The following is a 70820-nucleotide window of genomic DNA, read 5'->3' as shown; positions in this document are numbered from 1 at the left end:
CGAGTACTCTACGTCAGGCATTGTACCAGGTGCTTTAAAGACATGATGTCTTAATCTCCAACAACCTTGAAATGCGGCTGGGGTTATCCTCGCATTACACAGCCGGATGAGTAAACAGAAAGAATGATCAAAGTCACAGAGCTAGTGAATGGCCAAATCTGGATTCTAACCCAGGTTTCTCTGGTCCCAAAGCAGAGCTGAGCAGTGTCCCAAGGCCTTGCTCTGAGCCCTCCTCAGGACATCTTCCAGCTACCCTGAATGCTAATGCTGGGAACCTCCTTGCAGTTGCCTCCAGAAATGCTTCATGCCTCTCTCTGCTTCAGGGTCTTCTCTCCCTCCCCACCGCACCAGTTAGGTTAACTGAAAGAGCCCACAGGGCCAGGGCAGGCTCATCTCAAAATGTATATCTGATGAATGAATGATGCTCTGAAATGCACATATTTATCCACACCCTACAGATGAGGGAAGGGAGCCTTGGAAGGGGGAAGGTGATTTGCCCAGGGTCACACAGCTCTGTTAGGGTAGGACCCTGACAGCAGCACCCTGAATCACCTCCCAAAGGCATCCATCAGGGAAAGCTCTGTGTGGCTGGCCTCCCTCAGGGCTAGCTTAAACCCCCAGCTCTAGCTTGGGATCAAAAGCCGACCTGCAGGAAGCCCTTCCCATCCCGACTTCCCCAGAAGTAGGACATGCTTTGACGTCAACATATCCACATTCCTGCCCTCCAGTCCCAGGGCGGGGGCACTGATTTCCTCCCTCCAGCCTGGGCATCACAAACAGGAAGCTGGGTCATGTGGGTGGGTTGGGGTGGAGCAGCAGCAGGAGGGGGGTGGGGCCCCATCCAGCCTTCATGCCCAGCCACTTCCTACCTGGCCTGGGGCCCCTGGGGAGGGCCAGGGGCTGGTAGTATAATGTGTCCCCAGGGACACACTGTTCCCAAGGCATTCACAAAGGGCCCTCGGTGACTTCCTCCCTGTGGGTGTCCTCTAGCCATTGCACTTGCATTGACTATGACTGATCTCACAGTTTAATGATAATGGCCACCAAGGGCTGAGCGCCTCCTGTGAGTTCTCTCCTTTAGTTCTCATAAACAATCCCCTTCTCTTCCTTCACCAGATAAGGGAACTGAGCTACTGGCAAGTTCTATTGCTTGCCCCAAATCCCACAGCAGTGGGGAAGGGGCAGGGCAGGGATTGGACCCAGAGCGTCTGGCACACAGAGGCCCGGCCGCTGCAGTGCTGCGGGGAGGGGGGGGGGATGCAAATCTGAGCCTGTCTCTCCTGGGCTAACCCCTCTTCTGCGGCTCCCTTTTGCCCCAAGGACAAAAACCTGTGCTCTGAGTTTGGTATTCTACGTCCTCTATCTCCTGCTACCCTCACCTCCCCAGTTAGCCTTCCTGCTTTAAGTGTATTGAGCCACTGCTGATCCTGGAAACCATTATTTTTTTCATAATGACCACCTTTTACAGACGAGGAATCTGATGGTCAGAGGGGACAGCCATCAGGGATTGGTATCAAATCCATAGAACCAATGGGGGACAGTCAGAATTCATACTTAGGTGTAGCTGGTCTAATGCCTTCCATGTCCAAGGGTCCCAAATGTTACGAGGCCTGTTCAGATGGCAGCTTCCTGGGCCCAACCTGGGAGACGCAGGGAGGGACCTGGGAATCTGCATTGTCAGTGATCTCTCCCCATGAGTTTGAGCATCTCTGCTTCCCAATGCTCTGCAGCCACCAAGGCTGTCTGATGGACTCCCAGTTGTCACAGAAACTGTGAAGACTTCATCTGGGGGTGCTTTTTTAGCTAGGGGACCAAGCCACCCAAGGCTCTTATTAGCTGGGGACCACCTCCCAGGAACAGCCTGACTTCTCACTCCCCTTCTCCCTCAGGGTCCTGCAGGGACTACTTCAGCCTTCCCCAGGAGTAGGTGTGTTTCGCAGGCCCGAGGAGGGCTAGGTTGTGCTGTAGGATGGCCTGGAGGGCTGTAGACACGGATGGCTGGCGCGCCCTGAAGCTCTGATTTGGAAGTCTCCGGTGATGGTGATGCAGCAGCTACTTCAAGGCCACACCTTGACAACCACAGGTGCAGAGGATGTGAGATGCCCGGGAGGCCAGCCAGCAGGCAGGGGATGGGTGGGGTGGGCGGGGTGGGGGTGGGGATCACCATTTTCTACCACGTACAGCTGTGCTTCAGTTTCTTCGTCGACCCACATGGAAAACAAGAATACCTGTCTCAGAGTCGTGCTGAGGTTTGAACGGCACATGAGAGGAAGGGACTAGTATTCGCTTTTCTTCCCACTCAAAAGTCCTTTTCAGACTGGTTCCTTCCACAGTGTTTCTGAACAGAGGCATCTGTTTCTTTCCTGAGGCTCTTGGGCTCCAGTTCCCAGGGGCAGGGAGGATTTTTGCCATCTCTCTGATTTCTGTGGAACTTAAAGCACTAGTTCTGTGGGGCAGGTGCTGGTGGTTCAACATCACCCCATTTATTTGACAGATACTGGAGGTGGCTGAGCATCCTCTGGGCACACAGCTGGAAGATGGCAGGGGAGGGAATCAAACTGGGTCTCAGTCTCTAGCAAATCGCAGTGCTTCTCGGGGAGACCACCGCGCTCACCCCAAGGAGGAGACCCCAGGGTCGCGCCCCATCCCCTGCGCGGGTCTGCAGGGCGATTTTTCGGGTTACGGCGCCCTCTAGTGGTGAGTGAGGAACGCCTGGAGATGAGAGGCTGGAATAGGAGTTAACTGAGAGTGGGGGTGGAGGTGGGTGTCCCTCAGGGTTTTATTTATTTTTATTTATTTATTTTTATTTTTTGTATATTTTTTATTGGAGTTCGATTTGCCAACATATAGCATAACACCCAGTTCTCATCCCTCCACGAGCCCCCCTCAGTGCCCGTCACTCAGTCGCCCCCCTCCCCTCCCCCCCCCCCACCTCTCCTTCCACTATCCCTTGTTCGTTTCCCAGAGTCAGGAGTTTCTCAGGTTCTGTTATCCTCACTGATATTTCCCACTCATTTTCTCTCCTTTCCCCTATAATCTCTTTCGCTATTTCTTATATTCCCCGTATGAGTGAAACCATATAATGTTTGTTCTCCGGGCAGCCCCGGTGGCGCAGCGGTTTAGCGCCGCCTGCAGCCCGGGGTATGATCCTGGAGATCCAGGATCGAGTCCCGCATCGGGCTCCCTGCATGGAGCCTGCTTCTCCCTCTGCCTGTGTCTCTGCCTCTCTCTGAATGAATAAATAAATAAATCTTTTTTTAAAATTTTTGTAATTAATTAATTTATTTATGATAGTCACAGAGAGAGAAAGAGAGAGAAGCAGAGACACAGGCAGAGGGAGAAGCAGGCTCCATGCACCGGGAGCCCGACGTGGGATTCGATCCCAGGTCTCCAGGATCGCGCCCTGGGCCAAAGGCAGGCGCCAAACCGCTGCGCCACCCAGGGATCCCCTAAATAAATAAATCTTTAAAAAAACGTTTGTCCTCCGACGGACTTACTTCACTCAGCATCATACCCTCCAGTTCTATCCACGTTGAAGCAAATGGTGGGTATTTGTCGTTTCTAATGGCTGAGTAATATTCCATTGTATACATAAACCACATCTTCTTTATCCATTCGTCTTTCGATGGACACCGAGGCTCCTTCCACAGTTTGGCTTTTGTGGACATGGCTGCTAGAAACATCGGGGTGCAGGTGTCCCGGCATTTCACTGCATCTGTATCTTTGGGGTAAATCCCCAGCAGTGCAATTGCTGGGTCGTAGGGCAGGTCTAGTTTTAACTCTTTGAGGAACTTCCACACAGTTTTCCAGAGTGGCTGCACCAGTTCACATTCCCACCAACAGTGCAAAAGGGTTCCCCTTTCTCCACATCCTCTCCAACATTTGTTGTTTCCTGCCTCGTTAATTTTCCCCATTCTCACTGGTGAGAGGTGGTATCTCATTGTGGTTTGATTTGTATTTCCCTGATGGCAAGTGATGCGGAGCATTTTCTTTTTTTTTTTTTTTAAGATTTTTTTTTAATTCATAGAGATGCAGAGAGAGAGAGAGAGAGAGGCAGAGACACAGGCAGAGGGAGAAGCAGGCTCCATGCAGGGAGCTTGAAGTGGGACTCGATCCCGGGACTCCAGGATCACGTCCTGGGCTGCAGGTGGCGCAAAACCGCTACGCCACTGGGGCTGCCCTGCGGAAGATTTTCTCTTGTGCTTGTTGGCCATGTGTATGTCTTCTTGCAAGATACATCTATGAAGGCAAGGGAAACAAAAGCAAAAATGAACTATTGGGACTTAATCAGGATAAAAAGCTTCTGCACAGCAAAGGATACAGTCAACAAAACTAAAAGACAACCTACAGAATGGGAGAAGATATTTGCAAATGACCTATCAGATAAAGGGCTAGTTTCCAAGATCTATAAAGAACTTATTAAACTCAACAGCAAAGAAACAAATAATCCAATTATGAAATGGGCAAAGAACAGGAACAGAAATTTCACCATCAGGGTTTTAGGCAGGGAGCTCAGCAGGTGTAAAGGCCCAGAGTGGGGAGGAAACCCGGTGAGTGAGCTGGTGGGGTCTGGGCCTGGTGGGGCAGATGGGAGGGGGACGCTGATGGAAGAAAGCCTCTGGAGGGGGGTCACGCCCAACCTCACTGTGCCTTCTGAGCCTCACTGGGAAGTTTGCTTGTCTCCTTGGTGCCCCAGGCCATGTGAGTTTGAATTCTGTCCCTGTCTTATGCCAGCTGGGTGACCTCTGAGTTGCTAAAGCTCTTTGTGTCTCTGTTTCTTCACTAGGGCAATTGGGATGTTAAGCCAACTAGAGTTCCCCTCATGGGGTTCCTGTGAGCAATGAGTGTGCACAAGGAACACTCCAGCAACAGTGGGGGCCTTTGGAAGTGCCCCGTGAGTGCTGGTGGATGTTACTGCTGTTGTTCTGGTTGTTGGAGGGTTCTGGGGCCAGGTGACCGGGTCAGAATCCCAGGGATAGGAGTTTGGCCTCTGAGGAGGGTGACTTGAAGAGACATGGAATCAGGGAGGGCAAGGAGGGGCTGCTGCAGCCCCCCCTGAGGGGGAGTGATGATCCTGTGGACTGAGGGGCTGATGGGGAGGAGAGGACACATCCCACATGCAATGAGGAGGTAAGATCAATGGGGCTTGGTTGATGGATTGCATATGGTGGGGTCATGGGCGTGAGGGAGAGCATGAGTCCAACATGACTCCCAAGACCCAGAACTGCACAACTGGACAGAACACGAGATGAGGACCAGGGGATTGTTATTCAATTGACTGGCATTAAGTAACTGCTTGATGGGGGATGTGCTGGGGTATGCAGGGAGTCCAGGGCTAGTGTGTAGCTGTGGGGTGGTGGCCTGGAAGAGGTGTCTGGGAGAGAATGGCTGCGAGGCACAGTGCTCCAGATGAGAGGATTCTGGATCACCTTCACTGAGCCCGTTACTAAAGCCAGGGTCAAGGGCGGCCACCTTGAGGGAGAGGATGCAGATGGGAAGGAAGCAAGGCCTAGTTCTGAGCACCAAGGAGAACCTACCAGCAACAGCTGTTTAGGGAAGGGTGAGCTGGAAAAGACCCCTGGGGCTAGGGTTTCTGTACCTAACAGTACCTAGCCTAGGAAATGGCATCTCTCTCTGCCAGGCCCGAACCTTCTTCCTCAAAGGGCCTGCTCAGCTCAATTCACCGCTTGCTTGCTTGCTTTTTCTTTTTTAAGGTTTTATTTACTTATTTGAGAAAGGGAGAGGGAGCACGAGCAGGGGTAGGGCAGCAGAGGCAGAAGGAGAAGCAGACTCCCTGCTGAGCAGGGAACCCAACACAGCCTCCATCCCAGGACCCTAGGATCCTGACCTGAGCCAAAATCAAGAATCAGACACTTAACTGACTGAGCTGCCCAGGCGCCCCTTCCCTGATTTATTTATTTATTTATTTATTTATTTATTTATTTATTTATTTATTTATTTATTTATTTATTTATTTCCTATTTCTTTTATTTTTTCTTTTATTTTTTAAATTTTTTATAATAAATTTATTTTTTATTGGTGTTCAATTTGCCAACATACAGAATAACACCCAGTGCTCATCCCATCAAGTGCCCCCCTCAGTGCCCATCACCCATTCACCTCCACCCCCCGCCCTCCTCCCCTTCCACCACCCCTAGTTCGTTTCCCAGAGTTAGGAGTCTTCATGTTCTGTCTCCCTTTCTGATATTTCCCACACATTTCTTCTCCCTTCCCTTATATTCCCTTTCACTATTATTCATATTCCCCAAATGAATGAGAACATACACTGTTTGTCCTTCTCCGATTGACTTACTTCACTCAGCATAATACCCTCCAGGTCCATCCACGTTGAAGCAAATGGTGGGTATTTGTCGTTTCTAATGGCTGAGGAATATTCCATTGTATACATAGACCACATCTTCTTTATCCATTCATCTTTTGATGGACACCGAGGCTGACTGACTGAGCCGCCCAGGCGCCCCTTCTCTGTTTCTTTCATTCATTCATTCATTCATTTCCCTATTTCTTTTAAACACCCCTCCCTTCCTGCCTCTCCTCCACCAGGAGGTCATTTCAGTAATACTTTCTACTCCTTTGCCTCCCTCTTCTTTCCATACCCCTCCTCTGTGTGGCCCAAACAGCCCACATAGTAAAGATCTCACCAAATGCCCCACACCCTCAGCTCCTCTCTATGCATCCTATTATCTGCTTATAAGAGTTCCTCTTCGTCTTTAGTTTTCTATGATGTTCCCCGGGTGAGTTTTTATTTGGATTTGTTTTGCTGGGAGGATGTTAGCATTCCTTATAACGGCAGCTTGAGGTCTTCCATAACATTCGTAAAATTTTAGCCACTATCTCTTTGAATGTTGCTTCCACTTTTCTCATTATTCTCTCCTTTGAGAATAGATTTCATGTATGTGCTGTGGGCTGAATTGTGTTCCTCCCTCACAAATTCATATGTTGAAGTCCTAACTCCAAGTACCTTGGCATGGGACTGTATTTGAAGAGAAAGCCTTTAGAGAAGAAACTAAGATAGAATGAGGTCCAGAAATGGAGATTCTGTCCTCCTGGAGCCCCCAGACAGGTTCCCAGGTAACTCTGGTGCAGAGGCAAGAATGAGGATGGCACACAGTAGGTGCTCAGGAAATGGATACTGGGCAAGTGGGAGGTGGCAGAGGGAGCATGCAGGGGGGAGTGCCAATAATCACCTTGAAAGGTCAAGTTAGAGCTGCACTTTAAGAGTTTAAGCAAAATAAATTCTAGAGGACTCTATTACCTAAATGTTTATTAAAACCATATAAATGTCCTAGAAGATAATGCAGGTCAATATTTACATCATGTTTGGGTTGAAAAGTTATTTTATTTTATTTTTTTATTTTTTAAAGATTTTATTTATTTATTCATGAGAGACATGGAGAGAGAGGCAGAGACACAGGCAGAGGGAGAAGCAGGCTCCATGCAGGGAGCCCAACACGGGACTCGATCCTGGGTCTCCAGGATCAGGCCCTGGGCTGAAGGCAGCGCTAAACTGCCGAGCCACCCCGGCTGCCCGAAAAGTTATTTTAAAGATTCACTCCCAGGCAGCCCGGGTGGCTCAGTGGTTTAGCGGTTAGCGCTGCCTTCGGCCCCGGGGCATGATCCTGGGGACCCGGGATTGAGTCTCACGTAGGGCTCCTTGTATGGAGCCTGCTTCTCCCTCTGCCTGTGTCTCTGCCTCTCTCTCTCTCTCTGTGTCTCTCATGAATGAATAGATACAATCTTAATAAATAAATAAATAAATAAATATTCACCCCCAAGGCAAAAAAACAAAAGAAAAGATTAATAGTTTTGGCTACATGAATTATAATTTTTTCTCTTTACAAATAAAACCCCTAAGCAAAATTGAAAGTCAAATAAGAGACTAGGAGGAAATATTTCCAATATATCTGGCCAACAAAGGATTATTGTTTTTACTAGCATTCTTAACGATTTGGCAATAACACTTTGCCAAAAAATCAGCCAAGAACAAGGAAAGGCAATTCACAATAAGATAGGCAATACTCAAACAATAAAACGTAGCAATTGCCAATAATAATAAACGGTGATTACAACATCAAGGAGAGGCCATATATTTAAAGTATCCAATTAGTTGAGGATGAAAAATAAATGATACCCAGAGTTAGTGAGGTTATAGGAAAGTAGATAGCCACATGTTGCTGGGGAAGCTGTATATTGTTTCAGTGTTTTTGGAGAGCCATTTGGCAGCAGAGGTCTAATGTCGCAGGTCTTTGCATGTTTTTTGACCTAACACTTCCTCTTCAAGGAATTTCTCCTATGGCAATTCTGTAGAAATTGTGAGATGAGTAAAAAAGAACTTCAAGGACCTGAATAGGGCTGTTAATAACTGGAAAATTTTGCATACCAATAAGATGTTTATTAATAAGGGAATGATGAATACATTATGGACCATCCAATCAATGGAATACTGTGCAATTCTTAGAATTATTATTTTAAGATTTTATTTATTCATGAGAGACAGAGACAGAGAGAGAGAGAGAGGCAGAGACACAGGCAGAGGGAGAAGCAGGCTCCATGCAGGGAGCCTGATGTGGGACTCAATCCTGGGACCCGGGATCATGCCCTGGGCCGAAGGCAGGTGCTAAACCTCTGAGTCACCCAGGTGTCCCCAATTCTTAGAATTAATGATAAAAATATACGGTAGCAATTCAGAAACTACTAATACATGGTAGGAGCCCTGGGGGGGCAGTTGCCCTAGAAGCCACTGCTCAGCTGAAGAAGCCTCAGGGCCAGAGGAGTAGAGCAGGGTGAGAGGCCACCTCCCTGGGAGACCCTCAGGGTGATCCCGCCACACTTCTCAGCCCTCTGGGCCTTCTGTCTTTTTCCAGACTTTCACTCAGGCTTGTAACACCTGTACAACCCCTCAGCTGGCCCAATCCTGTCCATCCCCCTTCTCTTTCCTTCCCTTCCTGCCCTCTTTCTTACACAACATGCACTGCTGCATCCACTAACACACTCAGATACCACACTCACACCCTCTCTCATACACATCCCCACTGACTGTACCCACAGACACATTCACACACTTATCACTCCCAGAAACTCATACCCATGCACCCACAAACACACTCACACATATACATAGATATACTCAGCCACCATATATTCATATGCACACACACTTTCACACCCACACTCAACACATCCTTACACCACCTATACACACATACACACACATCACTCCCACCCATACATTCGCACAATTGCCCACATATTTGTGCATGCTAACACTAACACATTGTCACACATGTTCCTGCACTCACACTTGACACAGTCACTCACACTCATGCACCTCCATACCCTTCTCTCCAAGATTAGATACTGCTGTTCTGAGCAGTCCCCTCCTCTCCTACCTGGACTGGAGCTGGGCTGCCCCTGAGGACAGGCTCCCTTTAGGTATTTGAGGTGGAGGATGTTTCCACACTCACGCTGGGGGGCTGGGGGCTGAGGATGGATCTGCAGACCCCCAGCTCCCTCTCCTTGAGATTCTGTCTTCTGGCTACACCGCCCTCTCTTCCACCTCGTGGCTGCCATCCACCACCCCACCGGACACCCCCTAAATCACAGAAGACTGGAGCTCATGTGGGTGGACTTGGATGCTCACGGGAGTGGTCCACCCAGGTCCTGAGCTTCATCCCCTTCCACCTCCAGTGACCTTCTCTCCCACTGCCCTCCAGGGACCCTGTCATCATTAGAAACTGCTGCCCTGCAATCCTCCGTGGTTCTCTAGGTTTCCTGTCCCATTCTGAGAACACAGCTTCCCCCCCGCTGTCTTTTCTCAAGCCCCCTACTTCTCCCTTACTCGCAGCTGATGAAATCGGCTCATTCTTCATGGAATAATAGAGGTTCTCCAGGGGCAAAGCTCACATTCCCACCACCAAACCTACCACGTGGTAGACCCCTCTTCCCTCCTGCCACACAGCAGATGTTGTCCTCTCACCACAGCCACCCAGCCTTTTGGGCTCTGGATCCCCTCTGGCTTTCTCAAGAAGCCTTGCTCACTTGATTATCCCTTTCTTCAAAATCACTGATACCTTCCTTTTTAGCTGATCTCCCTACAGCACAGTCCACAAACTATGACCCATGGGCCAAATCGGGCCTGCCAGCCCCCTGAGTGCCGACCACCTCCATCTGTGGCCTGGACCACTGTGATGGCCCAGCACGTCTGTGTGCTTGGCCTCTCCCCAGCCCCAGGTCACTGTCCACAGCTTCCCCAGAGCTGGATTGAGCACCTACTGTGTGCCAGGTGCCGGGGGTAAAATGAGTAAGATAGACTTGTTTCTGCTTCCACCCAGCTTCTGATAGGGTGAGAGAGAAAGTAAGCCGACAAAATGTGATGATGCTACAAAGAAAACGGGGTGCTGGGACAGATATCTGCATGGTGTGGTCAGGAAGGGTATTTCTGAGTACGTGACATTTAAGCTGAGGCTTTGATGTGGCGAGGCCTTGGCGGGCCCTGGTGAGGAGCTCTGGGCCTGATGGCAGAATCTTTGAAGGATTTTAAGCAGAGGAATTACGTAATTGGGTTTACGTTTTGAGAAACTCCCTGCAGCCTCTATGTGGATAATGGACAAGGTGGGGTGAGGTCAGGAGGAGGTGGGAAACCCTGACCGGCCAGGCTGTGTGCACAGCTCTCAGCCAGGGCAGTGACGCCAGCTGGCAGGATCCACAGGGACGGGGGTGGGGTGGGATGTGTCCCCTGAGGAACACTGAGGTGCTGTTTCCAAAAGGAGGGGAATGAAGCCTGGGCAGGAAAAAAATGGGTGTCCACGTCAGGGACCAGAGTGGAAGGTATCAAAGGGAATATCATGGAGGTGAAGAGTACAAGGAAGGAAAGGGCCATCTATACCTGGGACATGTGGAGGCTCAATGAAAGTTATTGAATGAAGAGCTAACAGGTATAAAATATGGAGGGCCGTGCACTCCAGAAGGGGAGATCTCTCTTCTCTGCTGCTGATTCAGAAGATGGAAGAAGAATTAGCGATGTTCTAGGGTGGTTTCTCGAAAGTGTTCAAGCTTAGGAGGCTGTGGTCCACACGGTCCAGGCTAAGAGAAGCCAAGTTCAGCAGCTATCAGAAAGAACTCCCTCTTGGACACCTTCCCACGGTCTGTCTTCTTTACCTACCTCCATTTGTTCAAGTGGAGAGACATCTGGGGGTGCCTGCTAAGAGCTGGGCACTGCTCTGAGCACCAGAGATACAAGAGTAAACTAGATTTCCTCCCTGCCCCCAAGAGCTAATGGTTTACCTACCGAAGGAGACAGAGAAGTAAGCAAGTTAGTTCAGATTAACCCAGCCAGGTGGTGTGGACGTGAAGGGTGGGGTCTTCCAGGGAAGGCTTTCTGGAGGAGGTCATGTGGAAACTATGAGGTCTGAATGGAAAGCAAGTGAGTAGGTGTGACCCAGGCAAAATGTGTGAGTGCATGCACTTGGAGTGGGGGCAGAGAGGGAAGCACGTGCACAAGGGGTATGAATCTCAATCCATAAACCCAGGCATGCATGCAGTGGGCTTATTTTCCTCACAACTTCATTTCTACCTTGAGACCCCATTCCACTGGGGTTCCCTCCCTTTTCCCCAAGGCCATGGCCAAGTTCCAGGGGCTGTATCATGCCAGGATATTGATGGGAAGTGGGGATAAAACTCAAGAGCCAATCGTCCGTTCCATCCGTATGGTGATCCAGATGGATCCTAGAGCGTCACTTACGTGCTGAGCTCTTGCACACGATTGATTTGCTTTCTGTCCTGTGGCATCTTTCCTGTGATTGTAGAGGGGAGGGGAGATCCCAGGTATGAGAGGGAAGTGCCAGGGGTCAAGGAGACTCAGTTAATATTTAAAAAGTAAGAGCCTTTCACTTTCATAAAGTTGGCTTACTCTGGCTAGGGCATGGCAAAGTGCAGGGTCAGGGTGAGAGGGGTAGGAACTGTAGGGGAGCAAGAGACGGGCAGAGTTGGGGTGGGCCACACATCTTCTCTTTCATCCATGAAGGAGGGGGTAGCCTGAGCCTGACAGGGTCACTGTTCTTTCCAGCAGCAGTTGGATGGGCTCTTGAAGGCCATCTGGGGGTCTCACAATTTCACTCTTCCCGGGTCCTGCAGTGAGAGGTCTTCTAGGGAGTTGGGGGCTATGGCATACCTGTTGTGTTACCATAGAAACCAAGGGTAACAGCTAAGTGCCAATCACTTTACTGGGGTCACAGAGATACCAGAGCCCACTTCTCAGCCCCCAGCCAGGACACAACTCCTTTTTCCCTTGCAAATAAATGGGGAATGATAAACAGCCCTTAGAGACTCATTGTCCTGATTTAATCTGATTTAACTGCTTAGCATTAGCTGGGCAATTTTGCAATTTATTAGGAAAACCACAGCTCTGGGGAGAGGCTTAACAGGTGAATCAGGGCTTAAGTGTTTTCTATTTTATGCAAAGGAAGAAGGGGAAAAAACAAGGACTATTTAAAAAATAAATATTGAGGGCAGCCCCAGTGGCTCAGTGGTTTAGCGCCACCTGCAGCCCAGGGCGTGATCCTGGAGACCCAGGATCGAGTCCCAGCCGGGCTCCCTGCATGGAGCCTGCTTCTCCCTTTGCCTGTGTCTCTGCCTCTCTCTCTCTCTGTGTGTCTCTCATGAATAAATAAATAAAATCTTTTTAAAAATAAAATAAATATTGAAAGGCTATCCTCAAGGTGCAGTATACGTCTTCTCCAAACCAGCTCCTTCTTAGACTTTTTTGGTTGCTGTTATTGGCCTGATGAGTCACCCACACTGGTACGAAGCTGTTCCATCTACTAGAAAACCCTTCTTCCTCTTCTCCACCTGGAGACCATCTGTGCCCCCTTCAAGATGCTCCTCAGGACTTGCCTCCTCCCAGAAGCCTCCCTTGACCCTCTCAGGGTAGAGCAGGGCTCCCACATCCTCCTGGACTTTTCCTGACCACTCTGCTCTAACATCTGCATCCGGTTCTGTTCCACCCCCTAGTGGCGAGTTTGGTGAGGCCGAATGTGTGCTGTTAGATTCACTTGCTCCCAGGCTGGGCTCCCCTCGGCCAACTCTCTCTCTAGAAGGCCACTTCGCCTTGCCAGATCTCTTTTCCCACTGTCCAGACCCTTCTTGCATTAAACCATGATAATGACATTTCTAGGACTCATATGTTGAAACCCTGATCGCTCAGTGTGACTGCTTTTGGAGATGGAGCTTTTGGGGAAATAAGAAGGGTTAAGTGAGGTGGTAAGGCTGGGCTTGTCCAGTAGCACTGGTGTACTCATAGGGAGAGGAAGAGACACCAGAGATCTCTTGCTCTACATGTGCACAGAGGAAAAGCATGCCAGGACGTGATGACAAGGCAGGAGGAAAGTCACCCACACACCAACCACCCTGCCAGCACCCTAACCTTGGATTTCCAGCCTCTGGAACTGTGAGAAAAATACATTTATGTTGTTTAAACCGCCCAGTCTGTGGTATTCTGTTATGGCAACCCCAGAAAACTGGGACACAAGTTTAGGGGAGGCACCCCCTCCCAATGGCCAAAGAGGCAGTTTTAGCAGCACTACCCTCATCTATAATTGAGGATTTTTTTTCTTTCCAATTTAAAGAGCTGTGGTAGGGCAGCCCGGGTGGCTCAGCAGTTTAGCGCCTGCCTTCGGCCCAGGTTGTGATCCTGGGGACCCGGGATCAAGTCCTGCATCGGGCTCACTGCATGGAGCTTGCTTCTCCCTCTGCCTGTGTCCCTGCCTCTCTCTCTCTCTCTGTGTCTCTCATGAATAAATAAAATGTTGTGTTTTTTTGAAAATGAAAAGCTGTGGTAAAATACATATAACATAAAATTTACCATCTGAACCATTTACAAAATATTTTATTTGTTTATTGGAGAGAGGGAGCAAGAGTGAGCAGAGGGAAGGGGAGAAGGAGAGAGAGAATCTCAAGCCGATTCCACACTGAACACAGAGCCTGATGCAGGGCTCGATCCCATGATTTCAAAATTATGACCTGAGCTGAAAGCAAAGAGTCAGCTGCTTAACTGACTGAGCTACCTGGTGCCCCCCACATCTTAACCATTTATAAGCATACATTTCAGTGGCATTAAGTGCATCTTCATTGTGTAGCCATCACTATCATCTATCTCCAGAACATCTTCCCAGACAGAAACTGTGCCCATCAACCATTAACTTTCCACCACCCTCCCTCAGTCCCTGGTCGCCTCTCTTCTGCTATCTCTATGAACTTGACTACTCTAGAGACCGCATGTAAGTAAAATCATGCTGTGTTTGACTTTTTGTGACTGGCTCATCTCACTCAGCGTTATGTCTTCATTTTCTTTTTATTGTATTTTTCCCTACTTGTTTAATTTTAATATGCCTGACACAGGGTTGTGTGGGGGTGGGGGGGGTGTTAGACCGAGCCAGTCAGATCAGTGGCCTGAGTGGGGCCCAGAGTTAGGGGCCAGGTAGCAACCTCCTGGTATTGCAGGGTCTAGGGGAAGGAAGCCGTCCTGGTTCCAGCCCCAGTCCTTCCCCACCACAGCTTCAGCCTGACCCCAGACTCTGAGGTAACCTCGGCCCCATAGTGTCACCCTAACTTGTCGTCCTCAAGCTTACCTGGATCTCCAAGGCCATTCGCAGGAGCTGGGGTTCCCAGGTCATCTGGTGACATCTCGAGGATTTGCTAAGGGTCGGGTGGGGGCAGTGGATTCATCCAGCACACAGACCTTGACTGCCTGTCCAGCAGTTTCTTTCTGCTCACGTCTTTGTGCACTCTCCTAGGACCACAAGAGGGCGACAGTGCTCCATCTTCTGTGAAGAAACTGCCAGACCCTCCAGAGAAGGAGCCCAGAAAGCCCTCTTCTCTTGACCTCTGGATTGTAGGTTCATTGCCTGGAAGGTGAGAATAGGGGAAAGCTCGTTGTTCCAAGGGGATGGGACCCTGCCAGGGCCAACCTGCTTCCTGACCCCCTGCCCAAGCTACTCCATTGCTCTGTGCCCTATCTGGAGCTTGGGAAGCCTGGCCTGTGGGAGGAAACCCACCTAGGAGCCAACTAGCCAGCAGTCCCAGGATCCTCTTGGAGGAAGAGAGGCTGGTTGTAGCAGAAGGAAAGTGTCTCCTGGGGACCTCTTTCCGGGCCCTGGTCTGCTCTTCCAGCATGCTGCCTGGAATCCTCTGCACTGGAGCAGCTCCCTTCTGCAGAGCGTGCTTGGGCCGGTCTCTGCTCACTGTCTGCTATCCACCAAGGCCCAGCTCTTGTGTGACTTGCTCAGGGAAACTTCACCCAGCACTCTGGCCTTTGTTAACAAAGGCCAACTGAAACAACTCCAGCTGAAACCCCTTCCTGGCCCATCACCCTGCCTATCCCTCCCCCTCCTCACCCCCCCTCACCCCCGCTCAAGGGTGGAAAGACAGGAAGTCTGGGCTGGGAGGGATGGCCCTGAAGTCAAATCTAGACAGCCCTTAGGACTGCCTGGAACTACCTCTCAGAGGGGGCAGAGGCTGAAGGGAGACTAGAATTGCTCAGAACAATGCAGAGGGTTCTGGTTTTTTTTTTGAAGGTGGGGGGTGGTACCAGAAGGGAGAAAGCACTAGCTGGCAAGGTGACTGGGGAAGGCCAGAGACATCTTACTGGGAAATTTCTTCCATTTTTGTCCTGTGGTGGCAATGTGTATCTTCTACCTCCACGTCCCCCCCTCCATGCCTCCATAGTGGGACAGATCTCCCCGGGGGACCTGGAGGTGGGCATGGCCCGTGTGAGGCTGTGAGCATGGCCAGGCTGCAGGCAGCTCCCTGCTCAGTTTAGCAGGAGGAAGGCCTGGCCCTTCCCACGCCCCTCCTGGAATGTAAGGGCTGCTCCTGGGAGTTGAGCAGAAGTGTGACTTTCCCTCTGGAGTCTGAGGTCAGTCAGCCTCCCAGGCCTGGTCCAGCATTCTTGATGGGAAGCCAAAACAAGCAAGGGGCGAGGGGCCAGGTCAGACTCAGAGGCCTGGCCAGGCCCCACCATCTGATTGCCCCTTACTTTCATTCTTTGTAGGAAGGAGGTGTGCTGATGCCAGAAATTGAACCCGGGAGGGGGACATAAACAGCAAGGTTCTACTATTTGGTAGATCCTGTGCTGATCACCTGTAGATGCTGCTAACGATGTCACGAAGGGGCCAACTCCGGATGCAGTATAGGGCCTGAAGGAAGGAGGCCCAGGGGGCTCAGGAGGACAGAGGGTCAGGGTGGGGGAGTAGTGGGACCAAGTAGCGAAGTGATAGAGCACAGCCTATGATACTGGGAAAAAGAATAACCATCAAGACTGAGCATCTCCTACATGCCAGCCACCTCCTGACTCGGATGGTTCATCTTGACACAATCCGCAAGGGGGCTGAGACCTCAAAGATCCCCAAACTGAGCTTGTCCAAGATCCCACAGCAGAGGCAGGCCTGCCCCCCAGGCTCTAGGTCTCCTGTGAGCTCTCATCACCCCCTCACCTCCTACCCCCCTACTCCTCCCCACTAGGCACCAACACCGGGGAAACAGCTGCTCCAAGTTGAGCTGCCAGGATGCAGCCTCCCATGGGCAAAGGTCCCCACGTTGACATTTTCTTTCTGCCACAATCAGCCTCCCTTCCTTCTGCTCCGGGCTTGAGGGGATGGTCCTACAGGCCCCACCTGATAGAGGCAGGGGGGTGAGGCACAGAGAAAGGGGCTTCCCGTTGCACAACTCTAGAGGCTAGAGCCCTGCCAGCTTCAGGATGAGTGGCAACCCGGGGGCCCCTGCTTGTTGGGGCAAAGTATGGGTGTGACCTCCAGTCAGCCCTGCAGACTCCTAAACAGGCCCTCTGCACCTGGGCAGCTGGATGGAGGAGGAGAGGGCTGTCGGGCAGGAAGGTCACCCCTGGCCAGGTCAGGAGGGGAGGGGGCTGAGGAAAGCAGACTGGGCTGCTGCAGGCACTCTGTCAATGCCACTGCCCCTGGGCTTCTAGAAGCTTCCCTTGGGTGTACTTAACAGCCAAGGTCGGGGCTCTGTTCCCATTGTGGATGCCTGGAATATTCATGTTTTCCACATCCCTGTGTGGGATCCAGAACCAGCTTCCAAGAGCCAGGAGAATTGAGCCTGGAGGGAGAGGGGAAGATTCTCTGGCTCTGGAACTGGACTGGTGGCTGTTGTGTATGTCCCTGACTGGGTGGCTTTCTCCCTTTGTCCTTCTAGGTGCACAGCCTCCTTCCCTCCCCTCATCTCCCCACCTTTCTTCTCTTTTCTCCTCCCCCTCCTTTTGTTCCTCCCCCCCCAGCCCCCTTCAGACAGTTTACCCACAAACTGCGATGCTGTGGAAAGAGACCTGGTTCAGATTACCCCTCCACAGTTCACAGCTGTATGATTTGAGGCAGGTTGTTGCTCTCTCTGAGCCTCTCTTCCCTTGTCTGTAAAATGGGATTATAATATCTATCTGATGGGCTGTTTGTGGGGTCAGTGAAATCACAAGTGCATATGTTCTGGGACCATTTGCCCTTGAAAACTATTGAGTCTAGATCCTGGGAATTACATACAAAAAAAAAAAAAAAAAGACAAGAAATCCTTTTGTCTTTGAGAGGCTTATGTACATTAAGTATAAAGTTACTTCATCTGAGTCTTGGTTTTCCGTCTTATAAAATGGGTGTTAATTTTTTTTTTAAGATTTTATTTACTTATTCGATGGAGAGAGGGAGAGCACAAGCAGGGAAAGTGGCAGACAGAGAGAAAAGTAGACTTCCCTCTGAGCAGGGAGCCTGACTCAGGGCTCAATCCTAGGACCCCGGGATCATGACCTAAACTGAAGGCAGATGCTTAACGACTGAGCCACCCAGGTGCCCCTCCTTCGTGTAAAATGGAAGTAATGATGGGACCTACTTCAGAGAGCTAGAGTGAGGAGTTAGAGATGTCATGGACAACCTTAGCACATAGTAGGTGTTCATTAGATGATTTTTATTATTCTTGTTTGTCCTGCAGGAACCTAGGGAATAAAGGACAGAGAAGTCTCCATATAGAACTCCTCTGAGGCTAGCTGTGCTTTGGGCAGCAGGATGGTGAGGGTCAGGGCACAGGCTTTGTACATTGAAGCCTCAGAAGGGAAATATGATATATACCAGGAAGCATGACCCAGGCATTAGTGAAAGCCTGAACAGTCAGAAAAAATAAGGATGTTTTTATATCACTAAATGGTCTATAGCCATTATGCCTTGGATTCAATCTGTCCTAGCAGCTGTAGAACCACACTGCTCTGAATATGTTTATGAGTCTGCCTTCCCCTCTAGATTGGTTGGTCCTTGAGGGCAAGGCCATGCCATACTTGGTTTTGTGTCAAGTGTGGGTATGTGCAGAAACTGATTTAGGAATTGGGCTTTTGATCCAAGGGATCAAAAGACAGACACCCTGGGACTTCTCCTGAAAGGCTTTTAAAGGGTCACTAAGCTGGTATGATATGAGGAGCCACTGGAGAACATCTTGGTTACCACAGAGGGAGAGCCTGCCCTCTGAGGTATGGAGAGGTATGGAGAATGATGTGATATCAACCCAGAGGAAAGCAGAACTGAGACAGAAGCAGACACCTGATGACATCATGTGAACCCCTGGATCCAGCCCTTCCTGAAGCAAGAGTGGACCACTTTAGTTGTGTGAGTTGTTTCTTAAGTTTTTTTTTTTTCTTGAGTTGGCTTTCAATCTCTTAAAACCCAAAAAGTCTAGATTAACATGGTCTTTCTCCTTCCTTTATTTTAAAAAAAAGTCTTGATTATCAAATAAGATCTATGAAAATATCCCCTGACCTAGTAGAAATGAATGATATATTTCCGAGGCACATTTTGCCTTAGCTCTGGAACAGGCATATCTAGGGCTCAATCCTACTTCTGCCTTGAAGGGACTCTGGTTCCCTCATCTGTAAAATGAGGAGACCAGCACTGTTGTGAAGATTCATGGAGAAAAGTAGGAAAATCATGACTTCTTCAGCTTCATAAATGAAACTTCATTACTCTTACCCCATTGCTCCCAAAACTTGGTGTCACTAAATCAGGTGTCCCTGATTTAGCATGCAGGGAAAAGCAGGCCTGAGCAGCTCCACCTTCTCCCTTCCCTTGCTACTCCTGATGCTGCTGCAAGACTCCACCCCCAGAAATCTGGGCCCTAAAGCTGGCCTGGAGGAAGCCCAAGGAAACTGGTCAGCCTGGCCTGGTCTCCACTGGAAGCTTGCAGGCCTTTATCACCATACACTGTGACTAAATTTGGATCTCAAAATCCGACAATCAGCCTCGGAACTCCTGACAAATTCCAGCAAGTACTAGCTGTTTTCATCGTTTTTTGCAGACAAGGGGAATACTTTTTCCAAGTAACAAGTTTAAATTAAAAGTGGTAATTTGTCATTATAGAAACTTTAGAAAACACAAGGGGAAAAGTCCAATAATATCTGTATCCTGACACAGCCCCCATGGAGAGTTTGCTTCTTTCCTGTTGGTCATTCCAACAGTCTGATTTGGGGGACTGTTGTTTGTTTGCCTGCTTGTTTTTACATCCATGAGATCAAAGTGTATGTGATATATCTTTTATATCTTGATTTTTATCTTTTTTAATATCTTATATTTTTATATCTTTTATATCTTATATCTTTTATATCTTTATCTTTTATATCTTGATTTTTCCCACAATGTTTTGACATAAACATTTTCCTGTGTTACAAACTCTTTGCTGAGTGCCAGATGCGGTGCCTAGCACGTCACTGGCATGATCTCAAGAATGTTCACAACCATCCTAAAATCATGAGTCCTTACTATTCTTGCTTTGAAGATGAGCAAACCAAGGCACAAAGAGATTAAGTGTCTCGCCGATGTCATGGTGAGGATCAGGCTGTCTGGCTTCATGGGCCATACTATTACCTAGGTATATCTGTATCATGGTTCGCTCAACCTTCATTAGAGAGATAGATGCCTGCTGTTCTTCCCTGCCTGGTACTAGGTCTTCACCGTGCCAGTTTGCCCTGGAGACTGCACGCCCCTACTCTCAGTTCTAGGAGAGCAGCTACTGCGCAGGGTTGGGTGCATATGCGGGGTCTGGCCAATCAGAGCCCCGTATCTCCCTGGCCTCGGTGATTGGCTCAGGGAGGGGCCGTGATCCAGGTGTGCCCACACAGGGAGGCTGTAGGCTGCATCTGCGCTGTGCTGTGGCCAGCTGTTGAGAACCTGCCTGGGAATGGGCCAGAGCAAAGGAGGTCAGAGCAACAAGCAGGAGAGACCAAGTCCTATTGGAGCATTTCAGATTCTGGATCCAACTGCACCTGAAGTGAGGGCTCTTGGGTTCACGATACAGGACTTTTTCAGTTAGCTGAGCTTTTTAATCCCTTAAACCAATTTGAGTTCAGTTTCTGTCGCTTGCAACTGAGAGTTCTGCAAGTCCACCCTCATTGTTGGACGTTAGTGTGGCTTATACAATTTTTTACCATCATAAATAATGCTGTAATGAACATCTTTACATACAGAGCTTATCCTTGATAAGAATTATTTCCTTGTGATATTTTCACAAAAATTGCTTGGCAAAAGGATCAAACATTATCAGGACTCCATGGCCATTTTGCTAATTGTTTCCTCAAGGTTGGCAATGCTTTGTATCCCTCACCTTCACTCCCCAACAGTATGTGCAACTGTGAGTCTTAAAATTGAGTTCTGAAGAAGCTTTCTTTTTTAACAAGCCAAAGTTGTATTTTTGTTTTAAACAGCAAAATCATGTTAATATAAAACAGATAAAAATAGACAAAACCCAAAACACACAACACACAAAAGCACAACACACAGGACGGGTGCAAACACTTCCCAACCCACCACTCCCCCCAAGTTTTAAAACCTGTATTACATATCCCCAAAGATTAGATTGTATTGGAGAAGTCACAGTATTGAATCAGAAAAATAAGAATAAGAGACATTTTTAAAAAGGTCTGTACACAGGTTGTGGGGGGATGGGATGAGAGACATATACTTCATCACTCCTACATCAAAAACATAATGCAGAAGGGTTTCAGTGATTAGCACATATTTCTAGAATACTACTATGTATGCTAGTCCCTTGCCCACTTTTTAAAGTTGCATTTAAAAAGGATAAAAAGTGCACAGACACTTTCATAAGGCACAGACAGATTGTTGTACAAGTCATTTCATTAGGGGCTTGGGAAAAACAACTAAATACCAAGAAATGCCAGGAGGCCATGTGTTCCTGAGCAGGCGTCCCTCTGCCAGAACTAGGGCAGAGATGGGATTGAGCAGGGGAGGTTACTGCCTCTCATTCACCAAGACTTTGCACAAGCCCATTCATCTCACCTGGAAGTGATGGGGTTCTCTGGGAACTTAGGGATTGATTCTAGTAACTAGTCAGAAGCCTGAAAGTAGCAGGTAGCCACCTCCCTACATGTCTCCCTGGAGGGACTTGAGGGTGATCATCAAGTGGTGGAGCCTTTGAGGGTTCTGCCCAAGGCTATTTTGGCAGCAGCCCACTAACTGCAAGGTGCCTGGCATTTCTAATGCAAAGGAGGCTTCTCAAGAATGCAGGAGGCTCTGGATCAGGAAAGTGGTCATGGGCACTCACCAGGATAGATCTTCAAAGGAAACAAATGGCCAAGAAAGCCCCAGGGTCTCATTATCCTCTTAATGTGTCTCCTTCTGAAGGTAGAGCTAGCACTGTCCTCTAGCTCCTCATTTCCAGCACCCCACTCTTAGTTGGCATGCAGCAGATGTTTGTTGAATGATTTTGTATGCATGTGTACATGGTGTTTTACCAAGCCCCTGAGTACTCATAACTTGATTTCTGATCTCTTCCATAAACTTTGAATGAGTACCTACTATGTGCTGGCACAGGGACCCAATGCCAAGACAGCAAATACAAGTTTACAAATCTGCCCATCTCTGGACTGTCCACTCCCTGTGGGCTTTGTCTTTAGTCCCGATTCCTAACACTGTGTCCAGAACACAGGCCACACTGATGAGTGGGTGTTGAGCAAAGTGTGCCTGCAGTTAGGGGAACAGCTGCCCTGGGTAGCTAAATCCCAGACGACTCCTAGTTTTGGGAATGGACTACGAAAAGGAGCTTGTTTTGACTTGCAAACAGCCCAATTTTTCTGGTGGTTCGAAAGAAGCAGGCACAGGACCACACACAGCAAGGGAGTATCTTGTGGTCTCCCGCTTCTTAGCCCTGGAGTCTCTGTCTGCGGGGGTGGGGGGGTGGGAGGAGGGTTGGTGCTGAGGCTCAGGAAGGCAATGGGACAAGGCTTTCAGCCCCTCCACTATGTTGCCCCATATTTGCACCCCTGTGCAATGGGAGGAAGTCTCCAGGCTGGGCTCAGGATCTCACATGGCTCAGCTCTGCCAGGAGAAGGGAGACAGGGGGAAGATGAGACTGAAGAAAGGACACTTGTCCTTCTAGGGTATGGGTGGCAGAGAGACCACAGCCTGGGGCTGGAACCCTCTATGCAGGTGCAGGTGCCCAGGCTCTCTCCAGGGGCAGCCCATAGAAGTTTCAAGAAAGAAAACTCAAGGCAGCCTCAAGCTGCCTGGGGCTTGGGGCCAAGCAGTGGAGAGAGTGGGATTCAGTGCCAGACATGCCTGGGTTTGGATCCCAGGCCTGCCACCTACTGCGTGTGATCCTGTCACTTCACTCACAGGATCTAGCTCTCTTACCCATCAAATGGGAATAATACCGTGTTTCACCAATTCTAAGTAGCAGAGTTTGTTTTCACATTTCAAGTCTCTGATTAGAATGAATTGTATAACTGTGGCATCTTACAGTTAAAATTCATGTTTTTTTTTCCCTTGGCAGTACATAAAATGGTGCATTTTATTATCAGTAGCATTTCAGATATGACTCAGTGGGGGTAATAAGATCTGCCTCACAGGATTAATGTGTGAAGATGCCTCTTTAGCCCAGTGCCGAGGCACATAATGATGTGAAATGAAAAAGAGGGGTTCCCCTCCCTCTTTCTCCCGCCATGTGAGGGCCATGTGAGCAGTTCCTCTATAGCACTGAATAAATCAGAGCATCAGGAAATTTCTGGTTTTTAGAAGATAAACACCCCCTTAATTTCTCTTAGAAACAGGGAGGCTATTTATAGCAGCTGCGGAGCAAGTTAGACAGGCCACCAGCTCCTTTTGTTCCAGGTAACAGGTCACCAGGAGCATGGCCTGGTCCACCACAGGTCCAGGCCCTGTCACTGGTTTCCTGGTGGTGGCTGGAACCCAGGTGGGGACCATTAGGAAGGGCAAAGGGCAGGAGAGACAAGCTGCCTCCTGCTGGCGTCTGAGACCACCAGAGCTTGTGACCGGCTCAATCCAGCCAGGGCTACTGCTGGAGAACCAGTCCTGGTGGGGGGGGGAAGGTCATGAGTCCTCTCCCACACGGTCTGTGTGCCCCACCCCACGTAGGGGAAATGGCTCCTGCTGGCCAAATTCAGCTGAGCACTGAGTGCCACCTAGCTTCTCCAGGTCCTAACCTGGGGTTCCAGATGCTCCCCTAAAACTTCCATCACAAAATTTAAATGGAGGCATGTTTCCCAGATTCACTAGGGAAAATAACCAGTTAGGGGTTCTTGTAGGGGCAAGAGTAGAGTTTCTGAAGTTGAGAACAGGTCAGAACACTATGACCACTTCCAGGCAGAGAAGCAACAGGTGGCCCAAGACCTAGAGCATCACAAAGACCAATTGGTCTTAAAGAATTTGATTTGATGAGGGCCCAACTGGGCTGGGCTCTGGGCCTCCAGGAACCCAGCAAACATTTGTTATATGAATGCATAAACTCTCTGAATGTTCTTTCCCTGTCATCATCTGTGCAGCAGAGGAACAGATTAGAAATTGCAATAAAAATGTTATCTGCTCTTTGCAGGGTGTCTTGGGCTTTTTCAATGTTATGCTGGTCCTCTCGTGGGTTCTGGAGTGGGCAGATACTGGGCCTCATCTTGGACAGATTGGGAACTGAGAATCAGAGAGGCCCAAGGGCTTCCTTAAAGGGACAGCACAATCTAGGGCAGAGGTTAGGCCCAGAACTGGGGGCAGGAGCTGGCCTGGGCCAGCCTATCAGCCCAAGGGCGGTCTGGGAGTCTGCAGAGATGCGCAGGGGTGAGGAAGTGGGGGACAGGGCCAGGTCCCAGGAAGTGCCTGCAAATGGCTCTGGGAAGGGGGGGGGGGTTTCCCATGTCAGCATTGTAATGTCTCAGCTATTAGTTAACATCTTAATGATCATTTAACATCTTAGTAATCAGCAGTGAAAGAGAAGCTGAGTGTCAGAACCAGTTGCAAAGTCTTTTCCTCCTACTTCACCAGTAGGCTACCCTGGTGATGCCCACAGCTGTTGGTGAATGCCAGGCCCCAGGGTTACAACAGGAAGTGTGGAGAGTTGTCAGCCTGATGGAGTGGCCCTTCCAACTCCAGGTGAGTCACCTGCCTCCAGGATTTTCCCTCCCCCAGGAAAAGAGAACCTGCCGCTTGTCTTCTCTGTGAGGACCACAAGGGATGGTACAGACAAAAAGCATCTAGTGGGACGGAGTCAAGGTGCACTATGCTTATTATTAGGCTGTCTGGGGTGAAGGGGTGAAGAGGCTTCTGGGGATGACACCACCCAGAGCTCTCAGTGGGCCGCAGCACCCATCAAAACTCCTCTCCAGGACTGGGGAAGAAACTAAAAAAGCAAATTGTTCTTTTCTGTTCTCCACCCACCTTCCCCCCAAGGCATTGCTGCTTTGGAGCTGTAAACAATGAGCTTTTTTTTTTCCTTCCCTTAGAAAATCTGAGTGTCCCTGTTCTATACCATCCAAGGGAGTTCTGTTTAGGTGCAGGCTTCATACATTCAAAACCATCTGACGTTACAGCCCCAGAAAGTGAACGGTTTCTAGTCACGCTACAGTCTGGGCTCGGGATTGCACATTCGTTAGTGTTAAATAACCTCCTAGGGCCAGGATCCCTAGATAAATACCTATGTGTTCTCTCTCACTCATTCTCTCACACACATTCCCTCTCTCTTCTCTGGCCACTCCCTCCCCTCACCCTCTCTCACACACACTTGACCCAACTCCAGCAAAAAGCATTGCACAGAGAATGCTGTTTCCCAGCTGAGAGGTCACCAAGGGACAGGGTGGTCTGCTAGGCAGTTCCTGAGCTTGCTGTCCGGATGGCCTCTGGGGGGGCAAAGCGCTTTTGAGCCAGAAGCAGCCCGTGCCTGGGCTCAGACCTCCCAGGGCCTCATCTCCATGACTGTGACGCCTTGCCCACTGTTGAAGAGTGGCAGATGGGATGGCTGCTGCCCTTGGACTCCCTGCTAGCCATAGTGGTTGCCTGGCCCAAGGGGCCTTCATAAAGGTGACCTGGCTCTGGCCCAGGCCCATTGGTGGGCCAGGCTATGGCCTGTAGATCTTAATGACATCCTTGATGGGCCGCCGGCAGATGGGACAGCAGGCCCGGGCTTGCCTCTTGAGCCGCAGGCCGCAGCTGTGGCACAGGCACATATGTCCACACGTGTAGATGACTGTGTCCACTTCACCGTCAAAGCACACCGTGCATTCACCATTCTTGCTGCCTGCCGGCTCCGGTGGGGAGAACACGGGGGACACCGGGGGGCTCAGCGGGGAGCTGGGTGCCGTCACTGCAGAAAGGGAAAACAAGCCAGACCTTAATAATGTGGTTTTCAGATGCGTTCTGCTGGGGCAACCCCAAGAAGGCAGAGCTTCCATGGCCAAACTTGTGAGAAACAATTTCAATAGATACCAGTTTGATGTTTTTCTACTGGGCTTTGCCCCCTGCCCTACCCTGCTTCCCCCAAGCATCAAGTACCATTATCACCCTTGAGGATACCATATGTAGACTTCTCCTACCTCCAGATGATTGTATAGCCGAGGAAGGAGAAGATGCAGCGGGGAAAGGTGGCCACCCTTGCTTAGCCTCAGGAAGGCTCTGGCAAAGCTGAAGGAGCCAGGCCAGCCACCAGCTCCTACCCCCTCAAGGGTTTATATCTCCTTACCCAGGGATGACTCAGATGCTGAGGACGACTGGTTGACACTGAAGGCCATATCAGAATCGCTATCATCCTGTGAGCCGCTGAGGGACCCTGATGGGGATGCGGTTGCAGGGCTGGACTGCAGGGTGCCTGAGACCAAAGAGACTCCATCAGGGGTGATGGGAAGTGGGCCCTGTTCTGCTAGTCCCTGGCTCTTCACACTTTTGCACTTTAGCTTTCCCATCTGTCTAACAGGGGGATAAGAGTTACCTCCTAGGTTTCTGTTAAGGACTGATGGAATCGTACACATGTGGTAGATATCTATTCTCTGCCATTCTTGTCTTTTTTTCAGAAACAGTAACAAGATCTTGTTTTGGGGCACTTACTTCACTGTCACTCACATGATCCAGGCCAGGCCAAGAACTTCCACCCCTTGGTCTCAGTGAAGGTTCAGGTAAGGCTACAAACCCAATGCAGGTCAAAGAGGCCTTCATGAGAACACTACAACTGTTGGGAAAGAAGGGGCCCATCCACTGGGAGGTTAAGTCTGGCCCTGTAGAGCCTGCCTGAGAGTGAAGCCAACATAGGGGAAAGTGAGCTTTGGGATTGGATCCTGATGACATGCTTTCAAAACCTGGATCCATCCAATATACTCTCAGACTTTTGAGGTATGTGTATCCATACATTTCCCTTTTAGTTTAGGTAACTTCAAGTGGGGTTTTATCACTTGCAACTACAAGATTCCTGACTAGTAGTATTCAATACAAATGAGTTTTCTTCTTTGTGTTCACTACTGGTATAGATAATAATGGGTTATTTCTTAGGTGAGAGAGACATTCCTTCCCTCACCCTATTTGAGGAGGTTGGACAGATAATGCAGTGCTGGGGTTGCTGTCAAGTAGAAATCAAGAGGGCAAGCTACTGGCCTCCAAAAGTAATCACCTCCATTCTACCTTCTTTTCCTGACCACTCAAGGACTCATCCTGGTCCCTCTGGAGGTGCCTAGGAGGGGGGCGGGAAGGAGGAGGGTCAGGAACACTGATTCTAGGCTTAGTTCTTGTCAAAGCCCCAGTGGGAACTTAGGCAACTCATCTCAGGGTAAATGATGATTATGTCTGGTCATCCTTTAAAAAAAAAAAAAACCAACCAACAATGACCACCACTCCCTTGTTCTTCCTCTGCCTGAAAACAGCAGTCACTGCTGTTACTACTATTTAAACTTGCTTTGTTGTGTGTGGCAGGCGCCTGCTGAAAGCATTATATGCACCTCATCGTTTCATCCTCCTGACAATGCCAGGATACAGGTAGTTACTCCCTCCCTACACAGAAGGAATCTGAGGCTCAGAGAGGGTCTGTGATTCGCCCAGCATCTTCATGGCTGACCAGCTATGTGACTGGGATAGGCAGTTAATCTCTCTGTGCTTCAATTTTCTCATCCGTCAATGGGATAATGATATTGGTTTCATAGAGGCATCAGGAGTATAAAGTTGAGTGATATAACATGAAACGCTCATTGTTTCTGTTACCATTGGGGCTTACTTCTTGAATCATGAAAATGGGGCTGTGCTGCGAACCTTCCCTGACCACCACCCCCACTCTCCCAAGTGGGAGAGAAGCCTCTCTGCAGTGGCACACATCACAGGGCGCAGCTCTCCATTCAGGCGTGTCTATGAGCTCCTCCTGTGCATGGCCTGTGTCCTGTCCTCTGCTGTGCCCCATCCTGGAGCCCAGGGCCTGGCCCACAGCTGGCGGGTGCTCCGTGTCTATTGGTGGCACGAATGAAGGCAAAATCATGTCAAAATAAGATGGTTCAGGCCTCCGTTCCATTTTCTGTGGACATTGTTATTCTCATGTCCTCTTTTAAGTGTAGTTGTATTTACTTTTTCTCCTACACTTAAGATTCATCACGTATTTAAAAATTAATATGGGATATGATAAATCTTAACAGAAACAGGGGGAACTTAGGTCGGTGCGGGCCAAGTGTGGGCTTGGGAACAGCAAAACGGACATCCCTGGGACACTTGTTAGAACCGCACTTCGGGGCCGCCCCTACTGAATCAGAGACTCTGGGCGGCGGCAGGAGGGTGCTCAAACCCCTGCAGCCTGGCAAGCGTGGGCTGGCCCTACCCAGCCGCGCCCCGCGCCCCCGCGCCCCCCCCACCCCGGGCGGCCGCGCACGCGCACGCGCACGCGCGCTCGGCCGGGAACTCACCCAGGAGGCGCAGCTGGCCCGCCGCGCCGCCGCGCACGGCGAAGAAGGCCCAGAGCGCCTGCGTGGTGTCGACGCACAGCAGGCGGCCGCGCGGGCGCCCGTTGACGCCCAGGAGCACGTCGCCGCCGGGCCGCAGCGTGAAGCTGAGCGCGTCTCCGCCGCTCGGCACGGGCCCGGCGCGCGCCACCACCCAGTACTCCTTGCGGTCGAGCAGGGCGTCGGGGTCGGCGGGGAGCTCCGCCGGCCGGAGCCCGCCGGGGTCGCACGACGTGATGCCGAAGGCCAGCGCGCCGGGCGCCGCCAGCCCCGGGCGGCCCACCTCCACGAAGAGACTCTCGCCGGGTCGCAGCGGGCGCTCGGAGAAGACGAGCGTGCGGCCGCCGTCGGGCCGCGGCGCGCAGGCCACCTTGCGGTCGGCGGACAGGCTCACGTCGGGTCCGCGCGTCGCGTGGAAGCGCAGGTCCGCCTCGAGCAGCGCCGGCGACGACGCGGGCCGCGGGCGCTCGCGGGGCCCGCACGGGATGGCGGCGGCCGAGGCGTCGGCGGGCGGCGGGCCCGGGGCGCGGCCCAGCGCCAGGTGGCCCAGCTTGGCCACCACCTGGTTGTTCTCCAGCTCGTTGTTGTCGAAGTTGGCGGCGTCGTGGCTGCTGGGCGGCAGGCAGGCGCTGAAGCGGGCCTGGCTGAGGCGCGCGGGTGTCAGCGTGTCGGCGAACGCGCTCTCTGGACGGGGCAGAAGGGTGGTGGTGAGGGGCGGGCCGCGGGCGGCGGGCGGCGGGCGGGGAGCCCCGGCACCCGCAGGCCTCGCCCGCCCGCCCGCCCAGCGCACAGCCCCTCGCCTCTCTTTCTAGTTCAGGTGTGTACCGACTCAAGAACCACAGGTGCACCGCATCAGGAAGCACAGTCCTGGTGCCCGATCTCTGGGATGGGCAGATAAGGCCCTTTCTCACCCCCACCCCCACCCCCACCCCACCCCCTTCATCCCTTCCTCCTTGCTTTTTTCCCCCCTCCCTTCTTCTCTTTTTTTTTTTTTTTTTTTTGTTCTCCTTCCTTCTTGCGTCCTTCCCTCACTCCAGAGGTTTTCATGCTGTGGAACATTTGAAGACCCTTTATTGTTGGCCTCCCCAACTAGAGGATAAGCTCCAAGAAGTGAATCCTTTTGCTCTTTATTTGTGGTCTTATGTGACAGGTATTATTTTAAGGTCCCTTCAAGTGTGATGAGTTCTCACTCAGGTGTGTGCTGTTATTGCCAGCCATTTAGCAAAGAAGGGAGGCGTGAGGCACAGAGGAGTTAAGGAATGCGACCAAGGTCACACAGAAACGGGCAAAGCCATGAGAAGAACCCAGGCTCTTCCACACATGCTGACTCTGAAAGAAGGCAGCACAGAGCCCAAACATTGGATAGGTTAGCTTTCTGTAAGAGGTGGCCTCATTTTATAAGACAGAAAACTAAGAGTTTTAAGTCACCATCATGAAAATATTTTTGGATGATTTTTAGTGGTTTGCAAAAACGTTCTTGATACTACATATTATAGTTAAATTAAAAAAAATTCATTTAGGTAATACAGATCTTCATACTTTGGTGGATTACTTGCCAGTTGTCTCCCCCACTAGAATGTGAGTCTTTGCTTGTCTGTTCACCACCACCTCCAGGCTCAGCAGAGTGCTGGGCAAAGAACCCTCATTCTTTATTGGATGAATAAATGGATGCATGAGGCTTCTAAAACACTGACTGCCACTATGGGTAACAAGTCGGGGAAAGGAGTGGAGTTTCTTTTATTGATAAAAAGATTCTCATTAACCATAATAAATAAAGCCAGAAGAAGTGTTTTTCAAACTTCTCTAACTGGATGCTTCTGGCTAAGATTTGTCATCCTATAATTTATATAATGGAAAAAAGTATTTCTTCTTTTTTAGTTTTCCAGATATAAAACAGTCCTAATAATGAACATGCTTTTTCCAAAAGCATGCCCTAGCTCCTAGTGAGAGTCTGGTATGGTACTCCCTACCCCACCAGTAGCGGTCTACAGGGCAGATTTTGTAAACTGGCCGTCCAAGTTTTGACCCTGGCTCACAGACCTGTTTGGCCTACCGGTCTATTATCCATTTCTACAATGATTATGTATATTACAAGTCTTATCAGAAAACCTCAATATTTTAAGATGTCTTTTTCAATTACTAGTTAATGTGGGAAAACACTGATGATATAACATTAAGTGGACAAAAGAAGATACAAAACAAAATATATTATTTGATTCCAACTGTGTGGGAAATGTATGTATAGAATGCATAGGAAAAATACAGGACGGATATACATAACAATCTGAGGGTGGTTATCACCAGATGAAAATTTGCTTCATTACAGTTTTTAGATTTTCTCACTTTGCTCTAATGAACATGTATTGGTTTTATAATCAGAAAAAAAAAAGGCACACATGAAAGATAAAACAAGTGGGGTTTTTTTTTTTTTTTTGAAAAGGCACTTTAGATAAGTGGATGTTTTTGGTGGAGTCTCCTGGTGTGATGCACTTTCCCATGGCTCTCTGTCCCACCCATCCTGTTAGGCCAAGCCTAAAGGCATTGGCCATGGCTCACCCTGGGCCTCTGCCCTTGCCAGCATCTGCTTCTGTCCTGCACCCCAGCACTCCTCCTTCTTGCCCCTAACAGATCTACAAAAGAGCCCATCCTTCAGCGCAGCATTCTAATTAAGAGCATGGCCTGTGGAGATGGTTCAGGTCCTGGCTCCAGCCCTTCCTGGCCATGTGGCTTTAGATAAATCACTTAATCTCTCAGAGCCTCAGCTGCCTCAGTTTAAAATGGAATAATCCTGGTCCCCCTTCCTCATGTTGTTACAGAGATTAAATTAGGTATTTTTATGAATAGCACAGAACATGGGACAAAGTAAGTGCTCAAAACGTTAATTATCATTATTCCTTCAACATTTTCTGAACAGAATGTATAGAGCACTTGCCATGTGCCGAATGCTGTGCTGGAACTGAGTGAAGAGAGGTAAACAAGCAGGCACAGCTCCTGTGTCCATGGAGCTCCCATTCCAGTGGGAGAGACAGACTTTAAGGAAGCTTTTGACATAAAACCATGTAAGTACGAACTGTGATGAGAGAGAGAGAGAGGCAGAGACACAGGCAGAGGGACAAGCAGGCTCCATGCACCGGGAGCCCGATATGGGATTCGATCCCGGGTCTCCAGGATCGCGCCCCGGGCCAAAGGCAGGTGCCAAACCGCTGCGCCACCCAGGGATCCCTAAAGATTTTATTTATTCATGAGAGACAGAGAGAGAGGGAGGGGGGCAGAGACACAGGCAGAGGGAGAAGCAGAGGGAGAAGCAGGCTCCATGCAGGGACTTGATCCCAGGTCTCCAGGATCAGGCCCCAGGCTGAAGGAGGCACTAAAGCGCTGAGCCATCCAGGCTGCCCCAAGACTTCCTAACTTCTAACCGGTGATTTGCCTTCAGACTCTCTAGACCCAAGGAAAGTATATACAGCCATTTTTTTTGAGTCCCTACCTCCCAGATGCAACTTCATGCATTATCCCCATTAGTCTGCACCACTATCTCACGTAGCTCTGTTAAAGTGGGCACTTTTCACAGTGGGAGAACATCCAGACCCCGAGAGGTAGAGTGAGTTATTTAAGGTCGCACAGCCAGGGATGACAGAAATGGGTTTCCATCTCAGGCTGTGACTCTAAAGCCAGACCCCTACTAGCAGTATTGCCTCCAAGAGTTCAGCTGTCCTTGTTCCACCCTTAGAGCTGCCAGCAATGCGGACTCAGCCTCAGGCTAAGCGGCTCTTGGGGGTACAGATCCCAGAGGTCTGATATGACTCCCAAGAGGAAGAGTCCAACAGTTCTGTCCCCTCCCTAAGCATCTCCTGAATGGCAGTCCCAGGCCAGGCACAGGGAGACTGGGATGGCTAGGATTGGCTCCACAGCCTCCCACTCTCCCTTGGCCATGTCCAGGACCTGGCTCTGGATCTGGGAGAAAGCTGCATTCGTTCCTTTCTTTCCTTTCCCTAGGTCTCTCAGGTCAAATATGTCTGGGCTGGAAGTAGAGCAGAATTTGTGTCTCAATAGAAACCATGTTTGTGTGAAGATTAAGGAAGTTTAGAAGAATTAGAGACAGAAAGGGCCATCTGTCACTTCATTGTCTCCAAAGGTGATTCAGGCATGTACTAGTGGCAGAAGGGGCAGGGCATGCTGACAGAATGGATGTAGGGTGAGGACAAGAGGAATTGGGCATGACTCCTGAGGTTTTAGGCCAATCAAGTGGCTGGTGCCTTTCACTGACAGTGGGGATGGCTGCCTACATGTGTTCAGTGTGGAATGCCAGAGGGAAGTCTGGACTTCAGGGGAGGCATCAGGGCTAGGAGTATGGACTTGGGAGCCAACAACCTAAAGATGGGATTCAAGGTCCAGTGACGGGCTCAGATAATCATCTGGGGAGAGAGTGGATGGGGAAATGGTCTTGCTTTATGATGGTTTGTTAAGCTCCACAGATGTTTTGTATACTTTTCTACATGCCTGTTGTATTACATGATAGAGGAGAAAGCTGACAATAGAACCCTGGGGCTCTCAGCGTATGGAGACAGGCAGGGAACGAGCCAGAAAAGAAGCCAAGGAGGAGCAGGCAGGGAGGCAGGAGGAAAACCAGAACCTTGTGAAGCCAGGAGGCATGAGCAGGGCAAAGACGCAGGGAGAGGTCACCTGTGTCAAAAGTGAGAGGCCAGGTAAGAGGACAGGCTGAGCTTGATCTGCACGAGGCTGAGCTTGATCTGGCAGCATGGGGCTGAAGGGAGAGCTTGCAGGCTGAAGTCTGGTGAAACAGGACAGCTTGGTAGCAGGCGGGTTTCAGTGCATGAGGCAGGAAAAAATCATTGTGAGGAGGTACATAAGCACTGTACCCCACATGTCACTCTGCTGTAGCTGAGAACAGCTTTCTTCAAAGTAACTGGTGAATGTAACCCAGGAGAAGATGAAATTGTAGGAATAAAATGCTGACCGAGATGCTGGTCATCAAGATCAAGTCCCGCCAGACTGGGTCATTGCTGATTGCATTGGTAACTGGGAGAGGCCAAATTCTGAACCTCAGTATCCATTTTTTTCCTGTACATATTACGAAGTCTAAGGAACATGAGTTGTTTTTGGTTCAACTTCAAGAGAAAGCCTTGTTTATAGTCCCTAAAAATTAACAAGCTGGTAGTTAGTTACACCATTGTTTCATTTCTTGTCTCCAACTTCAGGTTCAATTTTATATACAACTGAATTCTGTGCAATGGAGAAGTGAGCACACAGCTATACACAGTGTACAATAAACATGGTAGAAAAGTCTTTCTGGGGTTTATCTCTTTCCCACTCCCTAAAGTGTTACCCACTTTCTGCTTGAATAGTAGAGTTAACATGGAGAACCATATTATATATGGTCATATATAAGTATATGGCATAAATACATAATACATAGTTTACTACTGTTCCTACTCATTTTTGTACATTAAAGAAAGTGGACTTCTATTTGTATTTTCTTTTAAATTTCACGTTAAACTTTTAAAAGTATATATAGGGATCCCTGGGTGGCACAGCGGTTTGGCGCCTGCCTTTGGCCCAGGGTGCGATCCTGAAGACCCGGGATTGAATCCCACGTCGGGCTCCCGGTGCATATGGAGCCTGCTTCTCCCTCTGCCTGTGTCTCTGCTTCTCTCTCTCTCTCTCTCTCTCTGTCTATCATAAATAAAAATTAAAAAAGTATATATATTACTGGGATGAGCTAAAGAGGATTGGGATGAGCTGAAGAGGGAGGTGGAGAGGGTGGGAAAGATATTTTTGAGAAAATTTTGCTCTGAAGAAGAGCAGAGAAATGAGAAAGTAGCTGGTGGAGAAGATTGTCAAGGGCATGTTTAAAAGATTTATTTGAGAAAGAGTAAAAGGCAGAGGGATGGAGGGAAAGAGAATCTTAAGCAGACTACACTGAGTGCAGAGCCCGGCATGGGGCTCAATTGCATGACCCTGAGATCCTGACATGAGCTGAAATCAAGGGTTGGAAGCTTAACCAACTGAGCCAAGGGCTCAGGTGCCTGAAGGGCAATTTTTTTCTTTAATGGAAACTACCAGACCTCTTTTGTGTGCTCATAGGAATGATTCTGTGAAGGAGAAAGTGAGGCTGGGGAAAGGAACAAATGATTGGAGCAATGTCCCCAAACAGGCAGGAAGGTACAGGAGAGAGCTCCTTCAGCCCTGGCCACAGGAAGGCAAGCAGCAAGGTAGGGGTGTTGGAGCTTAAGAAGGAAAGGTGTGGATGCCAGGTCTGTGGACCACTGAGCCCATGCTTTTCCAACTAAAGAAGACTGGACCCAGAGAGACAGGCCTCCATTGGACTCTGGCTGGTCCCAGATGTGACCTCAGTTTCCTTCTGTAATGTGAGGTGCTCCTCAGCCCTATCTCATAGGCCGGGGGGAAGGTTACGGCAGATCTGTGGACTAACAATGTACTTGGCACTGTGTTTGACCCAGAGTAGGCTTTCAGGAGCCTGGAAAAGGACAATCCTTTGGGCCACCCTGCTAGGCACATGTCTTACTACTAGGACAGGGAGTTGGGTGCTGGCCTGTATTGTTTGGAAAGAATACATTAACTGCAAAAGCCAATTGCCTGTGCTGCTTCCCACTGAGATTCTAGATAAAGCCACCAGCAGCCATTCCTCCCTGTGTGATGTGGGGTGCGCACAGATCCCATGCTGAGGCACCCCTCAGGGTCCTGGGCCCAACCTCCCCTATCATGACCACTTATCAGTTCAGTGATCTTGGGCAAGTCCCTCTCACTTTAGGCCTCAGTTTCCTCACTTGAAGCGTGGAGTGGTGCAGTTGACCTCCGAGCCCTGCATTTGGACCCATAAGTTCAAGTCTTTGTCAAGACGCTATTCATAATGCTAATAAATAACAAACACCAACTCTAGCACCACCAACTGCTAGGTAACCTTGGCCAAATCATTCATCCATGCCCAGTCTGCAAGTGGGGATGGTGCTATTTCCTGCCTCATAGTATTCTGGTGAGGACTGGGAAACATCACCCAGGTAAAGCTCCTGGCATTTAGTGCCTGGCACACAGTAGGTAACTAAATTAGCCAAGGCTCAAGGCTTTCAAGAAGGGTAAATGACTCCCCTACAAGGCCTATACAGAGCTGATGTTTTTGTCGCATGGCATCCCACCCCTCTTCTTGTCCTAGCACCCAGCTTTTCTGAGAGAACTGCTCCACTCCCACTTCCCAATTCCACTGATTACTTGAGGAGGAAGCCTTAACTTGGCCACTCTGTCCCATCCTCCTGGCTACAGAGAGCAATGAGGCTAAACCTTGAACTTTAGCTAGACCTTGTAGGAAAGCAACTGGCCTGCTGGATTTGTTAATCTGGTGGGATGTGGGACGTGGAAATGGAGCTGCTGGTGGCCTCCCCCTGCCCCCAGAAGGGAGTACAGCTGAGGATGGTGCTAATAAAGATGTCAGGGCAAGAAATAAAGGCAGGCTAATATTTTAGGTGCTGTTCAATGAGCCCCTGCATCAAGCCAGGCTTACAGGCAAGTGTTCCCCTGAATTTTCAGTCACATGAGACATTGATTTTTTTTTTCCTTGCTTACGATTGAACCGGTTTTTGCCACTTAAACCAAAGATTTCTGACAACATAGCCTGCAACACCATGGCCGTGGACTGGGTGTTGCTTATTTGGTCTGACCAGCCTTCCACCACTGGGCAGATGAAGGACCAAGGGGCTATGACAGTGACCGCTATGGAGTTCTCTATAAGAGGGACAGAACTGCCTGAGGACATGGGGCCTGAACTCCAGAGCTCTAGCAAAGAGCTTAGAGGAGCCAGGGAGAGGAGGGGGAAATCTGGGCCAAACCTACCTTTCCTGGGTCCAGGAACTACTAAATTGAACAGAAAGTCATTTGCCTGGGTTTAGCCCCTTCTCTTTGGCCCAGAGGAGCATCTAGAGAAAAATTATAGGTTCTCAAAATGGACCTCTCCGGGATTCAGCAAGCCCATCCTGGTCTTTGCCCCAAAGAATCAATGATAAACTTCAGCAGCCACAGTAAAGCCCGTGGGAGAAGGTACAGTGCAGTGTAGTTTACTTGGGAAGGATGGGGGGAACTGGTGGTGCCCTAGTCTGTCCATCCAGATGCTGCTAGGGAACAAGGAACCAGAGAGATACACAACAGCACAGAAAAATCTAAAAATGGGGCAAGTGAAAAAAAAAAAACCAAAACAGTAAGAGTCTTAGCACAGTCCCATCTATCTTTGCATGTAAAACCTACATATTTTTCAACACCAGAGTGGTGCCTATCTGGGCAGGGGAAGGTGTGATTGGGTAGAGTAGGGGCTGGGGATGAAGTAGAAAAGTCAAAAAAGAGAAGGGGCTTCATGGTCTAGGGATGACACCATGCTTTGAACTGACATGTCTGAAGAACTCAGCACCAACAGGGAGGAGTCAGGCACCAGTGCAAAGGGGACTATTGTGATCACAACCCTGGCTATACCCCTGGATCACCTAAGGAGCCTTAAGGGATCTAGATTCCTGGGGGCCACTCCCTGAAGCTCTGATTGGATTGGTCTGGGTGCAGCCATAGCTGAGATCCATTGAACTAACAATAGACAGATGTACCTGGGTTCGAATCCTGGCTCTGCCACTCATAAGCATGGTGGTTTTAGGCAAGTCATTTGCCTTCTCTTGAGTTCTGAATTCTTTATCTAAAAGGGGTTAAATCCCCATCTTGAGGAGAAAATGAGAAGGTCACGAGAGAAGCACACCAGATACCAAGATCTGTAGCTTGACCTCCTTGCAGGAGGAGGCTGGGCTAGGAACATAATTCCATCAAGTGAAAGAAATAGGTGAAGTGTATGAACCTTTTTATTTCTGAGACTTAAATTTAGCTCAAGTTCCAGGGCAAATAGAGGGTCCCCCTGTCCCACAAGACAGGAAGGATGCTTCCCAGATGAGGGGTGCCAGATAAAATCTGGGATGCCCAGTGACATTCGAATTTCAGAAAAACAACAAATGCTTTTATACGTCTGTCCCAAATATTGCACGGGACATACTTATACTAAAAAGTTATTTTTCTTAAATTCACATGTAATGAGGTATCCTGTATTTTTATTTGCTCAATTTGACCACCTTAGATGACACTTGAGCTTGTTGGGTTTCAGTCTTTATTTAGTAGGGTCTGAGAGAGGTGAGGGAGGGGTGAAGGAAGTTTTCTATTCTGGAGCTTCACAGCTGACAGTCTAAAGGAACTACATCACCTCCTTGTTCCTTGGAGGAAAAGGAGATCAGAGGACTCTGGATTACACAAACACTGGTTGCCTTGTATTTATCCACTTGGTACCTTAGACACCACCACTGGAAAGCCCAGTTCTAAGAATTGGAAGAGGGAGATCCATTTATGGTGGGGTTTCTGTGGTTCTCATGTTGCCTCACTTCATGCTAGCAACTAGGGTACCTGTTGCCTGAACTCAAGCCATAAAAAATCATGGAAGCTTATTTTCATTATAACTTTTTTTTTTCTGATCATGAGTTGTTGGCAACTTTGGTGGTGGTGGTGGTGGTGGTGGTGGTGGTAGTGGTGGGAATTACCCATAATCCCTTTACCCAGATGTCACCAATGGCAATTTATTCTTCCCCTGGGAAGGAAACATTACACTTTGATCACATGCCAGAAACTTCCCCCATTATCTCTGAGAACCTTCAGAAAGAAAAATAACTTTATTGCCCTTTCTGAATATAAGAGCACTATAAGCTCTTCAGACAGATTTTTTTAAAGTAACTCCTAGAGTATGAAATGAAATTCACCTAGAATCCTATCACTCAAATGGAATTCTTTGAATCTCACTTATAAACTTGATTCTGTAGCAGAGGTGCTTTCTGTCAACCAGCACTTCTCAGGCACTACCTAAAGATGAGGAAACTGAGGATCACATCTACCACATTACACCAGTGTTCCAGGGGGGCTCAGTAAAAGTTTGCTAAGTGAACAAATGAATGAGGGAAGAATCCACGACTCCTCACAGGCTTATTCAGATTCATTAAGTCATCAAAGGCTGCTTCCACTTTGTATTTTCAAAAAACCCTAACCCATTTGTGCAGATTATGGGATGGATATGATTTCTTGGACATGAGGGAGCAGGTGAAAGAGTAGTGATTGTTTCCCTGCTCTGTAGGAATAAAGAACTCCAAAGAAGAGTGACAGGAGATCTAGGAGGCTTTGGAAACCTGCATGCAAAACCTTCTACGGAAAAGAGTGTGGGGGAGCATGGTTAAAATGGCCAAGTAAGGCCCACCATGCAAGGTGGGTAGCTATTCAGTCTGGTCTGCCTAAGCCTGGAATTCAGACATGTGCTTCCCCCACATGAAAATATGCATGAGATTTCTGACTTCTAAGCTTTTACTTCTTGAGTACCTTTTATGTGTGAGGCACTGTGCTGTGTCCCTTTCATATACCCCCTTGGTCACCCTGCAAACAATGCCATGTGGGGGGGCGGGGTGCTACCATGGACCCATTTTACAGTTGAAGGAACTGAGGCACATAGAGCTTTTAGTCACCTGGCCAACACCACATAGCTGGCAAGTCGGGAGTCAGGTATAGAACAGAGGTCTGTGTGGCTCCCAACCCTCTACTCTTAACCACTCAACCCTCTACTCTTAACCACTCAGATGTTCTGCCTGCCTTCTGGGAAAGGAGGGCACAGCTGGGATGTATGCATTTTCCCTCCTTGCCCAATGGTGGTGTGGATGGTAGTGGTGGGTAAGGAGCCGGGGCCAGAGTTTCCCCTCAAGGTGCAAGACAGAAAAACCAGGAACAGCCCATACATTCAGATACACCAACTATGGTACATCTACATCACGGAATACTACTCAGTGATTACAAAGGAACAACTACTGATTCACAGGGCAGCAACCTGGATGAGTCTCAAAAATACTGTGCTGGGGGATCCCTGGGTGGCACACCGGTTTGGCGCCTGCCTTTGGCCCAGGGCGCGATCCTGGAGACCTGGGATCGAATCCCACGTCGGGCTCCCGGTGCATGGAGCCTGCTTCTCCCTCTGCCTGTGTCTCTGCCTCTCTCTCTCTTGCTCTCTGTAGCTATCATAAATATATTTTAAAAAAATTAAAAAAAAATACTGTGCTGGGATAAAGCAGCCAGGCAGAAATGCCTTTATACTGTATGATTCCATTTACATGAAGTTCAAGAATAGGTGCAACTAATCGATGGTGAAAAATCAGAACACAGGCTGCCTCCAAGAAGGAGGGGAAAACTCTCTTGGGTTATGTATGGCAGGTATAGAAATCAGTCAAAACAAAAAACAACCCAAACTTCAGATCTGTGTATTTACTGCAGGTAAATGACACATAGGGCTGGGTACAGATCCTCTGAGAAACCTTATTTACCTTTACTTCCCCCCCACCCCAGAAATCGAGGCTGGGCTGGCTCACATGTAACCTGTGAGTTCAAGAGCAAAAGTCACAAATACAAAGCAGGTCAGTGGTTGCCAGGGGCTGGTGGTAGGGGAGAATGAGGACTGACAGCTTAATGGGTATGGGTTTCCCTTGGGAGTGATGAAAATATTTTGGAACTAGAGGTAATTGTTGCCAACTGAATGCCACTGAATTGTACACTTTAAAATGGTGATGTTGATGTTATGTGAATTTTAAATCATTTTAAAAAGTAATAAAGAAAAAGGGTCTCAAGATAAGGGCTTCTGCCCCTGTGGATTCTCACTACCAGGATTTCAGCATTAGTGGCTGCCTCCTCCATTAGAGCCAGAGCTAGCCAGGCTTGTTGCCTGCCTGGGCAATGGACCTTGAGCCCCTTAACGGTGGCCACTGGGGCATAAATTTCATCTTGAGTAAGTGGATGTGTGATTGAATGAATGAACTGATGAATAAGCACGTGTGTGAATGACTGAATACACGACTGTGTGAGCAAAAACATGCATAAATGAGTGCATGTGTGAGCAAATGAACAAGAGAGTGAAGGACTTAGCAAAGGCATGGACAGAAGAATGAGTGAGTTGCATGAGCAAGTACATGATGTATGAATGAACCTCGGCCAGGGCATGGACTCTGGACCCACCCCTTCTGGGTTCCAGTCCAGGCTTTGCAACACCAAGTTATTTAACCTCTCTGTGCCTCAGTTTTCCCATTTGTAAAATGAGGATGGTGGATTGTGGTAAAAAAAATAAAAATGAGTTAAAATGTGTAAACTGCTTAGAGCAAGGCTTGGCAAAGTAAGCCCTTCGTGCTGGCGACATTCAAAGAAATAACACGTCCATGCGCACAGAGAACCACGGCCTGGCCCGGACGGCGACCTACCGAGGAGCTGCACTTCATCCGTGATGCCGTAGACGTCGATGAGCGCCCACAGCGGGCCGCCCACGGCCACGCCGCAGTGGAAGAGCACGGGCTCGCCGTCGTTGACGCTGTAGAACACGCGGCCGTGGCGGTCCGCCCAGTAGGCCAGCACCGTGTCGCGCAGCGCCAGGTTCTCGGGCAGCGCCTTGGCCCAGTAGCCAGGCCGCGTGACCAGGTCGGGGCAGGCGTACTTGGGGATGTCCTGGGCGCTCATGAGGGACGGGTCGTGTGCCGTGAAGCCGAAGCGCAGTGCGCCGCTCCAGCCCGGGCGCACCGCCACCAGCCGCAGCCGCACCTGCTCGTACAGCCGGATGGGCCGCTGCGTGAAGGTGACGCCATTGCAGAAGCTGTTGCGTCGAGTGGCCCGGCGCGAGTGTCCATCCAGCCGCACGTTCTTGCCTTTGGCCTGTGCGTGGAAGCGCGGTGCTTCGCCCAGGACAGGGCGCCGCTCGGGGCCGGGGCCGCAGCACGGCCTGGTGGCCAGGAGGCGAGCTGGTGGGCTCGGGTCTGCAGGAAGACACAGGCAGGAAGGTTAGGGCCTCTCAGAACAACACGAGCAGATTCGTCTTTTAATAGTCATTTCTATTTCAGATTCCATCTTAATTAGACCCGTAATTGATAAACTTTGAGAAGGTTCCAGCTACCGCCAGTGCCCAAGGCTATCACAACACAGTCACCATATTGTGATTTTCCCTCCCATTTACCCATAGAAAATGAAGGCATTCTTTCTTTATAAGCAAGGTTGGCTTTTCTAGAACATGCACCTTTCAGGATTCACTTCTAAGGGAATTTTGCCCAAAGGACCTGGAGAATCTTGGGATGGTCTCAAAGTTGCTGGTTGCTGGCCTCAAACCCAGGGGGCTTAGTATTGAGATGGGGGCTTCATCATTCCCACCTGTCCTCCTCCATTCCAAGGGCAGTTCCTGGGAGGCTCTGGCAGCCTGGGAGACGGCAGGGTGGATAATTACTGTACGAGTCTCTGCCACTCATTCACAACAGCAGCTGAGTACAATTTTCATGGCAAGCGCTTATAAATCGCAGGCAACCTCTGGCACACAGTGGTCTGTGGTCGTGGCAGGAGAATAGCCACCCAGGGAAGGAGAGGCCGCTGCAGGGACCACTCCTCCCACACTAGCCGTGGGGTTCTCTGTGCCGTGGGCACATTGCTGGGCTTCCATTAATACTGAGACTAATGGGAGTGAGGACAGAAAAAGGAAGAGAGAAGTGTGATGATGAGGCAGGCAAGCCATGGCTCCCCTCCCCAGCCTGTGGGGAAGGATGCCCCAGTGAGAAGGCAGAAAGCCATGCTGGGAAGCTGGAGGCCCCTCTCCAAGCAGAAGCCACTGATCCACAGAAGACTGAATACAAGGACTGAAGTCCAAGGAAATACAAGGACTTAAACCAAAGTCCTGTATAAGAAAAAAAAAAAAACTTGAGGGACTTGAATCATTCATCTATTCAACAAATGTTTAGTAAACACCTAGTATGTGCCAGGCACCACGCTAGGCACCAGAAATCCAGTAATCAGGGATCCCTGGGTGGCACAGCAGTTTGGTGCCTGCCTTTGGCCCAGGGCGCGATCCTGGAGACCCGGGATCGAATCCCACATCGGGCTCCCGGTGCATGGAGCCTGCTTCTCCCTCTGCCTATGTCTCTGCCTTGTCTCTGCCTCTCTCTCTCTCTCTGTGTGACTATCATAAATAAATAATTAAAAAAAATTTTTAAAAAATCCAGTAATCACCAAGAAGGATAAGGTTCCCCACTCTGATGGAGTGGATGGACATTTGTGGGGGAGGGGCAAAGTCAAACAATAAGTAAAACGTACTCTACCTGGTGGGATGCAATCCAAAGAAGAAAAACGCAGTCAGGAAGTAGGGAAGAGAAGTGTTAGGATTCTCAAAGACGGCCTCTTTAAGCAATGCCTTCCGAGCAGAGGTGAAGGGAGTGCCCCACGAGGGTATCTGGGGGAGGAGCGTTCCTAGCAGGGGTAACAACAAGCGCAAAGACCCTGAGGTGGGAATAAGCCAGTGTGGCTGAGAAACAGCAAGGAAGCCAGCTGGGATGGTGTGAGCGAGTGGGGGAGGTGGAAGCGAATGAGAGCAGAGCTGGAGCAGTGAGGGGCGGTGGGTGGGGAGGAGATGCCATGGTTGCTGCTTGTTTTTTCTTGAACCAATTTACCCTGAGCTGGAGGGACATTATTGGAGGTTTAGAGCAGAGACGTGGCAGGACTGCTCAGGCTTTTGTGTGAAGGTGGGTACTGCTGGCTGGGGCCAGGGAGTGGGGGGGCAAGGAAGCTGAGAGCTAGGACAAGGCTACTGGATTATTCCAGTCAGAGATGGTGATGGCTGAGATTGGGAGGTGGGGAGCTACCTGTAAAGGTGGTGAGAAGGGGTCAAATGCTGGGTGTGTTTTGAAGGTAGTAGAGATTTGGGGTTTTGAGGTTTTTTTTCCCCCACAGATTTTATTTACTTATTCATGAGAGACACAGAGAGGCAGAGACATAGGCAGAGGGAGAAGTAGGCTCCTGGGATCCTGGGATCGTGACCTGAGAAGGGCAGACGCTCAACCACTAAGCCACTCAGCTGCCCTAGGGCTTTGAGATTTTAATAAGAAACATTCAGTATACTTGTTTTGGATGTTTAAAATATAGTCACTAAATATGACAAAATAATGATGGGGAAGCAGAGAGGTGGTAAGTAGGGGTAGAGAGGTATGAGGGTCGGATCCTGGAAGGCAGGGGCTTTTCCATTTCATCTTTGTTTTTTTAAGAGCTTATTTATTCCTGAGAGAGAGAGAGAGGCAGAGACACAGGCAGAGGAGAAGAAGCAGGCTCCATGCAGGAAGCCTGATGTGGGACTCGATCCCCAGACCTGGGACCACACCCTGAGCCAAAGGCAGGTTCTCAACCAGTAAGCCGCTGAGCCACCCAGGCATCCCTCCATTTCATCTTTGATTCCCACATGCTTAGCAAAGCCCAGGCACACACTGGGTACTTGATAAATGCCAGCTGCTGCCGCCTCTATTATGTTAGAGCTAGAGCAGACCTCAGAAACCCTTTCCCCTGATGAGCCCATTTTATAGGTGGGTAAATGGGCCCAAAGAGGGAGGGGGGCCTGCCAAGCCCAAGGTCTGTAGGGGTCTGGGCAGGCCACCCCAAGGCAGGAGGCAGGATGGCAGAAGTTATTTCCACCCAAGGAGGATAAGAACACTCTTCTGCTTCCAAGCCGGTTGAGCTAGGTTTCTGATATTTGCAACCCAAACTTCCTTGATTGATAGGAGTCACTCAGTAACCCTGCACAGGACACGAGATGGGGGCCCTAAAGGGCTTTCAGCAGAGCAGGCCAGCAGCACCTGCTAGGGAGGGGGACCCAGAGCCAGACTGCAGGCCACATCCAGAACCACAAGGATAAGAGTCAAGGCCCACCAGAGAGAGCGATTTCAGAGGACAAAAACAGGTAGGAGGCCTATGACCCGAATATAAACCATCAGGAGAGGTGGCCCAGGGAGCACAGAGCCTGCGTTCTGCGTGCACACTGTATGTATCCTTGTGCAGGCTACCCGGCTTCTCTGGTGTCAACAGGCCGAATTCTCCCCAAGGTGCCCACAGCTGGCAAACTCTCCAGGAAACATTCACTATGACCACAGATGAAAAGCCCACAATAATCATGGTCACGTGATTATTTTCCTCTCCCCTGACCTCACTGTTCTCCCATCCTTCCCTCTCAACTGGAGAATTTCTTTACCAAACAGCTTGGGAGTCCTGGGGAGATGTTCTTTCAGAGTGACCTGGCAGGTGCCGTGAACAGAACGCTGGCTGGGGAGACACACTGCTTTGGCACTACAAGGGGAAGTTTCCTGTAAAACTAGCTATATGTTAGGACACAATACAGCCAGGCGGCCTGCGAAGTTTACATACTTGTGTAGTCTTGATGATATGATCCAACCTCCTTCAGGGATGAGGGATAAACACTGTGTCTACCAGCCTCAGAGGCTGACGGGAGGTAGAAAGACCAGAGTGAAAGTGCCTCAGAGGATATGTTATTTTCTACAAACTGAAAATGCTTAAAATGAAAGAACAATAATCTCCAAATGGTACACCACCACTTGCTTGTAGCTCGGCTCCGGGAAAGTGGCTTCCGCAAAAAAAATGTGAATGCGAGCCATGGGGGCCTGTAGAACACCCTGGTTCAGAGAAGTCAGCGGAAAACCTGAAGTTAAAACACCACAGACACATATAGAAAAATCCCCCCCCCCAAAAAAAAAAGAAAAAAAAAAAAGAAAAATCCCTCCTTCCTCCCTGCCTTCACAGCCTAACTCCTAGAGCATTATGCACTGTCCCTGCCCGGCCCTTAGCCACGGAAGAGCCACTGGCTGTGCCCTCACTGTGTGCTGAGCCTCAGGCCAGATGTCTTCTGTATGGAACTGTAGCTAATTCTCAAAATTTTCACCTGTAGGATTTTCTAGGCAAAAACCAGAGCTCCAGGCAGCGGGGACCCTTCCCCCTCAGCTGCAGGAAGCAGTGTTGAAATGTAAAGTCAGCAATCTCTGATCCCAAAACAGTGTTCTTCCCTCCTGTCCCAGCTTTCTTTTCTTTTCTTTTCTTTTTTCTTTTCTCTTTTTTCTTTTCTTTTCTCCTTTCTTTCTTTCTTTCTTTCTTTCTTTCTTTCTTTCTTTCTTTCTTTCTTTCCTTTTTTCATAAGAGATATATAGAGAGAGGCAGAGACACAGGCAGAGGGAGAAGCAGGCTCCATGCAGGGAGCCCGATGGGGGACTCCATTCCAAGACCCTGGGATCATGACCTGAGCCAAAGGCAGACACTCAACCACTGAGCCACCCAGGCATCCCCTAGCTTTCTTCCATAAGCAATGCAGAAGTGCTGAGTACTAAGTACTGAGTACTTTTTACAACTTCATTGCCATCAGAACCCACATCCAGTTTTCCTTCCTGCCTTTTCGTTTTCTAACTCAACGTTACATAAAAAGCATTTTCCCCACATGGCTCCTGAACATTCACAGTGCTTACGTTTCATGGCTGCAGAATCTTCCATCTAGGGCCAGAATATCCCCCATCGTTCCCCTCCTGGGGATCACTTCAGCTGTTCCCCCAAATGGCCAAGTCTGTGGCCACAGAGGTTCCTAGCTGCTGGCACCAACACCAGATTCAAATGGGCATGCTGTCACCAGTGAGAAAACCTTCTGCCAGGAAGAGGCCCCAGACCTCTTCCTTCCACGGAGCACACGCTGGCCTTGTGAGGCCTTTCACAGCCAGTGAACCCCTTCCCCTTCTGGCCAGGAATCGGACCTGGGGACTCTAAGGACAAGGCAAGGCAGAGGGGGTGTTGTGAGATGGGAGCCCAGGAGACCTCTGCAGTAGCCCATCCCATGTGTAGGAGGGAGCAAGACACATTCTTGGCCCAACCTCACAGTTGACCAAGGGCAGTTTCAGCCCTGCCAGGACCAGAGGGGAGGGTCTTCCCAACGTTTTGTCAAGGAAGCCAGGCTTGGACTCTAAATGTAGAAGCAGAGATTTGGCGGGGGATATGTACTGAGTGGCTGTGGACAGTTAGGGAGGACAAGACTCTATTCTGTCTAAATGTTTCCACTACCCAGGCTTGGGCAAGTCCTTTGGTAAGACAGGTGGAATAAGAGCAGCTCAGGTGGTAGTTATGTGGCTTTCCCACATCAGTGTCTTGGGACATCCCTCATGGGCTCTGGGTTCAAGCCTGTGCTTTACTACTCATTTGCCTGGGATCCCTGGGCAGTCCCATCACTTCCCAGCGCTGCTGTTTATCATATGGAATAGTATGTGACCTTAGACCCCTGTCTCGGGCTGCTGAGGGGCCATGAGAGCACAGAGAGATCCAGGCAGAAATCCTGGCACATAGTAGATGATCAACTAAACGTTCATTTCCTTCCCCGTGGGAATAGCAGATCCAACTCCTGGGTGAGCCCTTCACCTCCATCTCTCCTGGGGTTTTATTTTCTAAATCTCGGTTTGAGAAGCAGTTAAAAAGAACACAGGCTTAGGATCAGACAGATCTGGGTTTAAAATCTGTTTTGTCATTTCGTAGCTGTGTGATATTAGGGCCCCTGTTTAACTTCTTTGGGTCTCCCCACCCAGACCTACAAAACTGGTGGGAGTCCTCACCATCCCACAAGAGTGCTGTGAGGAGTCTTGAACTTGGGAAATAAATCCATCAGACATGATGCATGGCAGGCACATCGTAGGTGTTCACTAAACACATGGTCTCTCCCTTTAGCCACCTTCATTCCTTTGAAAAGAAAAGGTTTCTGACGTCCTTTGACATCAGAGATGTCCACTTGTAGGTCTGGGGAAATACATCTATCTTGCCGTGTTCCTCCATGGAGGGCTGGTGACCTTGGCCAGGAAAGGCCTCTTCAAAGCCCTGGGGTCGACTTCCCTTAGTGTCTAAGGACAGAGGCCTGATTTTAAGCCATCCCAACAGTGTCCCAAATGTGCACTGTGCCACCTCCAGAACATTCCCCGCTCATTGCCCCAGCCCAGCCTCTCCATTGATCTAAAAAGAGCCTGAGCAAATGGCATTTACAGCCAAGAGGATGGCAGGAAGCAACACTCCAGCTTCTTTGGCCGCCGAGATGACAGCTTCCGGCGTGCTGGCATTCAGCAGATGGCATTCTGGCTGAAATTTTCAGCAGGTTCCACTCCACAGGGAAAGGGAATCGCCAGCTGAGAGAACGGTCTATTCTGTACCCTCCTTTCATCCGCAGCCTTTTACTGAGCCCCTGGTACGTGCCAGTGTGTGCCTCTGTTTATTACTTCATTTAGTTCTTGGGACAACCCTGCAGGGTAGGTTTTACCACCTTGGTTTTCCAGGGGAGGAAACCAAGACCGCAGGGCTGGGCAGTGGCAACAGAGGGCCAGGCCTGGGCCCTTCCTCCCACGTCATCGCACTTCTTTTCCAAGGCAGCCCCCCCTGTAACTGCTGGGAGCAGGGGTCGTGACCCTCATTAAGGGCAATGAAAGCTGTGTAGGCCTCTCTCCTCTGAAAAGTACCACACTCTCTGCACACAATTCGGCACCCAATTTCAGGGGCTTCTTGGACTCTCATAACCTCTAACCTCAGATGGTACAACTCCAGTGAGAAGTCGCTGGTTTGAGTGACATTTGCTCAGGTCCACAATTCAGTCAATCCTGTTGGCAGTAGGAAGCAACATGGTTGTGTGTGTGTGTGTGTGTGTGTGTGAGAGAGAGAGAGAGAGAGAGAGAGAGAGAGAGAGAGAGAGAGAGCGCGCGCACTTTAGAGAGGAAAACTCAAGGCTAGGATTGGCAAGGCTTCCCTCCACCCAAAGCGGGACAAGAATATAGGTCTTCTTTGGCAACAGGAAGTACCTTTGCCATTGGTGGGTTTGAATGTGGGCTAAAAAAAAACTAACCAACCTTCCCTTCCCTCACCTCTGCCAACTGGGGCAGTGACAGGCACTCAGGAGGCAGACGCCTGCGTAATGGGACTTTGTTCTCTGTTTCAGAGGCCCAGTAGGCTGGCACCCACGATGGAAAGGGGCCAGCCCACACTGGAAACCGCCATCCTGCTCCTCCCCTCCCCTTTTCTTTGCAAACAGAACCCAGTCACCCCAGTGCAGCTGGGAAGGCCCCACACTCCTGTCAACAGCTGCAAGGAGGCCGGGGAGGGAGGCCAGAGGTCACACAACACTGCTCGTTGGGAGCAGAACCCACTCCTACCAGGCCTGAGTGGCAGCCCTCTTGGCTCAAGTGGGCTCAGATGCACCAAGTTCCCAGGGGGTGAGGTCATCCCAACGACGCTTCCGAAGTGTGCTCAGGGGAGTCAAGACTTCCTAGCCTGTTCTGATCCTCTGCTGGGCCCCTTCACTGTGGCTTCTTGATAAACTGCCCCGAGAAACTCCAACCCCAGAGGGGTTGCCAGTTCCCATGGTTAGGGCCCCACTGCCATAGTGGGACAGGGTGGGGGTGGGGTGGGGAAATGTGCCCTCATTCTTTCTCAAGTATATCACTTCCTCCTTCATCTGACATTTATGGATCATGCACTCCATGCCAGGGCCTGCACTGGCTGCAGGAACCCATGTACTAAGGAGTCACACACAGTCCCTGCCCTGTGAGCTGAGACCAGCAGGGGGATGGACGCAGACACCACGACTGCACAGGGTGGGGGGGGAGGGAGGGCTGGGGCCATGGGGACACTTCACAGAGCAGCCACATTACAGGCCTGAGGCAGGAGTGGCTGGAAGGATGATAGGGGTGGAAAAGTATGTGTGATGCAGAGGGAGCAGCACAAAGGTTAGAGTGAGTGGAATGCACTCACGCTACTATAAGGAGTGTACGGCAGAAGGGAGAGGAGAAGCTAGAGAAGGAGACTGGGGCTGCATCACAAAAGGTCTTAAAGGCCGTGCAGAGGGGGTTAAGTTCTCAAGTTCTGGGAATCACTTAAGTGTTTGGAGCAGAGAGAAAAACCCCTGAGGATCCTTCTCTCCAAAGAATGAGATTTAAGCCCAGTTTCTTCCCATAGAAACTGTCCGCTCCCCTCTCTCTTCTCAGCCTATCAAAATGATCCAGCAAAGCGGGAGTAAGAAAATTGTTTTGGGTTATGAATGTTGCTTCCAGCTGCTGGGATGGTCCTGCCCCTTGGCACCTGCTTCTCCTCCAGGCAGCCCCTGGCAGCCATCTGGTGATAAGCTGGCTCAGTCTGCCAGCTTTCTCCTCCTTTGCCTTGGGGGCAGCCTCTCCCCTGGCCTGGGTGGGGCACAGAAGCCTGACTGCTCACTAACCAGCGGGGCTCCATCCTGACTCTTAGGGAACACTAGATCCACTGATCCTGCTTTTCAGGGTCAAAGCTCTGAAAAGAGAGGCTGTGCATTTTCCTGTTTCATGCCTCACTCCACCCCATGGACTCTTGCTAACCTCCTGACCTGCTAGAGAAAAGCTAGACTATGTACCACAAGCCTAATCCACCTTCTGGGGAAGAGGTGGATTGATGCCCTGGCTTGGTCTTGGGGAGGGGATGTCATCCCTTGTGTGTGGATGTCATCAATCAGCTTGTTTTGAGCTGTCCAAAGGCCACAGTTTGGCAGAACTTGAGATGAACAATAAGTAGCATCTAAAAAAGGAAAGTGGGTGGGTGACTGATTACAGTGGGGCAGGGACGGAACCCCATGCCTAACGTCCCTGGGCCTGGACAAGGAGTTGGGGGTGGGGCTGCATCAGAGAGATAGACCTTCCAGGGGGCAATGCAGAGACTACAGCTGGGCCGACACTCACCAGGCCTCCTGTGCTCCTCCTGGGTGAGGTGACTAGTGCCACAAGACCTGCTGCTAGTGAGGCAGGGAGGCTCTGAGAGGCTGGGAGAGGCACCGAAGGCCACACAGCCAGGAAATGGTGGAGTTAGCCTCTGAACCCATACCAGCCTGGTTTGAGAGCTGCTTCAGGCAGAGTGTAGATGTCATCCCTGCACAGGAGGATCAGAGCACAGTGCCTGGCACATAGTAGGTCCTCACCTAATGTTTCCCTCCCTGCTGTGTTTGGCTCTGAGGCCTGCCAAGAAGCGACTCTGAAGGGTGCCTCTCCCACTCTGCTTCCTTCTCTGAAGACCTAGCTTTCTGGTTTCCCTCTACTCTCCCCATCACACCGACACAGTGCCTGAGGGTTCATGAGAGCAGGTGAGTGAGGCTTGAGGATGCTGCAGGAAGCCCTCATGGTTTAGGTAAACAGCTGGGTCATGATTAGACTCAGATGTGAATCCAAAATCCGTGCATGCTTTTGACAGTACGTGGAATTGCTTCTCTAGCCAACCAGCGGTTACATTAGTGATCTATCACAGGGACTGGAGAGGAACAGGACTACTGGCCCTGTTGTTCCTCCCCACCCCCCACCCCAGCCCATCCATTTCAGGAGCCTTCAAGGAGACTTACAGAGTCCTTGTCTTGTGTTGGGCTCAGACTTCTAGATGGAGTTCCCTATTTATATCTCATTGCCTCCTATAAGGGAGGTACCACCATCACCCTCATTTTTAGGATGAGGTAGTAGAGGCTCAGAGAGGGACACCACTTGCCCAGGGTGACCCAGGTTAGATACAGTAGAACTATTTTAACTCAAGACAGCCTCCAAAACCAGTGCTCTTTCCACCACCTCTCTTGGGATTCCAGCCAAAGACCCCATCTATAATTACTCCATGAACTTGCACAAAGCTCTGGTCCCCAATGTCCCCATCTGCCAAATAGGTAGGTTCCAAGCACTCTCTGGTCCTAGGAACAGAGCCCCTGGGAAACTGCAGGGATGAAGGTCTGGGTCATTGTCAGGGTCAGGGAAATTCCACTGTCCCATCTCCTGACCTTGAATTGCCCCGAACCTCGAGGGAAAGGGAAGCTCTTCTGTGAAGTGGAAAGTCACCAAGCAGACCCGGCTTTGGAAACACAGGGTATGCACATGCCCACCCATCTCTTAAATCTGTCATCCTTGGGCGGGTGGAAGGGGGTGCGGGGAAGGAAAGAAAATACATGCCCAAGGAATATAATTGCAATACAAACAGTGTGTAATGTTGAGGATATAAACAGAATACACTTGTTAATGGCTGCAGGCATCCTGCCGAGTGCCAATACCGCCCCAGACACCCCCATCCCACCCATTTCCCCAAATGGCTTACTCATAAAAGAACTTTCTCCCCACTGCCCAGAGGTGAGGCAAGAGGCCAGCTGAGTCTCAGTAAAAAGAATGAAGAGAGAAAAAGTGACAAGGGTGAGCTGGGACTGATGTCCAAGAACAACTATCTCAAACCCCACTCAGAAATATCTGACACTGAGTCTGCAAAAATGCTGAGGCTGGGAGGCTACAGGGGTGGGGGTAGGGGGAACCGGACCCAGACAAAGGCAGGTGGTTTCAACTTTCTGTGCCTCAGTTCCTGATCTATAAAATGGGCCGAAGAGCTCCTGACCTGCAGAACTGGCAGGAGGATTTTATAAGTGAAAGATTGTGAAGGGTGTTCAGCAGATGAATGCTGGACAGCATAACCCATAGGACCCCGGGGTCAAAAGGCACCTTAATGAACAATTCATCCCAGATCCATCTGATGCTCAGTTGCCCCTACAATGTTCATGTCAAGTCCTAGGTGGGTAAAACACCAGTGCCACTCCAGCAAAGGGCACCTCTTCCTCCCTGCCCTCGTTCCACCTGTAGACTGCTTCCACAGAAAGTTCTTCGTTTGAGCTGAAATCTGCCTCCACGTGATGTCCGTGCAATTGGTCATGTCTGTGTTTTGTCCACAATGCCCTTCCCCATCAGGTCTGTTCTCTGACCTCAGGGATCTGCAGAGAGCTCTCAGGCCATATTGCTAGGGAGTCTCTGCCCCTGGGGATGATAGGGCCCTCGCTTTGCTGTCTATAAAGCCCTCAGGACATCAGCTCTCCCCTGACCTGCTTTACAAGGGGGCTGGAGATCTACACATCAGACTTCAGGGGATATCAGCTGGGGTCATCTCAGTGAGCCCACTGGTCACCTGGAGACTGTCCTCACCCTGCCATACCTAGAGGCAGTATGTGAGACAGGCTACTAAAGAAATAGGTCAACGATGAAAAACTAACCCACCAGGATACTTAGAGATTTCTGCTTAACAACACGAAGGCTTCCAGTGCTCCCACCTGACCTCCCACCCTGACCCACAGTCATCCTTCTCAGACCAACAGCCTCTCCTTCTAGCAGGAACCATGCTGGACTTGTGCCCTGGGGCAAGTTATTTTGCCTCTCTCTGTTCTCTCAACTAACAACAGTAGCCATCTCCTGAGGCTTGACCGGAGGGTCAAATGCAGGAACCCACTTAGAGTAGCGGCTGGCACTGACCGGCTGCGTGATAGGAGTTACTGGTGGTTCCTCTTCTGTGTCTGTCTCTCAGGAGTGCAGGGCTCAGCCCAGAGCAGGGGCTTTCTTCCCCAGTGAGTACATCATCCTAACAGGCACCCCGCATGAGCACGTACTGTCAGACACTCCGCATGCCTGCGAGGTAACATCATTATCCTCTTTTTGCAGAAGAGAGAGCTGAAGTGTAGAGAGACCGAGTTGCTTGTCCAGCTCCAAGGGGCAGGACGGAGACCCAGGCATGCAGGGCCGCAGCCTGTGAGGTTACCAACTGTGGCGAGAATGCCAGCACAGCAGGGAGACAGGGTGCTCCTCACCTGCAGGAAAGCCTGGGTGCGGGACCACAGATGGTTCTCACCTTAGCCCCGTGCCCTTGCTGACTGCCTGGCACTCAGGGCGGGAGGGCCTCTGAAGAGCTGCGCTCGGGGGCAGAGGGTGTGGATGCACCATGACGCCCGCCAACGGGCAGTAGGGGTGACCAACCGCAGGCCAGCTTTTACCAGGCAGAAACAGCAGGAGCCTGAGCCTCAGAGGGGCAGGAGGAAGGAGTACAGAGCTCAAGCTCACCGTCCTCCAGGGCAGGACTCCCAAAGGCCACCTGCGCCTTTTGAACTATAGAGTCTACAGGCTGGGGTGAACCTTTCCCACAGGCAGCTTCATTCTGGCTGCTGCAGATGTAAGTAATTCATCTTCCGAGGACAGAGGGTGGGAAGAAGCACCTGCAGGAAAGATGGGTTGAGAGGGGCAGGGCTCAGGATGAGAACAGGGGGCAACAACCCCAGGAGGCCACAGGGCACAGTGCCCCTTGGTGATGGAGGAGCAGGAGCTTTGTAGCTGGGCAGGCCGGGGGTCCAATCCCACTCTGTCACCTCCTGGGCTGCCTGTCTCAGGGTGTGTCTCCTTTTCCCTCTGAGCTCAGTTTCCTTATCTGCGGAATGGGAGACTACTTCGGGAAGGCTGATCCCGACAGTGTAAAGAGGATGAACTAGATGGGGGCTAGCATACTGAGGCTCTGACCACTCTACTACAGCCCAGGTGAGCACTCACTACCTACAGGTCTGCACCCAGGCCTCCCTCCTTCTCCCTCACCGCTCGAAGCACACACCTGGCTTCTGGGCTTCTATTTTAAGCCCTCACAGAGCACCATGAAGTACAGAAAGCCTTGTGGTCCAAAAGAGGGCAGAGCTGACACTTCTTGTCCGTAGGGAAGATTAAACAGTCCTTATGGCCAAGCCCAGTGAAAATGCTACGCCCCTGCTGGCAAGCTAGGCACATCATCCCGGCAGGGAGTATAGCAGCTAAGAAATCTAAGCCTCCTGACTGAGGGCTGGGCTGCAAGAAACCATCCCCTCCTCTGAGGGGCCTCTGCCCACCGCTCTAACTCCATGTACCACCCCCACTTTCACTGGGACCCCAGAATGCCACAGCTCCCCACATATGCCCTGTTCTCCCTCCACTCAGACCTTTGTACTTCTAGCCCCTCTGTCTTGAACAGCTTTTCTCATTTCCTTCTCTTGGCTAACTTATCTGCTTTCTGGTCTGACCAGATAGCACCGCCCCCGGGAAGCCTTCCTGCATGCAGCTCTGGGCTCTCACGGGCTCATCGCCCTCACTTACTGTCACTGTCCTGTCCTTGTTGGCCTTTCCCACTAGACCTTGAATCCCTAACCCAGGCTGTGACCCCAGGTGCAGCAGAGTCCGCCTGGAGGTCTAGTGAACAAACAGAAATGGCAAAATGGAACCCACCAAGAAGAGAAATCCGATGTCAGACAAAGCTGGAGAAGCCTTGGGCATTGCGGCTGTCAGTACATACGAAAGGGATGCCTCCCAATCCAGCCCTGAGTTCAAGGCTCACGATCCCCTGGGACCAGGCTTTTTTTTTTTTTTTAATTTTTATTTATTTATGATAGTCACAGAGAGAGAGAGGCAGAGACACAGAGACACAGGCAGAGGGAGAAGCAGGCCCCATGCACCGGGAGCCCGACGTGAGATTCGATCCCGGGTCTCCAGGATCGAGCCCTGGGCCAAAGGCTGGTGCCAAACCGCTGCGCCACCCAGGGATCCCCGGGACCAGGCTTTCAAGCCAGGAAGTGAAGGGCACTTGTCATCCATCCCCATCCAGGGACCCCATGGGCACGCTCAAATCCTCCCTTTTCCATAGCAGCAACAAGAACTATGATCGCGAAAGCTCCAGGCATTGTACTAAGACTATCTGCCCTATTCCATTTAATTCTTGCCACCCCAACCATAAGGGAGCTCCCCTTGTCAATCCCACTTGACCGAGAGGAAACTGAGGCACTCAGAGGGAAGTACCTTGCCCAGAGTCACTCTACTGAGCAATGACTGAGCTGAGATTTGAAGCCTGGTAACTAGACTCTAGGATCTGTGTTTTGGCCCCAAACACCAGACTTCCCACTGCTGTGGACCAGTGAATAGTCTCATGACAACTCTTATTAATCACTGGGGCCCATGGAGCCCAATGCATACACACACACACACACACAAAAAAAAAAAACTGACACAGAGTCTATGAAGCAAAAATACTCCTTACTACATCAATGCACTTGATTTTTTAAAAATTCTATGTCATTGAAGATTTTTTAAAAAGCTGGTCATGCATGACCTACAGTAGGTAGACCATTGGTCTGGTGGCTGGGCCTTGCTCAGGGCACTGGGCACCCACCCCTCCTCTCTGAGGCACAGGGCAGCGGCCCCTGGTGCTCTCCAGTGTTAGAACCAGCTACTTGTCCTGTTCTATTCATGCATCCGATTCCTCTTCCACTAAAGGCCAGCTCCATGGGGGCCTCCCAGGGCTTCCATCCCATTCCCAGCTGAACCCCCAGGGCCTGGCACACGATAGGTGCCCAAACGATGTCTGTTATATGAATGAAGGCGCACACTTGGGAAAATGCGGAGCACACAGACACTGGAGTCCCTCCAGCCTGGGCACACAGCACCTAAGGACAGATGCTGGCTGCCTGTAAAATGGGGACAAATATAGCTCCTGTAAAGGGTTGTTAAAATAGATAATGTGGGTAAAGCCCCTGACTCAGCTTGGCACAGAACAAGGTCAACATATTTCCCCCACTCCAAGCTCCAGGATGCCTGACTATTGAACTAACACTATAAAGGGCCATTGACATGGTCAAGCACGGACCCACTTAATGATTAAACCCAACTGGCAGTTTGAACTCAGCCTCTCCTCCAACCAGAACTATGGGTGAGCCCTGGAGGCACATGGAGGGAAAGGTTGCAACGCGCAGGTGAGAGAAGAGGGGAGAGCCCCACCACCCTGGAATTCTGCCTCCCTCAGCCTCGCTTGTTTATACTTTTATCTTTTCCCCTTACAAACCCCAGATGAAGGGAAATGGAGTCCAGACAAAAGGACCATGTGGTATTCGGGATAAGACAGACCAGGGTCTCCTAAACCCAGCTTTGCCACTGCCTGCCACACTGCCTGTGTGAGTTGGGTCAAGTGTTTTAACCTCTCTATACCCTATTCTTCTCATCTATACAATGGAGAAGAGCAGCTTACATTGCAGTATTGAACTGCAACTAGACAGAGAATGGGTAACGCACACAGTAGGAGCTTGGCAAATCTGCGTCCCCGTGCTGGCTCCTGGACACTTCTATTTATAGGGCTTTCATCTGAATTTGCTGATGCCCTTTGTGAAGACTGCCGAGGGGCTTCCTATATCAATCATGAAGGACCTTCCCTTTCTTTGACATGTTATCCCTGCACACAATAACATGATATCTCTCCTTCGGGGCACCCAACAAATGTTATCTGAACCATGGGTTGGAAGGATACTGCATATAGGAGGAAGAATATAGAACTCTGAAGCTAAATCAACCTGGACTCCAATCCTGGTTCTACCAACTGGATGAGCCATGTGAGCAGGGATGAGTCATTTTATCTCTCTGAGCCTTGGTTTCCTTAACTGTAAATGGAGATGATCCCTACCTTGCAGGGCTGCTGCGGGAATTAAATTCATTCATTTATTCAACAAATACGTACAGAACATCTACATACTAGCCAGTGCTCCAGGTGCTGAATATACAGCAGTGAATAAAAAGACAAAGTCCTCCCTGGGGAGATAGGTGATTAAACAGCTAATCGCACCTACCGTGTGGCACATGTTGATCATGCTAAGGAGAGACACCTGATGGGAGAGAGCAAGAGAGCCATGCTGGGGGCAGGGGCAATGGCAGGATCCGCGTTGGAGCAGAGAGCGAAATCGGGGAAACCATGTGGAGGTCTGGGGGAAGAATGCTCCAGGCAGAAGGATCAGCAAGTGCAGGAGCCTTAAGGAGAAGCATGCTTGGCGTGTAAATGGAGCCACATATGCAGGAAGCCTGGCATGGAATCCAGGTGCTCAGCAAATGCCAGCTCTCTATTTCAAGTCCCGTAGAAGGAACCCCACGCATGTGTCCTTTTCCTGAGAACGAAAGCACAAGGATTTCTACAGGGCAAGACTGAGCCAAGTGTTCTTTCAGCCTAAGATGCGGGCAACATGTGAGCTCTACCACTGGTTTTTGAGCCCCTGCCAGCCACTAGGCTCTGGGTTGGGCAACCAGGGATACAAGATAATCAAGACATGGTTTCTGTCCTCAGGCAGCCCCAAGGCAGGTTGTGGAGAGGGATGACGACAATGCAATGTGATCAGATGAACAAGCAGAGACTTAAGGTCTCTAGGTACCATAACAAAGGGTGGGATTGGTGTGGATGGTCAAGGAAGGCTTCCTGGAGGAGGTGACAACTAAGCAGAATTTTAAGAAATGGACTAGACAAGGAAGGATATTCCAAGTGTGAGGAGCATCATGTACTGATCACAGAGTTGTAAAAAAAGGCACAATGTGTGTGAGAAACTGATTACACACAGGTTGGAAAACAATCAATGGCCCTTCATAGTCTCAGCACAGCAACTTGATGTGTCTCGGGAATTCCAGCTCTGTCCCCTTCCTCAAACTCAGGGCAAGCTTCAGCCCCAGGGGAGAGTTTAAATTTTTCACACTTAGCTACTGCAGTGGGTGACAACCTTAACCCCCAACCCCTAGCCCAGGGTGGCCAGTCCACAGAGCAAGAGCCCTGTGGGATGCAGAATATATAAATCTCCAGCTATTTTTAGCCTGCCTGGCTGTGTCTGTCCCTTCACCCACCCTAAGGCTGACCCACAGGTGGCAGAATGGCTCTTTTTTTTTTATTAGAACAGCATAAATATTTTTAATTAAGAAATTGTTCAAAGGGGCCCATGCTGCAGTCAGGTGTCTGTGGCTGGGAGAATATTTGCTGCCCTATTTGTCAACATCCCTGTATACCTCTGGACTGGGTGGGTCCATCCCCAACCAGCCAATATCCCTGCTCATAGGAGGTGGAGGCCACCACCCTATAGGCGGACCTGGGTTCAAATCCCACCTATGCCTCTGACTAGCTGATGACCCTGTGCTCGTGACTCCACCTGTCTGAGAACATGGGGGTTTTGAATGCAGTGGCCCTAAAGCTGCCCCAAAGCTTATGAAGTAGGAGTTGGCTCCTCTTTCATAGGCCAGCCTTGGAAATCCCGGGCATGGCATCGTGCATTGCAATCCCCTTCAGGGAAAGAAACAACTATTTTTTTAATATAAAGCCTGGGGCAGGGCGTTATATGGGAGTGTTACAGCACAGACCAGTGATCTGTCTCTCTCCTAAAACCTCACACTAAATTTGTCCAGCAGCCGGGCAGCCGACTTGCTTCCACACTGAGCTGGGCCTTTGTACTTTAAAAATACACACACCTCTCACTTTCTGCCCAAAAGACGCTACCAATGCCTTGCTTGAAGCCAAAATAAAGACTTTTTCTAAAGACTTGGAGTGTGGGGGATGGCTGGTCAGGCAGACGTGGGGCCCAACCCCACTCACCCTCTATTAGCAGTATGACCTTGGGCGAGTCATTTCTCTCCTCTGAGCCTCAATTTCTTCATTTGTAAAATTGGGATAGATAAACATCTTTATAATAAAAAGCTGCTTTGTATGCCGCCCTGGGTATATAAAGTGCCGGACACAGCTCCCAGCGCAGTGATGGGTTATCAAAATTAGCAGGTAATTCTGTAGTAAGTCCTCCTCTGCCCCCCCACTCCCACCTTCCTACCCCACCCCCATCCCCTTACTCTGGCCCCGGAAATCCTAGGGTGAGGTTAACTAGGGGGCGATGCACTCTGCAGCGATGACTCCGAGGGACTAGAGAGCCCCCAGTTGAGCGGACACCAGAGGGGGGCGCAGCCAGGGTGCGCGTGGGAACATGGCCAAACCAAGGCAGCATGTGCCGCGGGGGCGCTGGTGGCTGGAGATTGGGGTACCCCTGCAAGCGCCCCCCCCTTCAGCAGCTGCAGTCTCGGCACAACGGGTGGTTCTGGCCGTCGGAAGCTCTGGGGAGCCCGACTCCAGTCACCCCCACCCCAGGACGCCCCGGGCTCCCTCCTCAGCACCCTCGGGCCGAAACAAAGGCGAGGGGGCGAGCGGCATCGCCCCAGCGGCCCCTCCGCGCATCTGGCCAAGCAGGGAGAACGAGGACTGGGGTCCCCAAGGTAACCAGGACGCGGTACCCGTCCTCCCGGAGCGCAAAGCCCAGCCGAGGGGCGCGCGCGGAGCCGGGGTCCAGGAGGCGACAGAGGGCTGCAGCCGGCTGCGCGCCGAGGGCCCCAGGGGGGTGAGGCGGCCCTCCGGAAGTCACCCGGCGGGCCCCCTGGGCACAGGAGGACCCCAGCGCCCGCCTCCCGGGCGGGGCTCCCCGGCGTACCTGGCAGGGTCCTGTGCACCGTGTTGCCCATCCCTGCGTCGGGGCGCGGCGTTGGCGGCGGCGCGCTCCGGGTGCACCGAGGCTAGTAGGGCGGCGGGCGGGGGACCCGGGCCAGGGCCGGGCTCCGGGGCATCGCGGCTGCACGGGCGAGCCGGCGGGCGGCAGCTGGGGCGGGCGCCTGCAGGGAGGCGGTGGCGGCGGGAGGAGGAGGCGGAGCCAACCGGCCCGAGCCCGCCGGCTCCGCCTCCGCCGCCGCCTCCCGCCGCCTCCAGCCGCGCAGGGAGAGGCGGGGCGGCGGCCGCCGCATCTTTTGAAAGTTTGGACCCCGCGGCGGGAGCAGGACCGCCGAGCCTCCCGCTCTCGCCGCTCCCGCGCCCGCGGCAGGAAGACGCGCCGGCAGCGGGGTGCCCTCGGCTGCCAGGCCTTGCTCTCATTTATTCCAGCACTGGGACGAGGCCCAGGGGGTGCCAGGCCCTCTCCCGGGCGGGCACTTACGCAGGGTGCAGGGGGTGGGCTGGGGGATGTACACGCAGGCAGGTCACCTGCGGCAGGGCTAGGGCTTGAGGGGGTGCGGTCTACATCCTACCCCGTGAGGGATGTAGGTTTCTACTACAAATAGAAACCTAGGCAGTATCCAAAGGTAGGGAGGAGGGAGCATAGTAGAGTATTTATTAAGCACATAGCAGGCACCGTACTGGACACTGTAGATACAGACGAGGCAGGCAAGGGGTGAAAACAGAAATAACAAGCAATTTATTTTTTTGAGTATTTTGTTTTTATTTATTTTTAGAGTCTGGGTGTTTTTGTTTTTTTAAGATTTGTTTATTTATTCATGAGAAACAGAGAGAGGCAGAGACGTAGGCAGAGGGAAAAGCAGGATCCCTGCGGGGAGACCCATGTTGGACTCGATCCCCGGACCCCGAGATCACGCCCTGGGCCGACGCTCAACCGCTGACCCACCCTGGCGTCCTCTATTTTTTTTTAAGATTGATTGATTGATTTGTTTATGATAGACATAGAGAGAGAGGCAGAGACACAGGCAGAGAGAGAAGCAGGCTCCATGCCGGGAGCCCGACGCGGGACTCGATCCAGGCACCCCAGGATCGCCCCCTGGGCCAAAGGGGGGCGCCAAACTGCTGAGCCACCCAGGGATTCCCCCGTCCCCTATTTTTTTTATTTATTTTGAAAGGGGGGGGGGAGGAGCAAAGGGAGAGGGAGAGAATCTCAAACAGACTCCCCACTGAACATGGGGCTCGGATTGAGGGCTCCATCTCAGAACCCCGAGATCATGATCTGAGCTGAAATCAAGAGTGGGAAGCTCAGCTGACTGAACCACCCACGTGCCCCCAAATAACAAGCAATTTAGATCACACAGTATAATGATCAAAGCCAGCAAAATAAATAACTGTGTTGTGGTAGCTTTGTCTGGGGGGCTCAGGGAGAACCTGGGGGCTCACCAGCTCCATCTGATGACACAGCAAGAATCAGCCACGGGAGGAGCTGGGAGAGCCTTCCTGGCAGAGGGAGTAACAGGCAATCCTCATTCATCCATCCATTCATTCACCCCAGGTATTTTTGGAGCAGCTCTCCTGCACAGGAACCCAGACCAAACTCAAGGGGGAAGTGAAGCCTGCTAGTTCCTGCCTTCACTGGGTTCCATTTTGCAGATTGGAACACTGAGGCTCAGGAGGTGCAATGACTTACTGGAGAAGACCCAGTTTTAAACCAGTTTTTTTTTTTCCCAACTCTGCTTTCCATGCTCTTGTATCCTTTATGAAATATATGTTATTACCCCCCACTTAACAGATAGGGAGATAGAGGTTCTGGAAATGGAAAAGAGGTGCCCAAGATCACCCAGCTGGTAAGAGGCAAAGCTGGCCTGGAGCTATGTGAATGAAAGAGGTATTGAGGACAGAACCCCCGGCTCTGTTTCTCCAGTGCCTTCTGCCTACGATTGCTGACCCATCCCGGAGGGTTCTCATGCTTCAAGATCAGCTCAAAGCCTCCGCCTCTGGGAAGCCTTCTCTATACCCCACCCAACCTGACTCATGTGTCTGAACATAAGGTTGCCTTGTATTTGAGTTACAAATTTCTTATATTACAGGTGCTCTCTCAGTTACTTAATTTTTATTTTTTTATTTTTTTTAATATATTCATTTATTTTTTATTTTTTATTTTACGATAGTCATACAGCGAGAGAGCGAGGCAGAGACACAGGCAGAGGGAGAAGCAGGCTCCATGCACCGGGAGCCCGATGTGGGATTCGATCCCGGGTCTCCAGGACCGCGCCCTGGGCCAAAGGCAGGCGCCAAACCGCTGCGCCACCCAGGGATCCCAGTTACTTAATTTTTAGACTCAAGTCCTGTTTGGGAAAAATACCTGGGCTCAAAACACCCTCGATGCATAGGAGTTTGGGATGCATATAGAGGTCAGCATTATTACAAAAGGAGCCAAGGAAATTTTTCTCACATAAGGCAATATGGTGCAAATGGGAATTTGTAACCGAGAGGGTCACAAAGGGTGACTGCAAAGGAGGGTGGTATAAACAGACCTTCTAATTGGTCACTTTCAGAGCATCCAAGTAAGTGGCTGTGTAGTGCACAGCACAAATGCGCATCTGCAGCAAATGAAGCCTCTTGCCACAGTGTTATTATGCAGATGGCACCTGCGGAGGGGACACAGTATCCTGTCCAGTGGCCAATTGACATGTGGATCTAAAAGGGAGTTTTAGCATCTTGGTCCTCGTGAATAAGATCTGCTGCGGAAAACTAAAAAAGCAAACACCCCCCCACCCCACCCCCGAGCGCGCATACACACCAGATGATGGGGACAATGGCATCAAAGCCACACATAAAGAATTTGAACCAAATAGTTTCTTGAAGTTTGAGAGTGGACGAAAGCAGTCTTTCTGAATTAATGTTTCATGTAAAAGTCATTTAAAATATGTATTTCTTGATAAAGAAATAAATATTGCAGGTCGATGTCTATTTTTTCTCCATCTTTTAAAGTTTATATTATTCAACTTCCTTGTGCATCTTCTCATTAGGAGAATAGAGATTGCCCTTAACCTTTATCTGGGTTGCCTTATGTTTATGCATGTACGGAAGCTGCTCACCCCTCTGAGGTACCTCTGCACTTTGTCCTGTCCCTCACTTGTACCCTTAGGGCAGGTGCTGTTACCCTTCCATCCACTCCACTGGCAGATGGGAAGCCTCCTGCAGGCAGGACATAGGTAGTATTCATTTCTAAATCTCCAGTGCTCAGAACAGGACTGGCATATGCACAGATGCACAATACACCTCTGTATAAACCGACTGCAGAGATGCATTGCTCTGAACTGGAAAAAGAAAGGGCAGATGAAGAGGATGGGAGGGAGGGAGGAAGGGGTAGGAAAGAGTTGTGAAGGAATGAGAATCAGTTGATTGTGGCCCAGACTGTGGTGTGATCAATAGTGAGATGTGTGGGAGAAACAAATCAAATTGGGATGCATTAACAGAAGTATAGTCTCTAGAACAAAGGAGGGGCTTGCTGCTCCAGTGCAGGCTGATTAGGCCATTCGAGGAGAAGATGCTTTGGCTTTGGGCACCCTACTTGAGAAGCAAGGCAAAGCTGGTCCACAAAGATGGAGAAGGTGGCTTTGGGAGAGAAAGAGAGATCCCTGTCATAGGAGGTGTGCAAACAGAAGCAGGGGGTAGGGGAGCATCCTTGGATCTGTGCAAGCAGCCTCTGGTCACAACCTCTCCCAGCTTTGAATTTCACACACTCTGACCCTTTCCCTTAACCATACCCAGAACCTCACAGACTATGCTACCCTCCCTTAGTTAGCATCAGGACCCATGCTTGGGTTGCAGGGGCCCCTGGGTGGGGCCGACTCTCTTGACTTCGCAGTGTTGGCACAGCCTCCCAGGGCAATGGGTAGAGGGAAGGCCCTGGCCAGGCTTGCTGGCAGTGTTCCCACAGGGCCTGCCAGGGCAGGCCCTTCCCCTTGCAATAGCCGGCAGTCAGGTGCACCTCATAAAAAGGGCACACACTGAGCCGGGGGTGGGGCGTATGTGTGAAAAGACCCCTTCTTTCAGGGAACTGACGGGTGTTTGCCTCCATTCCTCCCCACAACTCACTCAAGAACACACAATCCAGTTTGCAATCAAACCACAAAGCTGGGGTTTTTTAATTGCTCCAGGAAGGCTCTACTTCTCAGTAGACTCTGCCTATCAAACCCTCCATTTCTGGCCCCAGCAGGTCTTCACCCACAAAAGTGACATTTTTAAAGTTCCCGTTTACAAAGCGCCTACTGGGGAGTGGGCACCAGCCTGTGCCCTAGGAGCGGTCCTCCTCACAGTCTAACGGGCGGGCGGGTGGTTACTGACACAATTCCCACCTTGCCACCGAGGGACTGGCCCAAGCAGGGGGCAGGGCTGCCCCCCCACACAACCGAGAGACACAGAGCTCAGAGGGTTCTCCGTCGTGTTTTTACAGAGAAGGAAACAGGCTCGGAGCAGAGAAGCCACTGGGCGGACCAGTCATGTCTGTGTGGAACAGAATCCGCTGCATGTTAGAGCAGCCACGGCAGAAAGGGAGGAGAGACTCATCCCAGGGCTTTCCTTGCCTGTTCCCTTGCAGACCCACGCTTGGTGCTGCAGCAGGTGCCGAGGGGAGCTCTTCCTTGGCGCACGGGAAGGCTGATGGGCAGGACCTTCCTTCCGAGTTTGCCCAAAAACGCATGGGCAGCATTCTGCTGGATGGATCCCACGCTAGCCACCAGGGAAGGTCAAGGCTGACCATTTCCTGGGATCCAACAGAGGCAACTCTGTTCGAGGCTGGGGTCATAGGTGCCTGGAACTCAGCTTTCTCATAGCACAGGGACAGAGCTTAGACACGCTGAAACATGTGATCATTTGGGGTATGTCCCAGGAGCCTGAGGCAGGAGCTGAAGGGAAATTAATTTATGATCCTGATAACTTGCACTCACTGTGCAGGTACGGCGATAATTATGACACCGTGATAGCTACCATTTATTGAGTGCCAGAAGCTGTTCCACATCCTTTAGATGTATTAAGCTCACAACAGCCCTAGGCAGTAGTACTGTTAGTATGCCCATCTTATGGAGGGGAAGCCAAAGCTCATAGAGCGTAGGTAGTTTAGCCACCAGCATACAGGCAGAGTGGTCTGATTGAACATATGAGACCGACTTGTGTCATCCTCACAATGACCCTACGAGCTGGGAAGGGAGCTAAGGGGTAAGGGACTGTTGCATCCCAGTCCTTGTATTGGTTGCTTTTTTTTTTTTTTTTTAACTTTATTTATTGATGAGAGACACAGAAAGAGAGGCAGAGACACAGGCAGAGGGAGAAGCAGGCTCCCTCCAGGGAGCCTGGTGTGAGACTGGATCCCAGGACCCCGGGATCATGCCCTGAGCAGAAGGCAGACGCTCAACCGCTGAGCCTCCCAGGTGTCCCATGGCTGCTTTTTGAAATCTTCATCTCCATTCTATGGGATCTGCTGGGAAGCTCAGCGAGGTGAAGTGATTGGCCCAGGCCTCACACCCAGGATGGGGACCCAGCCCACTCTGACCTAAGGGTCTATGCACCCCTCCTCTTGGCCCCTCAGGTAGCTGAGAGTTTGCAGAGCCCAGCCTCTTCTACCTAGAGTGACCTGCTGGCAGGCCTGTGCTGATCCATTTTCAGAGTCCAATGCCCAGCCCATAGCTCCTGCTGACTCCCTGAAGCTGTGGCTCTGGGAGAGCCACATGTGGAGAACCCAACATGGCCTTTCAAACAAAAACTGAAATAATGGATTGTGAAGGGCTTAAGAGTCCAGGTTCGGATGCCAGCTTGGCTCCTACTACCTGGGCAGCCTTGGACAGGTTTCATGTTCTCTCTGTGTCTGTTTCTGCATCTGTAAAATGGAGGTGATAGGAGTCCGTATTTCGTAAGTTATTTGGAAGAGTAGATGTGTCATCAGAGTGGCCTGCCATATAGTAAATGGTCAGGATAGGTGAGCTTGGGAAGTGCTCGTCTTTCTCCCTGCTCTCCCACTCCGTTCCTCGACTCACCCCTGCAGGCCCACAAGCTGGTTGCAGCCCTTTTCTGCCCAAGCCCTTTCCACTGCAGAGAGGGTCCAGATGGAGTCACAGCAGGCTGGGTTCAAGTCCTAGCTCTGCCTCTTCCTGGCTGGGTGACTCTAGGCAGGTCATCTCACCCCTCCGAAGCTTCACCTCCTTCTCTGTAAGATGGAGAGATCAGCTGTAAGCAGGCCGGCCCTGGCCAGGCACAGCAGGCCCACCGCCTCCTGGCCTCTGCTGCCGGCTTCCGCTGGGCATCTGCGTCCTTCACTTCCACTGACCCTCCCATCTTGTGGGCTGTGTGTCTGGTTACTGAACCTCTCTGAACCTCAGTTACCTGATTTCTAAAGTGGAGATGGTAATAATACCTACTTAATAGATTATATAAACTTTCAGTGATATTTGGAATGTGCTTAGCACCAAACAGGCGCTCAATAAATATTTAGCAGATGAATGGATGGACGAATCCCAGGGGCAGGAACTGGGTCTCACTCACAGGCCATGAGGTATTGGCCAAGGGTTCAGGCCCTGCAATCGGGGTACTGGGTTCATTGTCCAGCTGCCCTCTTATCCAGGGGTGTGACCTTGAGCATCTTACTCAACTGCTCTGTGCCTCACTTTCCTCCGGCATAAAATGGACTAATAATAACTAATAATAACTATTATAATAACGTCTAATAATAATGGACTTATAAAATTGCTTTGAGGATTAAATCCTTACATGTCAAATGCTTAGATGCCTCGCACATGGTAAATAATAAAATTAAGCCACCATTATTATTCATTATTGATTATTGTTGTTCCTGGTCAGTTGCTCAGCAAAGAGGCACATTTTCCTAGAGGAGGGGAATGGAGTAGGGGACTCAGGCAGGCCCAGTGAGGAAAGCCACCTCCCTTGGCCCTAAACACTGAAGTGTCTCCATGTCTTGGGCCATCTCCTCCAGGCCGGGTGAGAGAATCCAGGTTTGGGGAGACTGAGCAGGAGACCAGACGATTTGTGCCAGCCTGGGGTTGATAATGGGGAGTGGGTCACACCTGGTACACCAGATGCTGGGATGCCTGTTATCCTGTGGTCCTTCTGGCTATCTCAATTGCCCTCAGCCAGCTCTGCGCTGGCCCCAAGCATCAGGGGGGTCACTGAGGCACCAGCGCTGAGTGAGCTGAGCATCCCAGGTTGGTAAGGATTTGACACAGACTGGGGTCATGGGCAGCTGGGACATGCGTGTTGTCCTAGACCACACCTTAATGTGCCGGGTCCTGCTTGTTCATAGGGCAGGACTGCTTGCACCGCTGATGGGTTCAGGTAGGCTCCAGGATGGGGGGCAGACACGATGCTTCCTCTAGCTCTGGCAGGTGATGCTGCAGATGGGAGAGTCCCACTTGGGGCCCCTGGTTTGGGTGCAGGTCCAGCCTGCTACTGCCCAGCTGGGGGTCCCTGAACATGTCACATGCCCACTCAGAGCCTCAGGCTCCTCGTCTTCCCGACTTCCTCGTCTAAGAGGTTAGAATAGCCACACGTTTAGAATAAGATCCAGCATAATGTCACACCTTTCCTCCAAAACACTTGTGTAGCATTAAGTAAGATTTGGCTACATTTCTCAGGGCCTTGCCAGGAGCTTGGTGACGCATTACAAGGCCAGAGAATGGAGGCAGACCTCAGTGGGACAAGATGTGTGGAAGGATGGAAGCTAGGGGGCCACAGCAGGTGCAGCAGGGTATGGTCTGGGCCCTGGGGCTAGCTGGCCAGGGTTCAACCCCCACCCCCTGCCCTTCCTTGGCCATGTGGCCTCTGGCAAGAGGCTTCCTTCCCTGAGCCTCTTTCTTCCCCTGAAAAATGAGAAGGGTGGCAGGGTCTGTCTCCCTGGTTAATAGGAAAAGTAAACGAGGCCAGGTGGCCCTTCTGTTGCCTCAGAGCCTGGCATGGAGCCTGGCACCGAGCAAGCTCTTCCGCTTCAGGAACCACCACGACTGTCCCAGGAGGAGAAAGACTGGGGCCTCTGTCTGCTTACTGTGCTGAGGGACTATGCTTCTATTTAGGGATCCAAGACACCACCCCTGCATGTGCTGGAACCGTCTCATGGTGGCCTGGCTTATGCTCCGAGATTCCTGTCCTTCATCACTGCCTGTGCAGCTTGAGGGGAGACGCCTATGCTGGGTGGCTAGAGGAGCTGGGGCACTGACTGGGACTTGGAAAGCCAAGGGTCAGTTCAGGGCTGTGGGGGCCTCAGGTACATCTCAGTGTCCTGGTCTGTGAAATGGCCATGACAAAATTTAAGAGTTGTGGGGCTGCCATGGGGATCAGATGAGATTCGAGTGGGACCATGACATTCAAGCTACAGGTGACTCAACCCCACAGTCGGATGCACAGGGCCAGGCTAGCAGTCCAGGCTTTGGTCTCATAGACCTGGGTTCAAATCCTGATTTTCCTTCTTACTTGCCCTGTGATTTATGTCTTACTTGCCTTTATGTCTCAGAGCACTGAAGACTCAGTGACAGCCTAAACCCTTAGAAAACAAGGACCCTGTATGAATGAGGGCCAGTAATGCTCACAGAAGTGTTAAAAGAGACTGGCCTTTTTTCCCACCTTCTCCCTGACAGTTTCTAGTCTCTGCTTGCTCTGCCACCACTGGGGGAAATCTGGCTCTTTATAACTCCATCCCACCAGCATTGCTGGGGCACCTGTTCTGTGCCAGGCCTAGTGTCAGACGCTGGAGACCCCAGGGTGAGCAGCCACTCCTGCTGAGCCACCAGCAAGGATTGCCTATTGCACCCCAGCCAGTTCCAGAGAATTGGTCAGTCAAGGTGAGGTGGAAAAAGCTGGGGTCCTGCGCCACTGGGGTTGGTGACTGGGAGGGAGTCTTCTCCTCTAGCCCCAGAGCTCACGCAGATGAACCCTCTGAGGAAACCCGGAGCACTTTCCAGTTCACAGAGCCATTTCCCTGTCATGGCCTTTTGGCCTGTTTCATGGATGAAGAAACAGAAGCTCAGAGGAGGAAAAGACTTGCAGAGGTCACATAGCTGGATGTGGTGGACTAGGGCCCGTCCTTAAGGCTGGGTCCCTCCATCTCATTGACTCCTCACTTGCAGAAAGAAGAGGCTCCTTCAGTTAGAAGGAAAGAGCCGATGAGAGGAGGCCTGAGTGTCTCCAAGAGCCAACAGTAGCCCCCAGCTTGGGCGCCAGCTCGCTGGCTCTGACCTTGGCCTGGCTGCGTGACATAGAGAACTGCCTCAGGTTCCGTACCTGTAAAAGCAGGTAAATGATACAAACCCTCCCTAAGAGGATTGTGAGGATAAATGAGCTCACAGGCCTGAGGCATTTACCCCAGGGTCTGGCAATCATTAGCCCTCAAGAAATACATGCCCCAGGTAGCCACAGTCGCAGTCCTAGGCCTTAAACTCCTCAAAAGCTTCTTTTCACACTCTTCAAGTCTGGAATCCACTTCTGAGAATCTATCCTGAGGATAGAATTCCAGCTAGATAAGGACTAAGCAATAAATGCCCAGAGACGTTAACTACACGCTATGTACACCAGCATAAAGTCACAATCTCCCACCGTAGTGTAGTGTTTAGTAACTAGGTGTCACTGATGGAACCTTACAGAGCTCCTGGCTGTGATGTTTCCAAGGAATTTATAGAGTCAGGAGAGAAGGCTGGTGTTTTAACGTTAGGTAAGAAAGGTTGAACACAGAACCATAAACTCAGAATGATGTCAAGCTTGTAAAAACAAAATAAGCAAACACAAAATGTGTATAGAAACAATATGAAAGGGGGATCCCTGGGTGGCGCAGCGGTTTGGCGCCTGCCTTTGGCCCAGGGCGCGATCCTGGAGACCCGGGATCGAATCCCACATCGGGCTCCCGGTGCATGGAGCCTGCTTCTCCCTCTGCCTGTGTCTCTGCCTCTCTCTCTCACTGTGTGCCTATCATAAATAAATAATAATAAAAAAAAAGAAACAATATGAAAGGAAATGCATCAAAATATGACCAGCGATTATCTTTGGGTAATAGGAATACGGGTGGTGGTGTTTCCTTTTGTCTCCCTGCTGGCAACTTCTAAATGTTCTCTAACGAGCACATACAAGGCTTCTATAACAGGAGAGGATTCAATAAATTACGTTTCAGGAATAGAGTTTTATCTCGGAGCTGAAACACTGCTTGATCTGTTCTTGGCATGTTGGCACGGATCAGACTATCAATTTTCTAGCAATGAGTTGAACGCTGCAGGAGGGGCATGTGACAGGTAGCGTTCACTCCATCCATATTCACTAGGCCTTGGTATTGGGTCTGCTTCGTAGTGTGCACAGGGTGTGGTTATGGGGCAGGGCCCAGACACAGGCACAGCTCCGAGTACTTGTGATACCACGCCAGCTGGGGGTACAAAGCAAATGTTCTGGGAACATTGCTGTCTTCATGGGTTTGCCATATCCAAATGTTGTCTGCACTTCCACTCCCTTCCAGTTTTTAAAAAATGGGTTCACCTAAAAATACTCAGAAAACTATAAAACATTATTGAGAGGAATCCAAGAAGGCTAAACTAAATGAAGGGACATATATTCATGGACAGGACTCAATATGTTACAGAATTCCATTCTCTGCCAACTGATTTATAGATTCAAGGCATACAGCCCAAATCTCAATCTTCACAGGTATGTGCACATGTGTGTGTGTGAGTATAACTTGGAAAACTGATCGTAAAATCTATGTGCAAACACAAAGGGTGAAGGATAGCTTTTTTTTTTTTTTTTTTGAAAAAGAAGAGCAAAGTGGGAGGATTTGCTTCCAGTAACTATTATAAAGCTTGGTAGGCAAGACAATGTGGTATTTTTTTTTTTGCAAGCATAGTTGAATAGACCAATGGACTTGAAGAGAGATGCCAGACTTATATGACATTGCCAAGCACTAGGGAAAGGATGATCCTTTCAATGGCTAATGCTGGGTCAAATGGAAATTTATATAGAACAGAAATAAGGGCAGCCCCGTGGTGCAGTGGTTTAGCGCTGCCTGCAGCCCAGGGTGTGATCCTGGAGACCCTGGATCAAGTCCCGCGTCGGGCTCTCTGCATGGAGCCTGCTTCTCCTTCTGCCTGTGTCTCTGCCTCTCTCTCTCTGTGTGTGTCTCTATGAATAAATAAGTTAAAAATCTTTAAAAAAAGTTTCAAAAAAGAACAGAAATAAATCCTGATTCCTATTTCACACTACTCACAGCATCAATTTGGGGGGATTGTAGATCTAAATGTTAAAGGCAAAATGTTAAACTTCTAGAAAGTAACATAAGAGAACGTCTTTATGACCTCAGAGTGGTAGAAAGATTCTTCAACAAGACACACAAAGTGCTGACCATTAAAAAGAATTGATAAAATAATTACATTAAAGGCTTTTTAAAAGACCTAAGCAGACAATAAAAAAGGAAGGTACAGAGGGGGAAAAGATATACCACACACATATACCAGCAAAGGACTTACTTGTTTCCAGAATAAACACAACCAGAAATTGATATGAAAAAGACTAA

General features: G+C 50.4%; 1 protein-coding gene and 1 long non-coding RNA gene across 2 annotated transcripts; both read right to left on the bottom strand.

Annotated features, from left to right (window-relative positions):
• Positions 1-3388: 3388 nt before the first annotated feature.
• On the bottom strand, positions 3389-15324 carry LOC129509661 (uncharacterized). The gene is made up of 3 exons (XR_008664383.1): positions 15072-15324; positions 14646-14921; positions 3389-4239 (listed from the first exon to the last, which is right to left on the bottom strand). It is a non-coding gene; the product is annotated as an uncharacterized LOC129509661 (long non-coding RNA).
• Positions 15325-24564: 9240 nt separating this feature from the next.
• NEURL1B (neuralized E3 ubiquitin protein ligase 1B) lies at positions 24565-59422 on the bottom strand. The gene is made up of 5 exons (XM_055325571.1): positions 59253-59422; positions 40579-41124; positions 28220-28939; positions 26032-26157; positions 24565-25656 (listed from the first exon to the last, which is right to left on the bottom strand). The coding sequence occupies exons 1-5, from the start codon at positions 59281-59283 to the stop codon at positions 25412-25414; spliced, it is 1668 nt and encodes a 555-aa protein (XP_055181546.1). The 5' UTR covers positions 59284-59422; the 3' UTR covers positions 24565-25411.
• Between the last annotated feature and the right edge of the window lie 11398 nt (positions 59423-70820).

This window comes from Nyctereutes procyonoides, unplaced genomic scaffold (genome assembly GCF_905146905.1).
Source record: "Nyctereutes procyonoides isolate TBG_1078 unplaced genomic scaffold, NYPRO_anot_genome, whole genome shotgun sequence".
Lineage (NCBI taxonomy): Eukaryota > Metazoa > Chordata > Mammalia > Carnivora > Canidae > Nyctereutes > Nyctereutes procyonoides.
Note: the sequence above shows the minus strand (reverse complement) of the source record. Positions and strands in the feature narration are given on the sequence as shown.

Excerpts from the sequence above, each read along its gene's own strand:
- NEURL1B (XM_055325571.1), bottom strand. The coding sequence starts at position 59,283 with ATGGGCAACACGGTGCACAGGACCCTGCCAG. Across the intron at positions 41,125-59,252 it reads GGTGCACAGGACCCTGCCAG|ACCCGAGCCCACCAGCTCGC; the intron begins GTACGCCGGGGA and ends GTCTTCCTGCAG. Across the intron at positions 28,940-40,578 it reads GGATGAAGTGCAGCTCCTCG|AGAGCGCGTTCGCCGACACG; the intron begins GTAGGTCGCCGT and ends TGCCCCGTCCAG.